We start from the raw sequence: 72,089 nt of genomic DNA on the forward strand, positions 1-72,089 counted from the left end.
CAAGTCAATACATCCCATGTCGTATGTATAGAGTGAGTGAGTGAGTCTGAGTCAGAAATGGCCTCCTACTTCCCTATATAACGCACAACATTTGACCAGAGCTCACTACGGGGGGGGGCCGTTGTTCAAAAGAGAATATGTTACCATTTAGGACACAGCCAAAGTGAATGTCCTCCAGATGCTACAAGCTATCAGCTTTACCTCATCGTTTACAGACCACATGGCTCCAATCTTCAGACCCCCAAGAGCCAGCAGCTCAGGCAGCTTCCTCTCACCCCCCCCCCCCCCAAAACACATCTCCTCTGATACACCACCGCTTCACGTTAGCTAGCTACCTCCCGCAGCTCCTCGCTCTTTTAACAACAAACTGCCAACAAGACTTCAGAAAGGCAAAAGCATTAATAAACATAGGCCTGTTCAGGCCAGGTTGGCTGCATGTGTCCATCATAAAGGATTACTACCTGTTTTTGGAGTTGTCAGGGATGTGTTTCCTAGGTGTTATGGGTCATGTGATCTGGACACATTGGAGTGTAGTGTAGCAGACTGATAGAATCAGGTTTTTCAACAGTAAGATTCCAATTGATTTGACACATTTCTGAAACACACTGCTGTATATAAATAATGTGTTTTTGTTGGTAGCTAATGGTCACAGCATACTTTACAAAGAAAATTAAGAATAAAATACAAAAATGTAGTATGTTACTCCATTTTACTGTTGAGCAAGCAGAAGAATAGGCGTCCAATGTGAATCTACACTAAGGGAGCCGAGTAGAGAGGTAAGGAGGGTCAGGGCTGGTACTGGAGTGGTAGTGCTGGGTATTAGAGCAGGCCAGGCCAGGGCTGGTTCTGGAGTGGTAGTGCTGGGTATTAGAGCAGGCCAGGCCAAGGCTGGTTCTGGAGTGGTAGTGCTGGGTATTAGAGCAGGTCAGGGCTGGTACTGGAGTGGTAGTGCTGGGTATTAGAGCAGGCCAGGCCAGGGCTGGTTCTGTAGTGGTAGTGCTGGGTATTAGAGCAGGTCAGGGCTGGTACTGGAGTGGTAGTGCTGGGTATTAGAGCAGGCCAGGCCAGGGCTGGAACTGGAGTGGTAGAGCTGGGAATTAGAGCAGGTCAGGGCTGGTTCTAGAGTGGTAGAGCTGGGAATTAGAGCAGGTCAGGGCTGGTTCTGGAGTGGTAGAGCTGGGAATTAGAGAGGGGTAGAACTGGTGGTGGGGAACAGGGGCGGTTCCTTGGGGGGGGTCCACCCAGGTTTGGGGGGACAAAGACCAAGGGGGACAGAGACCTAGGGGGACAGAGACCTAGGGGGACAGAGACCTAGGGGGACAGAGACCTAGGAGGACAGAGACCTAGGAGGACAGAGACCTAGGGGGACAGAGACCTAGGAGGACAAAGACCAAGGGGGACAGAGACCTAGGGGGACAGAGACCTAGGAGGACAGAGACCTAGGGGGACAGAGACCTAGGGGGACAGAGACCTAGGGGGACAGAAACCTAGGAGGACAGAGACCTAGGGGGACAGAGACCTAGGGGGACAGAGACCTAGGGGGACAGAGACCTAGGGGGACAGAGACCTAGGGGGACAGAGACCTAGGGGGACAGAACATCCTGCTGTGACGGGACTCCCGGCTCGATGGACATGTCAGTTGGTTATTGTAACCGCTACAACCCTTGGTGAGATCAGATCACACAGTGGAGAGATGTTTGGAATCCAGAGCTCCTGGATTCAGTTTTGAGCCCAGCCCCCCCAAGTCCCTGACGTATATACTAACCACCATAGACTACGGTGGCATTGGTTCTTCTGTCATTTTTTCCCCCAAGTAAGATTCATGTCTGAGACCACCCAGAGACGATAGGATAGGAACAGAAAGACATGGATTTAATCTCGGTCAGACAGTCATACATGGGGAATTCTATGTCTAAGTGGGAGTGAAATTCACGAGCTATGACTTGTAGTTGCTCCTTCCTGTCTGATGTTTATAAAGACGTCTTCTCCATCCAGACAACCCAAGATAAGCTTATCTACATGGAAATTAGTAATAAAAAAGTGTATTTTTGGTATCATAAGGAATTAGAATGGCTCTCGTATGACCTTGTATGTGTGTGTGTGCGTCCTAGACCGTGTTACTCAACATGTCCTCTTTACCCAGACACCCCAGATAAACTGATCTGCATGAAAACCAGTAACAACAGGAAGCATTTCCTTGCATGTGCTGTTGACGTGCTGCTGACGTGCTGCTGACGTCTGTTACGTAACGATCCCCTCCTTTCTGGTTGAGTCCCAAATGGAACCCTATTCCCCACACAGTGCACTAGTTTCAAGGCCCTCTGGTCAAAAGTAGTGCACTATGTAGGGAATAGGGTGCCATTTGGGATGCAAACATGGTGCCCTGGCTCCTGGGTGTCAGCAGGCAGTGCCAGCGGGTTGGGATTGCACACACTACAGGAAGTCTCCGTTATGCCGCCCTAGAAGGTGCTGTGTTATCTGACATAAACACACAGCAATAATTATTGGCGTCTGTTTCAGTCCACTCTGTTAGATAACCCTTGCCTCTCTCACTCAGACAGCCAGGCAATCGGCTGGACACTGATGGTGATGATGGTCAGTCCTGATGCATACGATGGTCAGTCCTGATGCATACGATGGTCAGTCCTGATGCATACGATGGTCAGTCCTGATGCATACGATGGTCAGTCCTGATGCATACGATGGTCAGTCCTGATGCATACGATGGTCAGTCCTGATGCATACTGTATGGAGAGGGATGGGATATCCGTCCTAAAATAAAGAAATAACCAATCTCTGTTAGAAGGCCCTGGTCTACTGGATCCATATTAGGAACTCCTGCAGTGGTCAGACCGAACTCCCTCAGTTGTCAGACCAAACTCCTTCAGTGGTCAGACCAAACTCCCTCAGTGGTCAGACCGAACTCCCTCAGTGGTCAGACCAAACTCCCTCAGTGGTCAGACCGAACTCCCTCAGTGGTCAGACCAAACTCCCTCAGTGGTCAGACCGAACTCCCTCAGTGGTCAGACCGAACTCCCTCAGTGGTCAGACCAAACTCCCTCAGTGGTCAGACCGAACTCCCTCAGTGGTCAGACCGAACTCCCTCAGTGGTCAGACCGAACTCCCTCAGTGGTCAGACCAAACTCCCTCAGTGGTCAGACCAAACTCCCTCAGTGGTCAGACCAAACTCCCTCAGTGGTCAGACCGAACTCCCTCAGTGGTCAGACCAAACTCCCTCAGTGGTCAGACAAAAACGTCAACTGACAACAGAGGGATTTAAAGAGATAAAAATAAAGCAGATTGCCGCATCAATCATCTGTTTTTTTATTTTCTTTGCAACACACCAAGAGCCATGGAGACACAATGTCCCTTTATTATTCCAACCTCAAAGTGTAGAAATATACCCTGTGGCCAGTTTATTAGGTACACTAGTACCGGGTCGGACCCCCTCTTTGCCTCCAGAACAGCCTGAATTCTTTAGTACTCTGAAACGTTGCTCAATTGATATCAAGGAACCTAACGTGTGCCAGAAAAACATTTCCCACACCATTACACCTTCGCAACCAGCCTGTGTAGGGTTGACACCAGGCAGGATGGAGCCATGTACTCATGCTGCTTTCTGCCATAAGCATGACTCAACAGGAACCTGGATTCGTCAGACCAAGCAATGTTTTTCCACTCCCTAATTGTCCAGTGTTTGTCATCTCGTGCCCACTGAAGCCTCTTCTTCTTGGTCTAAGCTGATAGGAGTGGAACCTGGTGTGATCTCGTGCCCACTGAAGCCTCTTCTTCTTGGTCTAAGCTGATAGGAGTGGAACCTGGTGTGATCTCGTGCCCACTGAAGCCTCTTCTTCTTGGTCTAAGCTGATAGGAGTGGAACCTGGTGTGATCTCGTGCCCACTGAAGCCTCTTCTTCTTGGTCTAAGCTGATAGGAGTGAAACCTGGTGTGATCTCGTGCCCACTGAAGCCTCTTCTTCTTGGTCTAAGCTGATAGGAGTGAAACCTGGTGTGATCTCGTGCCCACTGAAGCCTCTTCTTCTTGGTCTAAGCTGATAGGAGTGGAACCTGGTGTGATCTTTCACAAACTGGAGTCGGCGAAACACAACTCCCCTCAACAAAACAGAGAAAGGATTTTATACATCAGACACGTACAGGTGTAGAATCTTAATTTGAGCCAGGCAATTTTGAGCAACAGGCAATGTGAATTATTATGTGGATTATGATTCATGGACATTTTATGTAGGGGTTGATACATTTTTCATTAAGGTAAATCAAGTCTGAAATATCAAAGAGGAAATTACAAACTTTTTAAAGCATTTTTAAAACTCAAAAACCCTACAAGTCTACAGTTCCTCCTTCCCAGGTGGTGCAGAGGATAACAGACATGGCTTGGAAACCAACCATTGCAAGTTCAAACCCCACATGTGCAGATTGTCAACATATAAAGTGTTTTTGGTTGTGTTTGTTGATTAAATGTTGTGCAAATGTACAACAGAGCGGCAGCAAGCCTAGCAGTTAAGAGCATTGGGCCAGTAACTGAAACATTACTGGTTTGAATCCCTGAGCCAACTAGGTGAAAAATAGGCCTTTTGAGCAAGGAAGGCACTTCACCCTGATGCCATGGATGTCGATTAAGGCAGCCCCCTCCCCTTCTCTGATTCAGAGGGGTTGGGTTAAACGTGGAAGACCCATTTCAGTTGAATTCATTCAGTTGGACAACTGACTCGGTATCCCCTTTCACATACTATTTCCAAACGATTCAGCCATCCATTCAGATGCTACTGTGGTAGTATAGAGGATTTGTTCAGATGCTACTGTGGTAGTATAAAGGATTTGTTCAGATGCTACTGTGGTGTTTGGCCGACAGACAGGGGTGGGCTGGGACTGTAGAAGAGCTGGTGCTGGGGATGTATGGGAACAGCAGAGAGAGGTTGTCACTGCCAGCAGAGATGGAGGAGGAGATGGAAGGATACCAGAAGGAGGAGGAGATGGAGGTCTACCAGCGATTCACCTGACAGATGTGCACCAGATGATCCTTATCACCTCCTCTCTCTCTCTGATCAATAACCTGACACCACTCAGCTCGGATGTCCCCGGGCTGGGGCAGGAGGGGGCAGGGAGGATGTGCTGGGGCAGGAGGGGGCAGGGAGCAGGGAGGATGTCCTGGGGCAGGAGGGGGCAGTGAGCAGGGAGGATGTCATGGGGCAGGAGGGGGCAGGGAGCAGGGAGGATGTCCTGGGGCAGGAGGGGGCAGGGAGCAGGGAGGATGTCCTGGGGCAGGAGGGGGCAGGGAGCAGGGAGGATGTCCTGGGGCAGGAGGGGGCAGGGAGCATGGAGGATGTCCTGCGCCAGAAGTTTCTTGGGGTTGGAGAGTCTAAAGACCACTAAAAAGAACCCTGCAGAGCAGACTGTGGCGACACACACTAAGGGAAAGTCCACTGCTCAAGTCCTCTTCCTCCTCTCACTCCTAAACCACTAAAGTACTGTTTGAGGTTTGGCTTGGAGGCCTAACTACTTCCTCTCAGTGACTTATTCTATGGTGCCATAAAACATGTCCTGTTCTGAACCACACAGACACAGTCCTGGTGGGTAGAGAGACCACTAAAAGGAGTGTTCTGAACCACAGACACAGTCACAGTCCTGGTGGGTAGAGAGACCACTAAAAGGAGTGTTCAGAACCACAGACACAGTCCTGGTGGGTAGAGAGAGACCACTAAAAGGAGTGTTCTGAACCACACAGACACAGTCCTGGTGGGTAGAGAGAGACCACTAAAAGGAGTGTTCTGAACCACAGACACAGACATAGTCCTGGTGGGTAGAGGGAGACCACTAAAAGGAGTGTTCTGAACCACAGACACAGTCCTGGTGGGTAGAGAGAGACCACTAAAAGGAGTGTTCTGAACCACAGACACAGTCCTGGTAGGTAGAGAGAGACCACTAAAAGGAGTGTTCTGAACCACAGACACAGTCCTGGTGGGTAGAGAGAGACCACTAAAAGGAGTGTTCTGAACCACAGACACAGTCCTGGTAGGTAGAGAGAGACCACTAAAAGGAGTGTTCTGAACCACAGACACAGTCCTGGTAGGTAGAGAGAGACCACTAAAAGGAGTGTTCTGAACCACAGACACAGTCCTGGTGGGTAGAGAGAGACCACTAAAAGGAGTGTTCTGAACCACAGACACAGTCCTGGTGGGTAGAGAGAGACCACTAAAAGGAGTGTTCTGAACCACAGACACTGACACAGTCCTGGTGGGTAGAGGGAGACCACTAAAATGAGTGTTCTGAACCACAGACACAGTCCTGGTGGGTAGAGAGAGACCACTAAAAGGAGTGTTCTGAACCACAGACACAGACACAGTCCTGGTGGGTAGAGAGAGACCACTAAAAGGAGTGTTCTGAACCACAGACACAGTCCTGGTGGGTAGAGAGCGACCACTAAAAGGAGTGTTCTGAACCACAGACACTGACACAGTCCTGGTGGGTTGAGAGAGACCACTAAAAGGAGTGTTCAGAACCACAGACACAGTCCTGGTGGGTTGAGAGAGACCACTAAAATGAGTGTTCTGAACCACACAGACACAGTCCTGGTGGGTATAGAGAGACCACTAAAAGGAGTGTTCTGAACCACAGACACAGACACAGTCCTGGTGGGTAGAGAGAGACCACTAAAAGGAGTGTTCTGAACCACAGACACAGACACAGTCCTGGTGGGTAGAGAGACCACTAAAAGGAGTGTTCTGAACCACAGACACAGACACAGTCCTGGTGGGTAGAGAGACCACTAAAAGGAGTGTTCAGAACCACAGACACAGTCCTGGTGGGTAGAGAGAGACCACTAAAAGGAGTGTTCTGAACCACACAGACACAGTCCTGGTGGGTAGAGAGAGACCACTAAAAGGAGTGTTCTGAACCACAGACACAGACATAGTCCTGGTGGGTAGAGGGAGACCACTAAAAGGAGTGTTCTGAACCACAGACACAGTCCTGGTGGGTAGAGAGAGACCACTGAAAGGAGTGTTCAGAACCACAGACACAGACATAGTCCTGGTGGGTAGAGAGACCACTAAAAGGAGTGTTCTGAACCACAGACACAGTCCTGGTAGGTAGAGAGAGACCACTAAAAGGAGTGTTCTGAACCACAGACACAGTCCTGGTAGGTAGAGAGAGACCACTAAAAGGAGTGTTCTGAACCACAGACACAGTCCTGGTGGGTAGAGAGAGACCACTAAAAGGAGTGTTCTGAACCACAGACACAGTCCTGGTGGGTAGAGAGAGACCACTAAAAGGAGTGTTCTGAACCACAGACACTGACACAGTCCTGGTGGGTAGAGGGAGACCACTAAAATGAGTGTTCTGAACCACAGACACAGTCCTGGTGGGTAGAGAGAGACCACTAAAAGGAGTGTTCTGAACCACAGACACAGACACAGTCCTGGTGGGTAGAGAGAGACCACTAAAAGGAGTGTTCTGAACCACAGACACAGTCCTGGTGGGTAGAGAGCGACCACTAAAAGGAGTGTTCTGAACCACAGACACTGACACAGTCCTGGTGGGTTGAGAGAGACCACTAAAAGGAGTGTTCTGAACCACACAGACACAGTCCTGGTGGGTATAGAGAGACCACTAAAAGGAGTGTTCTGAACCACAGACACAGACACAGTCCTGGTGGGTAGAGAGAGACCACTAAAAGGAGTGTTCTGAACCACAGACACAGACACAGTCCTGGTGGGTAGAGAGACCACTAAAAGGAGTGTTCTGAACCACAGACACAGACACAGTCCTGGTGGGTAGAGGGAGACCACTAAAAGGAGTGTTCTGAACCACAGACACAGACATAGTCCTGGTGGGTAGAGAGACCACTAAAAGGAGTGTTCTGAACCACAGACACAGTCCTGGTAGGTAGAGAGAGACCACTAAAAGGAGTGTTCTGAACCACAGACACAGTCCTGGTAGGTAGAGAGAGACCACTAAAAGGAGTGTTCTGAACCACAGACACAGTCCTGGTGGGTAGAGAGAGACCACTAAAAGGAGTGTTCTGAACCACAGACACAGACACAGTCCTGGTGGGTAGAGAGAGACCACTAAAAGGAGTGTTCTGAACCACAGACACAGACACAGCCCTGGTGGTTAGAGAGAGACCACTAAAAGGAGTGTTCTGAACCACAGACACAGGCACAGTCCTGGTGGGTAGAGAGAACAGAGGAATGCTAGAGGAAACTTCACTCACTCCTCTTAGCTTGTTAAAGATGGTTTGAGGTCTGGCACAGAGCTTGAGGCCAAACTATCTCTTCTCAGTGACATGTGACACTGTATTTAATAGTGCCATCAACTAAAACTATATCCTCTCAGTGACTTACTGTATTTAATGGTGCCCTAAACTAAAACAATATCCTCTCAGTGACTTACTGTATTTAATGGTGCCCTAAACTAAAACAATATCCTCTCAATGACTTACCATATTTAATGGTGCCCTAAACTAAAACTATATCCTCTCAATGACTTACTGTATTTAATGGTGCCCTAAACTAAAACTATATCCTCTCAGTGACTTATTGTATTTAATGGTGCCCTAAACTAAAACTATATCCTCTCAGTGACTTATTGTATTTAATGGTGCCCTAAACTAAAATGTGTTATGTTTGAGACAGATTTGCAAAGTCTTCTCACTCCTAGCCTCCTAAACGCCTAGCCTCCTAAACGCCTAGCCTCCTAAACCACTAGCTTCCTAAACCCTTAGCATCCTAGACTCCTGAACTCCTATCCTCAGTCTCCTAAACTCCTAGCCTCCTAAACTCCTAGCCTCCTAAACTCCTAGCCTCCTAAACTCCTATCCTCATAAACACCTAGCCTCAAACACCTAGCCTCTTAAACCCCTAGCCTCCTAAACTCCTAGCCTCCTAAACTCATAGCCTCCTAAACTCCTAGCCTCCTAAACTCCGAGCCTCTTAGCCTCCTAGCCTCCTAGCCTCCTAAACTCCTAGCCTCCTAAACTCCGAGCCTCCTAAACTCCGAGCCTCTTAGACTCCTAGCCTCCTAGCCTCCTAAACTCCTAGCCTCCTAAACTCCGAGCCTCTTAGCCTCCTAGCCTCCTAGCCTCCTAAACTCCTAGCCTCCTAGCCTCCTAAACTCCTAGCCTCCTAAACTCCTAGCCTCCTAGCCTCCTAAACTCCTAGCCTCCTAAACTCCTAGCATCCTAGCCTCCTGCTAATACTGAGGTTTGGCAGAGAGGCCTAACTGTTTCCATTTGAGTGACTGAAGACTTATTCCTCATTCAATGGTGTCCTGAAACGTGTCCAGTTTGAGATCTGTCCCAGCAGTGTCCTAGCAGTGTCCTCTCACTCCCTCTCAGGCTGCAGACAGTAAACGGACACCATTAGCTCAGGAACTCGTTAAAGAGTGTAGCCCAGTTAACATGCTTTACTTTAGACGAACGCACCGACTCAACTCAGTTAGTAGGTTCCGGATTGTAGAGGGTAGACTGACAGACAAACAGACAGACAGACAGAGAGAGAGAGAGAGAGAGAGAGAGAGAGAGATCGAGAGAAAGAGAAAGACACAGAGAGATCGAGAGAGATCAAGAGAGAGCATCTCAACATCCAGTGAGATTGCAGAGCTCCAAATTCAAATACAGAAATACTCATTATAAAAATTCAGAAAACAAAACATTTTACATAGGTTTAAAGATTAACTTCTTGTGAATCCAACCACGGTGTCAGATTTTAAAAATGCTTTACGGCGAAAGCATACCTTACGATTATTTGAGAACATAGCCCAGTTGACAAATCATTACAAACAGTAACCAGCCAACTAGAAGAGTTACACAAGTCAGAAATAGAGATAAAATTAATCCCTTACCTTTGATGATCTTCATATGGTTGCACTCAAAAGACATTAATTTACTCAATAAATGTTTATTTTGTTCGATAAAGTCTCTTTATATCCAAAAACCTCAGTTTTGTTCGCTCGTTTTCTTCAGTAATCCACAGGCTCAAACGCAGTATAAACAGGCAGACAAAAAAATCCAAATTGTATCCGTAAAGTTCATAGAAACATGTCAAACGATGTTTATATTCAATCCTCAGGTTGTTTTTAGCCTAAATTATCTATAATATTTCAACCGAACAATAACGTTGTCAATATAAAAGGTAAACAAGAAAGGCACTCTCTCGGGATTGTGCATGAAAAAGCTTTGTGACACGGTAGGGTCCACTCATTCAGACTGGTCTAACTCCCTCATTTATCAGAATACAAGCCTGAAACAATTTCTAAAGATTGTTGACATCTAGTGGAAGGCATAGGAACTGCAATTTGAGTCCTAAGTGAATGAATACTGTAATGGCATTGAATAGAAAACTACAAAACCAACAAAAAAAACTACTTCCTGAATGGATTTTTCTCAGTCTTTTCTATCCAAATCTACCAGTTATATGCATATCATATCTTCTGGGCACGAGTAGCAGGTTGTTTAATTTGGGCATGCTTTTCATCCAAAATTCCGAATGCTGCCCCCGACCCTAGAGAAGTTAAAGCGGCATTATTTGAAGTGACTTGTGATCCGTTTATTAAAGTGGCTTTGATGCACGAGGTGTACTAACCTCGCCTTCTGGATGGTAGCGGGGTGAACAGGCAGTGGCTCGGGTGGTTGTTGTCCTTGAGGATCTTTTTGGCCTTCCTGTGACATCAGGTGCTGTAGGTGCCCTGGAGGACAGGTAGTTTGCCCCCGGTGATGCGTTGTGCAGACTGCTCCGCCTTCAACCGCAAAGCTCTCCAAAGGGTGGAGCAGTCTGCACAACGCATCACCGGGGGCAAACTACCCGGGGGCAAACTACCCGTGGGCAAATTACCTAGTTGCCATACAGGATGCTCTCAATTGTGCATCTGTAAAAGTTTGTGAGGGTTTTAGGTGATAAGCCAAATTTCTTCATCCTCCTGAGTTTGAAGAGGCGCTGGCTGTTGTGCCTTCTTCACCACTCTGTCTTCAAGAACACTCCAAGGAACTGAGGCCTCGTGTCTGTCAGAGGCCGCTTGCAGCTGTCTGTTTGTAACTCCCAGTACATCAGAACTAGATCACGGGGCCTTAATTCATTTACACAGGTATGGCACTGTGAAGGCGTGACAGTGAGAGAGAGACTGTAAGTAGAGATCTTATATCCTTAACTGTCTGTGTGTCAGAGGCCTATCTCAGGATGGGATAACACTCAGAAGCTGAGGGCCTCGTCTCCGGTGGAAGCTTGAATAAGAGTCTGACTGTACGTGACGGTGCAGCCCATGCAGCTGTTTGTCAGTAGCTCTTAGTAGCAAAAAAAACAAAACTGATTCTTGATTTGATTTGTACCCAGGCTTTTAATATGTCAGCTTATCTGTGATCCACAGTTCCTCATTTAACCGCGTGGAAACCAACCCCATCTGATGCAATTTTGAGTAAATGTAGATGGAGAAATGCTTCTATTTCCTTCGTTATTCAAACAGAGGAGCTTTTTCTATCTATTGATCTTGGACGGCACAAGTATTCCCAGCTTTCTCCACTCTGTCCAGGCTGAACACCACAAACAAGTAGTCATTAACTCAGGGTCATTAACTAGCATTTGAAATAATACTACAGGGTATCAAATGTTTACATACAAACTGCTGAATCTTATTGGGGTTTCACTGAACCCTGAGAGAGCGGGAACAGCAGGGCGTCTGGTTAAGGAATGGAGTTGTGACACACACACACACGTCTTTCAACAGTACCTAATAGTTCAGTATAAACCCTGTATTATTATTAACTCCCCATGCCCAACCCAGAATCCTTTACTTCTTGAGGCTGACATCATAAAGCTGTATAGACTAGGGCTGACATCCTAACATCAGGACAAAGCTGTATAGGCTAGGGCTGACATCATAACATCAGGACAAAGCTGTATAGGCTAGGGCTGACATCATAAAACCAGGACAAAGCTGTATAGGCTAGGACTGACATCATAAAAGCAGGACAAAGCTGTATAGGCTAAGGCTGACATCATAACATCAGGACAAAGCTGTGTAGGCTAGGGCTGACATCATAACATCAGGACAAAGCTGTATAGACTAGCGGTGTGAAGTGCTAGTTGTATCCCTGCATTCTCTCCTAATCAGGCAGTGGGTGTAGCCCACTTTCTAGCTGCAACTATAAAAAAAATTAAAATGAAAATCAGAAACTGAAAGTCGAGTTTAGTTTCAGGTAGCATTATGGCTTGGATGGCCTTAACCACCAGCCACTTTCTACAGCCCACGAGATAAAAGACTGAGTGAAACCTGAAACAGTGTATTGTCAGACAACACATCAATCTCAGGGGGAACACACTTCCTTAGCGCTCTGCAATAAAACCACATGGTAATGACCAGCAATGGGAGCCTTTATATACAAACTGTGTGCACTAGTTGTTTGAAGTTGTGCCGTTGTATGCACGGTAAGCATCTAGACAAGAAGAGAAAGACGTTTCTGAAAGTCTACCTATACTTAATGAAAGGGAGAAGGTAGCCGACACATTGCAGAAGATTATGTGTAACTCTGGCAAAGGTTTGATTATAGACCAGAATGGCAGAATGTAGGGCACTCATATGTCAACTATGGTGTGCACCTGGACCCACACAAAGGTCTGACACTATATTCCCTATGTAGTGCACTACTTTTGACCAGGACCCATTGCACTCTGGTCAAAAGTAGTGCACTATACAGGGAATGGGATGCCATTTGGGAAGCGGCCCATAGCACTCTGGTCAAAAGTAGTGCACTATACAGGGAATGGGATGCCATTTGGGAAGCAACCTAAGTCCCCCCACAGAGTCCAGACTGAATATTGAACATCAGGCTTTTGTTCCTGCTTGGCTTGATTCTATCTTCTGTGTTACTTGATGACGCAGATACTGTACTGTACGGTCCATCACAATCAATGCAACAGCACATCAATGCACACACACACACACACACACACACACACACACACACACACACACACACAATGAATGTACAAACATTGGAAATGTTTTATCCTGAACGACAATCTCACAAAAAAAGTGATTTTTTTTTCCCCAGAGTAATTCAATCATTGATTCTCAGGTTTCTGTGAAACACTTAACTTTTTCTTTCAACTCCATGACAATCCATGAATATCACAATGATCAAAATATCAAATGAAATTCATATTTCCCATTGTTTGTTTGTTTGTTTGTTTTGTTCCCTAGTTTGAGAGTAATGACAGAGCGGGTTTCTGGGCTTTGCCTCTAACAGTTCTCCTCTGTATGCACTAACTGCCGTGAGCAACGTTTTGGATACGCCCCAAATGGCACCCTATTCCCTACATAGTGCACTACTTTTGACCAGAGCCCTGTGGGTGCTAGGAAATAGGGTTCCGTTTGGGAGGCGGCCTTTGTTGAGCTGCCACTAAGCTTTCATCAAAGCCACATGTGGTTACAATTAGTCCATATGGTCGTGGTTAGAGAGCAGAGTCGGTCTAGAAAGATTCTCAGGTAATTCATTCTCAACACTCAGAGACTTTCATCCTCCATAGTTACCCACCGTTAAGCACATTCAGGAGTCAAAGGGAATTGTCTGTGTGAATCATGTCTGGGCCCTCAGCTTATCTTTTGTCTTTCTTTTGTCTTTCATTAAAAAAAATATATCACATTGGCAATCGGGGTAGGGGGGACTAGTATCTCTGTTTCTCAGTGTGTGGGACAGAGGAAGGACTAGTATCTCTGTTTCTCAGTGTGTGGGACAGAGGAAGGACTAGTATCTCTGTTTCTCAGTGTGTGGGACAGAGGAAGGACTAGTATCTCTGTTTCTCAGTGTGTGGGACAGAGGAAGGACTAGTATCTCTGTTTCTCAGTGTGTGGGACAGAGGAAGGACTAGTATCTCTGTTTCTCAGTGTGTGGGACAGAGGAAGGACTAGTGTCTCTGTTTCTCAGTGTGTGGGACAGAGGAAGGACTAGTATCTCTGTTTCTCAGTGTGTGGGACAGAGTAAGGACTAGTATCTCTGTTTCTCAGTGTGTGGGACAGAGGAAGGACTAGTATCTCTGTTTCTCAGTGTGTGGGACAGAGGAAGGACTAGTATCTCTGTTTCTCAGTGTGTGGGACAGAGGAAGGACTAGTATCTCTGTTTCTCAGTGTGTGGGACAGAGGAAGGACTAGTCTCTCTGTTTCTCAGTGTGTGGGACAGAGTAAGGACTAGTATCTCTGTTTCTCAGTGTGTGGGACAGAGGAAGGACTAGTATCTCTGTTTCTCAGTGTGTGGGACAGAGGAAGGACTGGTATCTCTGTTTCTCAGTGTGTGGGACAGAGTAAGGACTAGTATCTCTGTTTCTCAGTGTGTGGGACAGAGGAAGGACTAGTATCTCTGTTTCTCAGTGTGTGGGACAGAGTAAGGACTAGTATTTCTGTTTCTCAGTGTGTGGGACAGAGGAAGGACTAGTATCTCTGTTTCTCAGTGTGTGGGACAGAGGAAGGACTAGTATTTCTGTTTCTCAGTGTGTGGGACAGAGGAAGGACTAGTATCTCTGTTTCTCAGTGTGTGGGACAGAGGAAGGACTAGTATCTCTGTTTCTCAGTGTGTGGGACAGAGGAAGGACTATTATCTCTGTTTCTCAGTGTGTGGGACAGAGGAAGGACTAGTATCTCTGTTTCTCAGTGTGTGGGACAGAGGAAGGACTAGTATCTCTGTTTCTCAGTGTGTGGGACAGAGGAAGGACTAGTATCTCTGTTTCTCAGTGTGTGGGACAGAGTAAGGACTAGTATCTCTGTTTCTCAGTGTGTGGGACAGAGGAAAGACTAGTATCTCTGTTTCTCAGTGTGTGGGACAGAGGAAGGACTAGTATCTCTGTTTCTCAGTGTGTGGGACAGAGGAAGGACTAGTATCTCTGTTTCTCAGTGTGTGGGACAGAGGAATAACTAGTATCTCTGTTTCTCAGTGTGTGGGACAGAGGAATAACTAGTATCTCTGTTTCTCAGTGTGTGGGACAGAGGAAAGGCTAGTATCTCTGTTTCTCAGTGTGTGGGACAGAGGAAAGGCTAGTATCTCTGTTTCTCAGCGTGTGGGACAGAGGAAAGGCTAGTATCTCTGTTTCTCAGTGTGTGGGACAGAGGAAAGGCTAGTAACTCTGTTTCTCAGTGTGTGGGACAGAGGAAGGACTAGTATCTCTGTTTCTCAGTGTGTGGGACAGAGTAAGGACTAGTATCTCTGTTTCTCAGTGTGTGGGACAGAGTAAGGACTAGTATCTCTGTTTCTCAGTGTGTGGGACAGAGGAAGGACTAGTATCTCTGTTTCTCAGTGTGTGGGACAGAGGAAAGGCTAGTATCTCTGTTTCTCAGTGTGTGGGACAGAGGAAAGGCTAGTATCTCTGTTTCTCAGTGTGTGGGACAGAGGAAAGGCTAGTATCTCTGTTTCTCAACACTCAACTATCTAGTTTTATTGCTGCACATCAGCCACATGAAGCATCCCAATGTAATGTCCTGCGTCAGCCTTCCTGTAAACTTCTCCTTGCCGTTTGTGTATAACTCAACTGTACGCCAATATTCCACTTCATTTAGCACAACTGCCTGTACTGACAAATGAAAAAACCCTGGCACTGAGTTGGGTTGGTTGGCTATCTGCAGAGATTGTTCTGTTGTGGTGCTCTGTCCCATCACAGTTACTGGAGCTAGCTCGAGTAAGACTGGCCATCTGGAAGGAAACATCTATGCAATCACAGTCCCAGTCCTAGTCCACGATGGCATTTCTAATAAATGTCTAAAACATGGTTTTAAAAAATGTGTTAGGATGGTGATTGTTTCTGCCAGAAGGATGGTATGCTATTCCGTTAGGATCCCCATTAGCAGACGCCATAACATCAGCTAACCTTCCTGGGGCCCAACACTGAACTAAAAATACATTAAACAATCCCAAAGTAACACTGAGGACAGAGTTCTCTCCACTCCAGGGACCTCATAAAGAAACAGCACTGAGGACAGAGTTCTCTCCACTCCAGGGACCTCATAAAGAAACAGCACTGAGGACAGAGTTCTCTCCACTCCAGGGACCTCATAAAGAAACAGCACTGAGGACAGAGTTCTCTCCACTCCAGGGACCTCATAAAGAAACAGCACTGAGGACAGAGTTCTCTCCACTACAGGGACCTCATAAAGAAACAGCACTGAGGACAGAGTTCTCTCCACTCCAGGGACCTCATAAAGTAACAGCACTGAGGACAGAGTTCTCTCCACTCCAGGGACCTCATAAAGTAACAGCACTGAGGACAGAGTTCTCTCCACTCCAGGGACCTCATAAAGAAACAGCACTGAGGACAGAGTTCTCTCCACTACAGGGACCTCATAAAGAAACAGCACTGAGGACAGAGTTCTCTCCACTACAGGGACCTCATAAAGAAACACTGAGGACAGAGTTCTCTCCACTACAGGGACCTCATAAAGAAACACTGAGGACAGAGTTCTCTCCACTACAGGGACCTCATAAAGAAACACTGAGGACAGAGTTCTCTCCACTACAGGGACATCATAAAGAAACAGCACTGAGGACAGAGTTCTCTCCACTACAGGGACCTCATAAAGTAACAGCACTGAGGACAGAGTTCTCTCCACTCCAGGGACCTCATAAAGAAACAGCACTGAGGACAGAGTTCTCTCCACTACAGGGACCTCATAAAGAAACAGCACTGAGGACATAGTTCTCTCCACTACAGGGACCTCATAAAGAAACACTGAGGACAGAGTTCTCTCCACTACAGGGACCTCATAAAGAAACAGCACTGAGGACAGAGTTCTCTCCACTACAGGGACCTCATAAAGAAACAGCACTGAGGACAGAGTTCTCTCCACTACAGGGACCTCATAAAGAAACACTGAGGACAGAGTTCTCTCCACTACAGGGACCTCATAAAGAAACACTGAGGACAGAGTTCTCTCCACTACAGGGACATCATAAAGAAACAGCACTGAGGACAGAGTTCTCTCCACTACAGGGACCTCATAAAGTAACAGCACTGAGGACAGAGTTCTCTCCACTCCAGGGACCTCATAAAGAAACAGCACTGAGGACAGAGTTCTCTCCACTACAGGGACCTCATAAAGAAACAGCACTGAGGACATAGTTCTCTCCACTACAGGGACCTCATAAAGAAACAGCACTGAGGACAAGAGTTCTCTCCACTACAGGGACCTCATAAAGTAACAGCACTGAGGACAGAGTTCTCTCCACTACAGGGACCTCATAAAGAAACAGCACTGAGGACAAGAGTTCTCTCCACTACAGGGACCTCATAAAGTAACAGCACTGAGGACAGAGTTCTCTCCACTACAGGGACCTCATAAAGAAACACTGAGGACAGAGTTCTCTCCACTACAGGGACCTCACAAAGAAACAGCACTGAGGACAGAGTTCTCTCCACGACAGGGACCTCATAAAGAAACACTGAGGACAGAGTTCTCTCCACTACAGGGACCTCACAAAGAAACAGCACTGAGGACAGAGTTCTCTCCACGACAGGGACCTCATAAAGAAACACTGAGGACAGAGTTCTCTCCACTACAGGGACCTCACAAAGAAACAGCACTGAGGACAGAGTTCTCTCCACTACAGGGACCTCATAAAGTAACAGCACTGAGGACAGAGTTCTCTCCACTACAGGGACCTCATAAAGAAACAGCACTTTGAACCGGGTATGGTAGTTTGTGTCATTGAACCGGGTATGCTAGTATATGTGCGTTTGAACCGGGTATGGTAGTAAGTGCCATTGAACTGGGTATGGTAGTTTGTACCTTTGAACCAGGTATGGTAGTAAGTGCCTTTGTACCGGGTATGGTAGTAGGTGCCTTTGAACCGGGTATGGTAGTAGGTGCCTTTGAACAGGGTATGGTAGTGGGTACCTTTGAACAGGGTATGGTAGCAGGTGCCTTTGAACCGGGTATGGTAGTAGGTGCCTTTGAACAGGGTATGGTAGTAGGTGCCTTTGAACCGGGTATGGTAGTAGGTGCCTTTGAACCGGGTATGGTAGTAGGGAGCATTGGACCGGGTATGGTAGTGGGTGCCTTTGAACAGGGTATGGTAGTAGGTGCCTTTGAACCGGGTATGGTAGTAGGTGCCTTTGAACCGGGTATGGTAGTAGGGAGCATTGGACCGGGTATGGTAGTGGGTGCCTTTGAACAGGGTATGGTAGTAGGTGCCTTTGAACCGGGTATGGTAGTAGGTGCCTTTGAACCGGGTATGGTAGTAGGTGCCTTTGAACCGGGTATGGTAGTAGGGGCCTTTGAACAGGGTATGGTAGTAGGGGCCTTTGAACAGGGTATGGTAGTAGGTGCCTTTGAACAGGGTATGGTAGTAGGTGCCTTTGAACAGGGTATGGTAGTAGGTGCCTTTGAACAGGGTATGGTAGCAGGTGCCAGGCGCAAAGGTTTGAGTGTGTCAAGATCTGCAACCCTGCTGGGTTTTTCAAGCTCAACAGTCACCTGTGTGTATCAAGAATGGTCCACCACCTTAAAGGACAACTTTTTATTGAACCCTTAAATTACCAGGCAAGTTGACTGAGAACACATTCTCATTTACAGCAACAACCTGGGGCATAGTTACAGGGAAAAGGAATGAGCCAATTGGAAACTGGGGATGATTTGGTGGCCATGATGGTATGAGGGCCAGGACACCGGGGTTAACACCCCTACTCTTACAATAAGTGCCATGGGATCTTTAGTGATCACAGAGAGTCAGGACACCCGTTTAACGTCCCATCCGGAAGAAGGTACCCAATTACTGCCTTGGGGCATTGGGATATTTATTTATTCTAGACCAAAGGAAAGAGGGCCTGCTATTGGCCCTCCAACACCCCTTCCAGCAGCATCTGGTCTCCCATCCAGAGACTGACCAGGACCAACCTTACTTAGCTTCAGAGGCAAGCCAGCAGTGGGGTGCAGGGTGGTATGCTGCTGGTATGCAAATTGACACAACTGTGGGAAGCATTGGAGTCAACATGGGCCAGCATCCCTGTGGAACGCTTTGACACCTTGTAGAGTCCTGCTACATGCCTAATCAATCCCTTTGAATTACTATGTAATGCCTAATCAATCCCTTTGAATTACTTTGTAATGCCTACACATTACTGCTACCATGTGTGTATCATTACTGAATTGCTCTTGATCTTTTTTTCATTTCCTACATAAACCCTTTTGAGTTAATATTGACAACTGACCAATGTACTACTGTTTGCCCATTCAAAATCCCTGTCTCAATAGTGTGTTACTACTATACTGGTGCACTGTGTTATTTCTTCAAGTTTCTAACTGTAGTTACATCATAAAACAAGAAATGATCAGCTTCTTCAAACGTAATTAAGTGTATTATATTACACATTCGATTACATATTTACATATGTGTTAATCCCTTTTGAGGCCTTCAAATCAAATCAAATCAAATTTATTTTATATAGCCCTTCGTACATCAGCTGATATCTCAAAGTGCTGTACAGAAACCCAGCCTAAAACCCCAAACAGCAAGCAATGCAGGTGAAGAAGCACGGTGGCTAGGAAAAACTCCCTAGAAAGGCCAAAACCTAGGAAGAAACCTAGAGAGGAACCAGGCTATGTGGGGTGGCCAGTCCTCTTCTGGCTGTGCCGGGTGGAGATTATAACAAAACATGGTCAAGATGTTCAAATGTTCATAAATGACCAGCATGGTCGAATAATAATAGGCCTTGTCTTCATTCAGCTTGGATTTACCTATTGTCACGACTTCTACCGTAGGTAGTTCCTCTCGCTGTTCGGGCTGGCTCGGCCGCTCGGCGTCGCCGGTCTACTAGCTGTTCTCGCTGTTCGGGCGGCGCTCGGCCGCTCGGCGACGCCGGTCTACTAGCTGTTCTCGCTGTTCGGGCTGCGCTCGGCCGCTCGGCCGCTCGGCGTCGCCGGTCTACTAGCTGTTCTCGCTGTTCGGGCTGCGCTCGGCGCTCGGCGTCGCCGGTCTACTAGCTGTTCGGGCTGCGCTCGGCGCTCGTCGTCGGTCTACTAGCTGTTCTCGCTGTTCGGGCTGCGCTCGGCCGCTCGGCGTCGCCGGTCTACTAGCCATCACCGATCTCTTTTTCCTTTTCTGTTGGTTTTGTCTTTGGTTCTTTTTCACACCTGGTTTCATTTGCTTTAATTTCTGTGTGTATATATTTACCCTGTTTCCTGCCTAAGTTTGTGCGGGATTATTCTTTCATTGTGATTGGCTCGGTGAGGTTATGCCATTCTTTGTGTTCATGGATTCATAAGAGTGTTATTGTCTGAACTTTGTTTGTTCCTCCGTGCGTTTGTACGGGTTCTCTGTTGTCGAGGGTGTTGTACTTGTTTGATTGTGCCATACCTGTGTTGGTGGACTTGCCAATTAAAGTCTCAGACATCCCTGCTCTCCTGCACCTGACTCCTTCACCTACCTTCTAAACGCAACATTATCACACCTATCTTCAGATCCTTCAACTTTGACTTATCTATCTTCAGATCCTTCAACTTTGACTTATCTGTCTTCAGGTCCTTCAACTTTGACTTATCTGTCTTCAGGTCCTTCAACTTTGACTTATCTGTCTTCAGGTCCTTCAACTTTGACTTATCTATCTTCAAATCCTTCAACTTTGACTTATCTATCTTCAGATCCTTCAACTTTGACTTATCTATCTTCAAATCCTTCAACTTTGACTTATCTATCTTCAAATCCTTCAACTTTGACTTATCTATCTTCAGATCCTTCAACTTTGACTTATCTATCTTCAGATCCTTCAACTTTGACTTATCTATCTTCAAATCCTTCAACTTTGACTTATCTATCTTCAGATCCTTCAACTTTGACTTATCTATCTTCAAATCCTTCAACTTTGACTTATCTATCTTCAAATCCTTCAACTTTGACTTATCTATCTTCAGATCCTTCAACTTTGACTTATCTATCTTCAAATCCTTCAACTTTGACTTATCTATCTTCAGATCCTTCAACTTTGACTTATCTATCTTCAAATCCTTCAACTTTGACTTATCTATCTTCAGATCCTTCAACTTTGACTTATCTATCTTCAGATCCTCTTTTTGTTGCAGCCACATTTCTTCACCACAGTAACGTTTTAGAAAATAAAGACACGCACAAGAGACAACCGAAGAGACAACCTCTGCTAACAGAGGTCACACACGACAACACAGATAAACAATGTTAATCTTACCAACGATGGCCTCCAGTCTTCTAATGTCGAGGGCCTCCTTGGCCATAGGTCAAAAGAGCTAAGTAGAATGGGTAAGGACATTTCAATGGGGCTAGCAAACAGATAGGGTAAACAAAAGTCTGTTTTGGCTAGCAATCGTTTTGATCTGGTAGGAAGTTATATACGCGGCTAAACAACGACATGAAGGCATTTATAAAACACAAAGAAAAGTTAAACTGCCAGATGCCAGATCATAAGGGCTGTGAAAGACATGATGACAAAGGATGGAAGATCATTCAATTCAGGGGTTGTTCAAAAACAATAGCTAGGCAACAACAACCAACTACTTCCTGTTTTGTCTTCTGCGGTTGTGAAAAGCCGGTGTAGTCTGGCTGTAGTGTTGTGGCTACTTATTTACTACCAACACAAGTAGTAAAATCTCTACCTGATTACTACTTGAAACACGACTGTTTTCCTACTGAACACTATAACATCTCTACCTGATTACTGGAACCTACTGTTTTGCTACTGAACACTATAAAACTCTATTTGTGTATCTTGAGTAGTGCATTAACTACACATGAACTACACAACCCCTACACGTCTCTACATAGTCACTACTGCACAAATAGATTTTGTGTAGTAATTCAGTAGTACTTTTTCATGAGTGCAGGGAGAGAGAAAAAAAATAGGGGGTCATTTGTGAATTTTTGTCATTTATTTTTATTAACTACTGAAAACACTACGAAGATATTAATTTATTTAACCTTCCAAAATGTAGTTAAATGACCATTAAAATAACATGTAATGGAACTGCTCCCCAACACTGTCGGCTTCCACGTCTCCTAGGTAACCTGGGGTCACGTTCTAGACGTCAACACGTCCTCTTAATTCCTCCATTACAGAAACAGGTCTGCTTTGTGTCACTGTCAACGTGGAAAATGTGGATCATGTTTAGTGTCTCTACCAGACGCATTGCTCTTTTAACTGCCTCCTTTGATAATTGCACGAGGACCAAACCACACGTACATACAGTATCAAATATGGAACACAAACTTACTAAGAACTCGGCTAATACATCATACAGATTTGTCACTCAGATTTAGAAACCCATTTCTCATCTTCGTGTATGAATGCAGGATACACGCAGCACTGCCACAAAGCACAGTCGCCAGTTGAAAGTTACAATCTAAGTTGATTACAGGTATTAAACTAACTAAGACGTGGAAGCCTTTAGTCCTGTGCCATGTCTATATCCCATAGTCATCTATTTAGACAAACAAGCTCTCCATTGGCTAACACTAACCCGAACTGTGGGAAATAAAGTGTTGGGTCTGCTCTGTTGACATGCTTTACAGGCCTCTTGAGAAATCCTTCAATCCTTCCTTTCCAAATGTCGTTTTGAATTACGTCCACTAGGCTGGCGTCTGTAGTGCCTGTGCTGCTTGCCAGCGACATTCGGGGGGGTGTTTGAGCAGTAAGCCTCACAGAGCCGACTGTAGACGAAAGTTGGAGTGTGAAGTCAGGGGGACTTGCATCTGTGACAGTCGAAAGCCGGGACAATGCAGTGTTTTTTTACAACAGCAAGGCTCAGATGAACATGGCAGTGTTTCAACATAGCTGCTATTGTTTATAAACGTTTTTCTGCAATAAATGTCTAAATAAACAGTTTGTGAGTGTGACATAACATGTGTACAATGAATTGTTTAAAGAGACATCTCAAATGTCACTTTCATTTGTCTCCCCTGTAGCTTTAGAATCACAGCAAAGTTCCTGTTTCAGTCGCATCTTCGACTACGCGCCTGAGTCAAACTAAAACACCCTAATGATCGGTTACATTGCAGGTGATGAGACTTCACGGTGACGTCATCAAACACTGCAAGTTTATGCAGTCGGCATCGTAGTCTTTAAGTTGGACAATTTTTATAACCATAATGCAACACACTTTGAAAGGCGCTGACGAAGGATTACAAACTTGACAAAAGTGATCTGCTCGAACGCGCCCATTGGGCTTGTTCCACATTGCAGCTGACAGTGCAGGCGACTGCCATCTGACTGATCTACAAATCACCTTGCATCATAGATAAATACTAATTATTATTTGTCGATCAGTCAGTCACAATTTACCCACGATCCATCACGGCCATGGACGTTGTTGGTCTGATGCCAAAATGAACAACTGATGTGACAGAGGGAGCAAGCTGTGTGCTGTGTTACCTCCCTCTCTAGTGGGCAGTGGGGGGATAACAGTCCTTCTCAGGGGCAGTGGGGGGATAACAGTCCTTCTCAGGGGCAGTGGGGGGATAACAGTCCTTCTCAGGGGCAGTGGGGGGATAACAGTCCTTCTCAGGGGCAGTGGGGGGATAACAGTCCTTCTCAGGGGCAGTGGGGGGATAACAGTCCTTCTCAGGGGCAGTGGGGGGATAACAGTCCTTCTCAGGGGCAGTGGGGGGATAACAGTCCTTCTCAGGGGCAGTGGGGGGATAACAGTCCTTCTCAGGGGCAGTGGGGGGATAACAGTCCTTCTCAGGGGCAGTGGGGGCATAACAGTCCTTCTCAGGGGCAGTGGGGGGATAACAGTCCTTCTCAGGGGCAGTGGGGGGATAACAGTCCTTCTCAGGGGCAGTGTGGGGATAACAGTCCTTCTCAGAGGTCCATTAGGACATGTTAGGAAGCTTCATATTCACCATCACTACTGATGTGCTTTCCATGTAATTACTTAGTCTTCTCCGGGGGTCAAATCAAACTTTCACTTCGTCTGATTAAGTCCATTGCAGTTCATCTCAAGAGAATCACTGATTCAGTTCCTTGTTAATCTCATTCCTACTGAATCATATCCCTGTGTTTTAGCTCCAGGTGATTCAGTTCCTTGTTAATCTCATTCCTACTGAATCAGATCCCTGTGTTTTAGCTCCAGGTGATTCAGTTCCTTGTTAATCTCATTCCTACTGAATCAGATCCCTGTGTTTTAGCTCCAGGTGATTCAGTTCCTTGTTAATCTCATTCCTACTGAATCAGATCCCTGTGTTTTAGCTCCAGGTGATTCAGTTCCTTGTTAATCTCATTCCTACTGAATCAGATCCCTGTGTTTTAGCTCCAGGTGAATCAGTTCCTTGTTAATCTCATTCCTACTGAATCAGATCCCTGTGTTTTAGCTCCAGGTGAATCAGTTCCTTGTTAATCTCATTCCTACTGAATCAGATCCCTGTGTTTTAGCTCCAGGTGAATCAGTTCCTTGTTAATCTCATTCCTACTCAATATTAGGAAGGGCGTTCCTCATGTTCTGTACACTCAGTGTACATTGCTAAGAATATGAGAGTAGGGGTGACTCCCCTTACCGGGGTCTCAAACCCTAGGCCAGCAGCACAAATGACGAACACCCTAACCACAGTCCCAATAAGGGATCTCATCTAGAAGAAACCCTAACCACTCCTCCTTAGACACATAGGTAGATCTGTACCAACCTGATAGGTGGAAGCAACAGGAAGAATGCACTTTTGAAGTCAATCTCAATCCCTGTTAAAAAAGTACAATCCTAGTGATTCAGGAGTATCATTAAAAAGAGTTTAACATGCCTCTGTCATGTTCTGACCTTAGTTATTTTGTTATGTCTTTGTTTTAGTATGGTCAGGGCGTGAGTTGGGGTGGGTAGTCTATGTTCTTTTTTCTATGTTGTGGTTTTGTGTTTGGCCTGGTATGGTTCTCAATCAGAGGCAGGTGTCGTTCGTTGTCTATGATTGAGAATCATACTTAGGTAGCCTTTTCCCACCTGTGTGGGTGATTTGTTTTCTGTTATGTGTCTGTCACCTTTCAGAACTGTTTTGTTTCGTTCTCCTTTGTTGTTTTGTTTAGTGGTCTCTGTTTAAGAATATAATGATGAACTCTTACTGCGCTTTGGTCCTCACCTCATTCCAACGACCAGCGTTACAGCCTCACCGACATTAGACAACTATACAGTAGGCCCTTCAATTGCTGATACAAGTCATTAAAATGATGAGAGTAGTCAAATTAACTGATAGCTGACACAGACATGGTGGAGCAGCAGGAAGATGGGAGTACAGTGAACCAAGAGGATGTGAGTTCACATCCCAGGTGAGGACATGTTCAATAATAATTACTCTATAAATAAACATGCACAATGTCATTATTTATGTCAAATACGTCAGTTGAAAACAGTGTATGTTAAAAGCACTGTGAGTATCTCTAACCTCGTCAACAGACAAAGAGCTACGAATGGATCAAGGAGTTCACCAATCAATTGGCTCGGAAACAGTAACAAGATGGGATGTGTAATTCATGTTTCCTTGGACACGTGAATGTTTTTGCAACGTTCCCATGAAACGTGTCTAGAACATTAATATCTAATGTTCTGATAACATGACAACCATGTTCTGTGTATGTTTGGTGAAATGTTGACAGAATATGCTCCTATTGCACAGAGAACCCGGAAGCATGAATGTTCTTGCAATGTTCTCATTTAACGTGTCTAGAACATTAATATCATATCTTCGGAGAACATGGCAACCGTGTTCCGTATATATGTTTGGTGGGACGTTGATGGACTATTCTCCTAAACCACAGAACTCCAAACCCACTTAAAAAACTCCTCAAGCAGATAAGTCATGAAACAAGAACCTCTGCTGTCCAATCAGCCGTCCTCCTGCTCCAGAAGGGGAGGAGTGCCCGTTGAAATAGGGGAAACATGATGGAAGAGGGAGACGCTCATCTCGTCTTCAGCGCGTGTGTCTGCGTGTGCGTTCTCAGCTTCCTCTGCCGTCCTACACCGTGGTCATCATGGATGGAGGTTTCCCTGTGACCTGGCCAGTGGGTCCATGCCAATAATGCAGATCACATCTTACCAAGCTGTCCAAGCTGACATTTCCACTCAATAAGACCATTGTGTGATGCTTCCTCCACGCTCTGCTCTCTCTCTCTCTCTCTCTCTCAAGACTCATGTCATATTCAGGCATGTCTATATCTATATTTACTGGTCAAAATATTCACAACACATTGTGGTATTTATATCGGAATTTGTTCTGCATAGTGCCTGTCCATAACCGGTCTATCCGTAAATATACACATCCTCCTTGTTAAGTATTCAGAACCGTCTGTCCACTGAGGTCAACTTAGCGTGAGATGTACGTTGAGGTAACATGTCCTTTGGCTCCATCTACTGGCTACATTAGGCTACTTCACACAAGTAATGAAATCATGAATATCCAGAACCTTTTAGTTCCAGCTTCATGCATAGTACTGTTTTATTTAACAAAACATAAATGACACATATTACACTGTTTTTATGGCTTTGGACAGCCACCTGTCACTTTTAATTCCCTCAATTTTGTTTGGAGGTAGGTGGCAGTTTATGCATGTTCTGTATTGTCGATGTTAACTAAGCCTGTTCAATGACGACACGGAAACAAAGACAGCAGTAAAGTAATTATTAATATTGCATTAGAAAACAAATTTGTATGTAAATGTGTCCACAAACCATAGCAACCCAACTCCACTCTGCTTAATGAATAATGTATGAGCTGAGCCTGCGACACGTCCCAAATGGCACCCTATTCCCTTTTAAAGTGCACTACTTTTAACCAGGGTCCATAGGGTAGTGCACAACTATATAGGGGCTAGTGTGTCATTTGGACTGTAACCTGAGCCTCCACCAAGCCTCTCACTGCAGCAGAGAACTGCATCATGTTTTGGAAATGCCTCACCCCCCCCCCCCCCCAAATTTAGACAATGTGCTGTTTTGTTTTCCTTACTGGGGTTGAACTTTAATTTAGGCAAAACAGTTTAGGTACAAATTGATTGATTTCAATTGATTGATTTCATTGATGCGTCCCATGGGAATTCAGTGGGTCATCTCAGAATACCAAGGTTTTTTTATAATAAGAATGTGGTTCAGCTACTGTATTTGGAAAAACCAAAGCCAGAATGAGCTATTCTATTACAACAAAAAACAGATGGTGTCACTGTTGTCTACAGATTGTTTGAGTCTTTTATTTATATATCTATGAACCGTTCACTATTAGCACTTCATTAATGAGAGACTGGAGCTGTAGAATCTGACCTAATATTCGTGGTGCACTTATTAGTATACATATCTCTAGTCACAAACACGATTACAAACTATTCAAACGACAAATGAGAGAGAGAGGGGGGGGGAGAGAGAGAGTGAATTGTGCAAAAATATCCTCTGTGTTCAACGTAAAACACCAAATAATGCATGCAGAGCAGAATTAGGCCGATACTCGCTAATTATCGAAAATCCGGAAAAGAGCTGTTAAATTCTACAACCACCTAAAAGGAAACGATTCCCAAACCTTCCATAACAAAGCCGTAATCTACAGAGAGATTAGCCTGAAGAGTCCCCTAAGCAAGCTGGTCCTGGGGCTCTGTTCACAAAGAGACCCTACAGATTCCCAGGACAGCAGCACAATTAGACCCAACCAAATCCTGAGAAAACAAAAAGAGAATTACTTGATACATTGGAAAGAATTAACAAAAAAACAAAGCAAACTAGAATGCTATTTGTCCCTAAACAGAGAGAACACAGTGGCAGAATACCTGACTACTGTGACTGACCCAAATTTAAGGAAAGCTATGACTATGTACAGACTCAGTGAGCATAGCATTGCTATTGAAACAGGCCGTCGTAGGCAGACCTGGCTCTCAAGAGAAGACAGGCTATGTGCACACTGCCCACAAAATGAGGTGGAAACTGAGCTGCACTTCCTAACCTCCTGCCAAATGTATGACCATATTAGAGACACATATTTCCCTCAGATCACACAGAATCCAGAAAACAAAACAGATTACTAAAAATAAAACAATACTGATAAACTCCCATATCTACTGGGTGAAATTCCACAGTGTGCCATCACAGCAGCAAGATTTGTGACCTCATGCCACAAGAAAAGGGCAACCAGTGAATCAAATCAAATCAAATTGTATTAGTCACATGCTCCGAAGACAACAGGTGTAGAAGAACAAACACCATTGTAAATTCAACCCATATTTATGTGTATTTATTTTCCCTTTTGTACTTTAACTATTTGTACATAATATGACAATTGAAATGTCTTTATTATTTTGGAACTTCTGTGAGTGTAATGTTTACTGTTCATTTTTATTGTTTATTATCTACTTCCCTTGCTTTGGCAATGTCAACATATGTTTCCCATGCCAATAAAGCCCTTCAATTGAATTGAAATTGAGAGAGTGAGGGCGATAAATCACTGCTGCCTTTCACGATGTCTCATTAGCTACTCAGATGGAAGGTATTCAGTGAAGAATGTCAAACTAGGTGAGACGTCAAACAGAGACCGAGAGAAAGAGAGAAATTTAAAATCACAGTCAGTAGCACTTCTAGACACCATTGACCTGAGACGCAGCTGTAAGTACTGCAGCAACACTAGCAGTAAAGTAGTGTCCCTCCCTAGACAGGCTTTGACACGCCCAGTCCTCTCAGTTTACTGCTTACTATTCAATGACCTACACAACGATGAGCTGGCGCAGAGCACAGGACGTCAACAACAGTTTATTCCTTTTCAAAAGTCGAACGCAAGGTTCCAGCAACCACCGAAGGGCTGTCATTTCCTGGACACTATCCGAGACTTGACACTGACCGCCGTCCTAACTTTTAGGAGCGATTAGAACAACTCCGGGATGGAAGTGGCCCTGGTATCGTATGCAAATACGTACGCTGACGTAGTTGATCACGTGGTTTTTGGCGTAGATCCCCCTGCGAACGCCGATTTTTTCCGGCTGTTGTCTGGCGGATTCGGTCGAATCTGTAGAATAAATCGTCGTATTCGGTTGTTATCGTGTTGTAAGACCCGTTTTGGACCCCGTTTAACGGCGCTCGGCATTACAGCGCATCATACGCGGTGGACAGGTAAGAATCTGCCAAATATAATATTTATCAGTTTTGCATATCGGCGAAAACAAGTCCCAAAGTTAAACCTGTAGCCTAGCTATGTAGCTAGCTAGCCTCCCACCACCACTGTTTCTGTACGCAGACGCCACTACACATTTTAACTTGGTTAGCCAGTAAACTTTGATTGTCCCGGTGTGGCTGGCTACACCTGATTGACGACCTGCGAGTAGTAACAATGTGTCCAGTTTCAAGCAATGAAACGATGTGCCTACAGTCCTCTCGCTTTAGGAAGTTTTGTTTGCTACAATGCTGCGGTAATGTTAGCCGAGATTGTGTGGGAGAGGACTTGTACTTTTTTCCCCTATGTCGACATAACCAGCAAAATATGGCCTCCACGCCGACATGGCGTTACGTCGTTGGCGAGGGAAGGGGACATTTGGGGAGCTTTAAAAAAATGTTTTTATCTTGCCTATTTCTGTTGTATGCTATGGAATGGCGATTGGACTCATAAGACCAGAAGGTTATAAATTCTATTCTAGTTCTGGAGTTTAACCAGCAACCTACTTCGATGTCGGGTACCAATGCCTTCCGTCGTATGATGTAGGCAGGCTGCAGGCAGCGGTGACGCCTTCTTTGCACGTCCCTACTGCACTGTGGCAACAGTCACAGTGGAATTAAACGCCTCGTTGCAGTACAGCCAGGCTACTGGCCGAAGTAGAATATATTGGTGGTATACGATGGACTTGGTTCTCAGTATCAAGTTTGTTTCTTGATGAAGATCTATCCATATGAAATGAGCCTGACACAATAGGCAGTATCTTTACAAACTACAGTACTGTTGCCCAATGACATGCCTCATGTTATCTTCATGTTATTTCCTCATGCTACACCACATGCTCATGTAGCCAAGTCAAGAAACGTCTGAATTGGAGTTATTTTATTGTGGTATTTAGTGGTGGGTGGGGGTTACAGTATGATTATGGTGTCCAAAAGCCTGAAAAGATGCAGCTCTCAACAGGATGACCTGATTTGACTTTTAGCCCACTGCATGTGTCCACTTACACCACTATTAAAGGTACAGCGCATGTTTTTATGTTCACACAGGATTCACACAGGACACACCAACAACTGTAGACCTCATCAACTAGGTTACTAACACAGGAGGTTGGTGGCACATTAATTGGGGAGGACGGGGGCTCGTGGTAATGACTGGAGCAGAATAAGTGGAATGGTATCAAACACATGGTTCTGGAAAATGATGAGCCGTTCTCCCCTCAGCAGCCTCCACTGGTTACTAGGCATATTCAGGATAGGATCACGCAGGGCTTGTGCATTCATCACATTAGTCGGGGGGGGGGGGGGGGAAGAAGAGTTATCACCAACATTAGTCAGGGGGGGATCATCAACATTAGTCGGGGGGGGGATCATCAACATTAGTCGGGGGGGGGGATCATCAACATTAGTCAGGGGGGATCATCAACATTAGTCGGGGGGGGGATCATCAACATTAGTCGGGGGGGGATCATCAACATTAGTCGGGGGGGATCATCAACATTAGTCGGGGGGGGATCATCAACATTAGTCGGGGGGGGATCATCAACATTAGTCGGGGGGGGATCATCAACATTCGTCGGGGGGGATCATCAACATTAGTCGGAGGGGGGGTATCAACATTAGTCGGGGGGGGGGGGATCATCAACATTAGTCGGGGGGGGGGGTATCATCAACATTGGTCGGGGGGGGGGTATCAACAATAGTCGGGGGGGTATCATCAACATTAGTGACCTGACTAATCCAGTCATGTCACAGTTGTGCCGCGTCTAGGGTGACAACCTCAGTTAATTTCTGACTGGTGGAATGTATTCATTCAGATCAAGGCATGGCAGTCATTCTCAAGTCATATGTGCACACTGACTGGTGGGATGTATTCATTCAGATCAAGGCATGGCAGTCATTCTCAAGTCATATGTGCACACTGACTGGTGGGATGTATTCATTCAGATCAAGGCATGGCAGTCATTCTCAAGTCATATGTGCACACTGACTGCTGGGATGTATTCATTCAGATCAAGGCATGGCAGTCATTCTCAAGTCATATGTGCACACTGACTGCTGGGATGTATTCATTCAGATCAAGGCATGGCAGTCATTCTCAAGTCATATGTGCACACTGACTGCTGCTGATGTCATACAGCAGGTGTAGATCACACTTCTATTACTTGGGCTTAGGTTGCTGAAGAAAAACGTAGGCCTACATCCATTTGGTCTCCCTCCCCATTCAGTGTCCTTGATTTTTTTTCATGGTCCAGGCAGCGAATGGCTTGTTTAAAGATGGCCGCCTGTTCTTTGTGACTCATGTGGTGCTCACCTCAGCAGTATCCTCTGTCAGACTCGGGGAGATGTTGTTCCTGCCTCCTCTGATTCTAGATTTTGTGTCGTTAGCTAGGGGACTAAGATGGCCCTGGTGATGTCATACCTGCTGTGGGCACGTCTTCCTGTAAAATCCCTGTAGTCTGTGTGGAGCGGCCGTAGTCATGATGACTTCATGACAGCATAGAGACAGCCTCGTTAGCCTTGCACTTATTTATTAGGCAGTCGGGCCCCAAAAAATGGAGTTCATCTTCTCAGTGACAGGGTTGAGGAGCTACTCGTGTTTGAAAATGTACTCACTCTCTACTGTCGCTCTGGATAATAGCATCCGCTAAATGACTCAAATATATTTATTAGGCAGTCAGGCCCCCAAAATGTAGTTAATCTCCTCAGTGAGCAGGTTGAGGAAGAGTCCAGACTAATGCAGTGCATGTGCTCATCATGAATCATATGATAATCACCATATGATTACCCTCTTTTTATGTCTTTGTGTAAATTTTTTTAAAAAGGCTAGCCCTTTCAACCTGATTGGCCTGCAGCCCTGTCAATCACCCTTCCCTTCAACAAGTTGAACGGAATCGTCTGTGTGCCGTGTGATGGTTTCTAAGTGTTTAGTATGGGCCTCAACATCATGTTCTGACCGGACAACAGTACCGTGTGATGGTGTGTTTAGTATGGGCCTCAACATCATGTTCTGACCGGACAACAGTACCGTGTGATGGTGTGTTTAGTATGGGCCTCAACATCATGTTCTGACCGGACAACAGTGGCGTGTGATGGTTTGTTTAGTATGGGCCTCAACATCATGTTCTGACCGGACAACAGTGGCGTGTGATGGTTTGTTTAGTATGGGCCTCAACATCATGTTCTGACCGGACAACAGTGGCGTGTGATGGTTTCCAAGTGTTTAGTATGGGCCTCAACATCATGTTCTGACCGGACAACAGTGGCGTGTGATGGTTTGTTTAGTATGGGCCTCAACATCATGTTCTGACCGGACAACAGTGGCGTGTGATGGTTTCCAAGTGTTTAGTATGGGCCTCAACATCATGTTCTGACCGGACAACAGTGGCGTGTGATGGTTTCTAAGTGTTTAGTATGGGCCTCAACAACATGTTCTGACCGGACAACAGTGGCGTGTTGCTACTTTTTAAGTAAATACCTGCAGTCAACTTGTGCAATACGTTAAGAGAGGAAGCTGATGGTGTTGATCATTTCACCTGTCACATTATGAAGCTCACCGTAGTTCCCCAGAACAGTTGAGCCTGTCACATTATGAAGCTCATCGTAGTTCCCCAGAACAGTTGAGCCTGTCACATTATGACGCTCACCGTCGTTCCCCAGAACAGTTGAGACAGTCACATTATGAAGCTCACCGTAGTTCCCCAGAACAGTTGAGACAGTCACATTATGACGCTCACCGTAGTTCCCCAGAACAGTTGAGACAGTCACATTATGAAGCTCACCGTAGTTCCCCAGAACAGTTGAGCCTGTCACATTATGAAGCTCACCGTAGTTCCCCAGAACAGTTGAGACAGTCACATTATGAAGCTCACCGTAGTTCCCCAGAACAGTTGAGACAGTCACATTATGAAGCTCACCGTAGTTCCCCAGAACAGTTGAGACAGTCACATTATGAAGCTCACCGTAGTTCCCCAGAACAGTTGAGACAGTCACATTATGAAGCTCACCGTAGTTCCCCAGAACAGTTGAGCCTGTCACATTATGAAGCTCACCGTAGTTCCCCAGAACAGTTGAGACAGTCACATTATGAAGCTCACCGTAGTTCCCCAGAACAGTTGAGACAGTCACATTGTGAAGCTCACCGTAGTTCCCCAGAACAGTTGAGCCTGTCACATTATGAAGCTCACCGTCGTTCCCCAGAACAGTTGAGACAGTCACATTATGAAGCTCACCGTAGTTCCCCAGAACAGTTGAGACAGTCACATTATGAAGCTCACCGTAGTTCCCCAGAACAGTTGAGCCTGTCACATTATGAAGCTCACCGTAGTTCCCCAGAACAGTTGAGACAGTCACATTATGAAGCTCACCGTCGTTCCCCAGAACAGTTGAGACAGTCACATTATGAAGCTCACCGTAGTTCCCCAGAACAGTTGAGACAGTCACATTATGAAGCTCACCGTAGTTCCCCAGAACAGTTGAGACAGTCACGTGTTTGTTTGTAAATGGCACAACGGGAGAAAGTGCAACACATTCAGCAGAGATTAGCACGTGGACATACAAACACTACTGCCACCTTCTGGTTTGGAGTATTTTAACAAGGCAGAGTAGCTGACGACTTAAAGGTTTTTGCTGTGTGGACACAAAAAGAATGAGTGCCGACACCGTTCAGAGGTGCTAAGTACTGTCGGCAGGCAAACGTTTAACCAGTGTGTCTGTTGTTGTTATTATTTATTATTATTGTTATTGAATCTTTATTTAACTAGGCAAGTCAGTTCAGCTTCGGCTAGACAGCTAGGTGAGACGAGCACGTCTCAGTCCATAGTGAGTCCATAGGTGAGACGAGCACGTATCAGTCCATAGTGAGTCCATAGGTGAGACGAGCACGTCTCAGTCCATAGTGAGTCCATAGGTGAGACGAGCACTTTTCAGTCCATAGGTGAGACGAGCACTTTTCAGTCCATAGGTGAGACGAGCACGTATCAGTCCATAGTGAGTCCATAGGTGAGACGAGCACGTATCAGTCCATAGTGAGTCCATAGGTGAGACGAGCACTTTTCAGTCCATAGGTGAGACGAGCACTTTTCAGTCCATAGGTGAGACGAGCACTTTTCAGTCCATAGGTGAGACGAGCACGTATCAGTCCATAGGTGAGACGAGCACGTCTAAGTCCATAGTGAGTCCATAGGTGAGACGAGCACGTATCAGTCCATAGGTGAGACGAGCACGTCTCAGTCCATAGGTGAGACGAGCACGTCTCAGTCCATAGGTGAGACGAGCACGTCTCAGTCCATAGGTGAGACGAGCACGTATCAGTCCATAGGTGAGACGAGCACGTTTCAGTCCATAGGTGAGACGAGCACGTATCAGTCCATAGGTGAGACGAGCACGTCTCAGTCCATAGGTGAGACGAGCACGTTTCAGTCCATAGTACGTTTGTCCTCAGTGTTTATCAGCCAAGTCAGTGCTAGTAGGAAAAGACAAGTGCCAGTGTTTTGAGTTACATAGGGATTGTTTTATCTGGAACTAAAAGAAGCCAATCTCTTGGAAAGAAAGAGCTTCACAGAGGAGAAGCAGTGACTGTAAATAGCGTCCTGGAGCCACACAACTCTCACACAGACCGCATGGGTTTCCTAGGTAACGTCTCCCATCTGTTTTCTACTCAACAGTAAATTGATGTATTCATGTGTGTAATGGGCAGGCTTTCATGTTAGAAGAGTACAGGGAAAGGAAGGAGAGAAAGATGATGATGATGATGATGATAGGAGGGAGAGAAAGATGATAGGAGGGGGAAAGGAAGCAGAGAAAGAGATGATAGGAGAGTGATATGATAGGAGAGAAAGAGAGAGGAAGAGAAAGAGATGATGATGATAGGAGGGAGAGAAAGAGGTGATGGGAGAGGAAGGAGAGAGGGATATGATAGGAGAGGGAGAGAAAGAGATGATAGGAGAGGGAGTTCGTACTGTTAGCTGACCTAAACTGGGATATGCTTAACACCCCGACTGTCCTACAATCTAAGCTAGATGCCCTCAATCTCACACAAATTATCTAGGAACCTACCAGGTACAACCCTAAATCCGTAACCAATGGGCACCCTCATAGATATCATCCTGACCAACTTGCCCTCTAAATACACCTCTGCTGTCTTCAACCAAGATCTCAGCGATCACTGCCTCATTGCCTGCGTCCGTAATGGGTCCGCGGTCAAACGACCATCCCTCAACACTGTCAAACGCTCCCTTAAACTCTTGGTTGCTCTTTAAAAGTGCTTTCCTCACCATCTTAAATAAGCATGCCCTGTTCAAAAAATGTAGAATTAAGAATGTATATAGCCCTTGGTTCACCCCAGACTTGACTGCCCTTGACCAGCACAAAAACATTCTGTGGCGTACTGCATTAGCATCGAATAGCCCCCGCGATATGCAACTTTTCAGGGACTTCAGGAACCAATATACACAGTCAGTTAGGAAAGCTAAGGCTAGCTATTTCAAACAGAAAAAGCACTAATTGCAAAAAGTTTTTGGGACACTAAAGTCCATGGAGAATAAGAGCACCTCCTCCCAGCTGCCCAATGCACTAGGCTAGGAAACACTGTCACTATCCATTATCCTATATTTATCGGTGATTTCAATAAGCATTTTTCTACGGCTGGCTATGCTTTCCACCTGGCTACCCCTACCCCGCCCAACAGCTCTGCAACCCCCCTCCCCCCCCCTCCCCGCAGAAAATTGCCCAAGCCCCCTCTGCTTCTCCTTCACCCAAATCCAGACAGCTGATGTTCTGGAAGAGCTGCAAAATCTGGATCCCTACAAATCTGCTGGGCTGGACAATCTGGACCCTTTCTTTCTAAAAAATTAACCGCCAAAATTGTTCCAACCTCTATTACTAGTCTGTTCAACCTCTTTCGTATCGTCTGAGATTCCTAAAGATTGGAAAGCTGCCACGGTCATCCCCCTCTTCAAAAGGGAAGACACTCTAGATCCAAACCGTTATAGACCCATATCCATCCTGCCTAGGGAGGAGGAGACGGGGGGGGAGGAGAGAAGGGGAGGAGGATGAGAGAGAGACAAGGAAAGGGAGAGGGAAAGGAAGCAGAGAAACAGAGGACAGGTTGAGAGAAGACGAGAGAAGGAAAATAGATGAGTATGTGAAGGCAAGGAGAGAGCATAAGAGGAGAGGACAAATCAGAATCAAAGTTTATTGGTTGCATACACAGATTTGCAGATGTCGCAGGTGCAGCGAAATGCTGGAGGAAGGGAGAGGACAGAAGAAAGAGCTCAGCTGGGGCTCTTCTCTCTGACTGCAGAAACCCACAGCTCTGACCCAGTCACGTGTCTGCGGCCTGACCAGCAGGTCACCCCTGCTGTAGCAGAGGCTGTCTGATATGTGGACACCCGGTAACGCCAGTCAAGCTTGGTTGACTCTACAGTAGGTCGAACAACTGTCTGTCGCTGATATAGGCTAGAGGAGGTACTCTGGATGTACAGGTGGTTCGTTAGAGAAACACTGCTAGGTAACCTTGTGTTGAATGCCACAACAGACATTCCCTATTTATTCTATCCCGACCTTCTTTATCCCAACATGTGAAATACAATTGCACAAGGAGTAATGTTCCAAAACGTAGAGTTCTCTGACTGTATTTGATCTCCGTAGTGGAGAAGCCGCTTTTTTAAAAGACGACCCTGGCACAAATATGCCATGCGGTCTAACCCATTCCGTCAGTATTTCATAACTGCCTGGGACGGCAGCCATCAGGATCTGGGGTTCAAATACTATTTTAAATCTTTCAAATATGTTGAGCGTTTGCTCGAGCCTGCCTGGCGTGCCAGATGGGGTTTTCACTTTCACAACTACTCTACTTCCATTGTGCCAGGCAAGCTAAATCAAGCCCAGATGGAGTATTTGATTTAAAATAACATTTGAACCGGGGTCTGGCAGCCATGGAAGAGATCTGTCTCTGCCTGGCTGGTTTTGGTTTCAGTTGGAAACGCCATATGTAGCCCAGGGTTAGGAGGGAACTTACTGACTGCTACAGAGGGTTTTACCAGACACCGCCCTGCCAGGACTGACTGCTACAGATGGTTTTACCAGACACCACCCTGCCATGACTGACTGCTACAGATGGTTTTACCAGACACCACCATGCCAGGACTGACTGCTACAGATGGTTTTACCAGACACCACCCTGCCAGGACTGACTGCTACAGATGGTTTTACCAGACACCACCCTGCCAGGACTGACTGCTACAGATGGTTTTACCAGACACCACCCTGCCATGACTGACTGCTACAGATGGTTTTACCAGACACCACCCTGCCATGACTGACTGCTACAGATGGTTTTACTAGACACCGCCCTGCCAGGACTGACTGCTACAGATGGTTTTACCAGACACCACCCTGCCAGGACTGACTGCTACAGATGGTTTTACCAGACACCGCCCTGCCATGACTGACTGCTACAGATGGTTTTACCAGACACCACCCTGCCATGACTGACTGCTACAGATGGTTTTACTAGACACCGCCCTGCCAGGACTGACTGCTACAGATGGTTTTACCAGACACCACCCTGCCAGGACTGACTGCTACAGATGGTTTTACCAGACACCACCATGCCAGGACTGACTGCTACAGATGGTTTTACCAGACACCACCCTGCCAGGACTGACTGCTACAGATGGTTTTACCAGACACCACCCTGCCAGGACTGACTGCTACAGATGGTTTTACCAGACACCACCCTGCCAGGACTGACTGCTACAGATGGTTTTACCAGACACCACCCTGCCAGGACTGACTGCTAAGAGGTTCCTCTGGTTTCTCTGTCCTCCACTCGTTACCTGTATTAATGGCACCTGTTTGAACTTGTTATCAGTATAAAAGACACCTGTCTACTATTTTCTACATTGTAGAATAGTGAAGACATCAAAACTACGAAATAACACACATGGAATCATGTAATAAGCAAAAAAGTGTATTTGGTCCATAATATGGCAAGAACAGCTCAAATAAGCAAAGAGAAACGACAGTCCGTTACTTTAAGACATGCAGCACGACATCTATGCGAAGATCTATGCGAAGGGGATGTCGTGCTTCATGAGGCACATGGTGGTCACACCAGATACTGATCGGTTTTCTGATCCACGCCCCTACCTTTTTTTTAAAGGCATCTTTGACCAACAGATGCATATCTGTGTTCCCAGTCATGTGAAATCCATAGATTAGGGCCTAATTTATTTATTTAAATGGACTGGTTTCCTTATGAACTGTAACTCAGTAAAATCTTTGAAATTGTTGCATGTTACCTTTCTTTATATTTTTGTTCAGTTCATAAATATGTTGAGGACAGAGTTAGACTGCATGGTTAGACTGCATGGTCATTCTCAGGGTTAGACTGCATGGCCATTCTCAGGGTTAGACTGCATGGTCATTCTCAGGGTTAGACTGCATGGTCATTCTCAAGGTTAGACTGCATGGTCATTCTCAGGGTTAGACTGCATGGTCATTCTCAGGGTTAGACTGCATGGTCATTCTCAGGGTTAGACTGCATGGCCATTCTCAGGGTTAGACTGCATGGCCATTCTCAGGGTTAGACTGCATGGTCATTCTCAGGGTTAGACTGCATGGTCATTCTCAGGGTTAGACTGCATGGTCATTCTCAGGGTTAGACTGCATGGTCATTCTCAAGGTTAGACTGCATGGTCATTCTCAGGGTTAGACTGCATGGTCATTCTCAGGGTTAGACTGCATGGTCATTCTCAGGGTTAGACTGCATGGTCATTCTCAGGGTTAGACTGCATTGTGAATGCAGGGACATGGTTTGATGTTTCCCTCAGCTTGGTATTAATATCAGGATTCCTTTTCTAAACCAAATACTTAACTCCTCATGCTGTCTGTGTTCACTGTGAATACCAGGCTCGGTGTTGTAGAGGTACTAGGTCTTTACCAGTGGGAAAGTACTCCTCATGCTGTCTGTATTCACTGTGAATACCAGGCTCTGTGTTGTCGAGGTACTAGGTCTTTACCAGTGGGAAAGTACTCCTCATGCTGTCTGTATTCACTGTGAATAACATGCTGTCTGTATTCACTGTGAATACCAGGCTCTGTGTTGTAGAGGTACTAGGTCTTTACCAGTGGGAAAGTACTCCTCATGCTGTCTGTGTTCACTGTGAATACCAGGCTCTGTGTTGTCGAGGTACTAGGTCTTTACCAGTGGGAAAGTACTCCTCATGCTGTCTGTATTCACTGTGAATACCAGGCTCTGTGTTGTCGAGGTACTAGGTCTTTACCAGTGGGAAAGTACTATACAATGCAGTCTACTCAATGCTCCGCTTGGGCAAAGTATCGATTCAATTGACCCCTACCTGGATCCCAATTGACCCCTACCTGGATCCCACTTGACCCCTACCCGGATCCCACTTGACCCCTACCTGGATCCAACTTGACCCCTACCCGGATCCCACCAGTTGAATAGAAGAATATGTCTTGTGGACCCCGTCCATCTTGATGTGTCTACAGTATCATCAAAAGGGGTGGTGTCTTACTACTTTTGGCCCGACCAACTTTGAGGCGGAACATTCTGGTCTCTGGTGAAGTGGAGAGAATAAATCCCCCCCCCCCCCCTGCTGTTAGCCTGTTTCCATGGTAACCTGGCTGCTAGACCAGTTCAGACTCCATCCAGACTTTGACTGTTATATTTAGAGACACGATGGGACCCTAACCAGTAACTTTGTGGACTATTTAATTGTCCAAATCAGAATCAATGTGATGGTGTATTGACTGGACTCACCCCGGAGAGGATAGACTTGCTCCAGTCCAGTAGTAGCCTGGTAGGCTTTAACACTGGGCTTTAAACACTGTTATTTGTACACTTCTAATGCGGAGAATCTGCACCAAGCTTGTAGTGCACCACTCAACATTCCTTGAACCAATTCACTTATTAATATTCTGTGTTCATACCCTAAACAGAATGCTAAGTAAAGCAGGGATAGAGAGATTGCCGGTTTCAATGCAGAGCTACAGTGGGTTTTTTTCAGGGCCCATTTGATGAGATTTAAATTCATTCTGTGACGTTCCCAAATTCAGCCCCCCTACTGGGGGATGCAGTATTAGCAGAGCACTGTCTCCTCCCACACAGCTTCTCTCTTCTCGCTCTCTACTATCATCACATCACCCTCCTCTAGAACACTGCAGCTGTGGGTCTGTTCAGAACGCCGCAATGTTTCACAACGTTACACAAAGTTCGGATAGAAATGCATTGTCTAGATCAGACACAGTTCTCGGTCTGGTAGAATAGGGAATTCAGTCACCTCTATTTTGTTACGTTTCTGTCGCTGTCAAAGTTCTGAACGCTTCACCTCACTGAATACAGCAGATCTATGGAACAATGAGCCAGTCTGGATGGAATGACTACCGTCTTCCTGTCCACTCTGTTATCCTAGCAACAGTGGTCTGTGCCTTGTCCCCCTCCCCACACCCACCATGACATGTGTTTCTGTCACGTCAGATGAAGGCTGCTCTGGAAGTGTCTCGGCACTCAGCAGGTGGATCCATTCTGCTCTTCAGTCTGTTATAATTTACCAACTGTCTTGTTGTCATGGTAGATATGGAAGGGTTGTAGTGATGGAAGGGCTGTAGTGACGGTGTGGTGGAAGGGCTGTAGTGGTGGAAGGGCTGTAGTGGTGGAAGGGCTGTAGTGACGGTGTGGTGGAAGGGCTGTAGCGGTGGAAGGGCTGTAGTGATGGTGTGGTGGAAGGGCTGTAGTGACGGTGTGATGGGCTCATGAGTCATAGTGTTGTCTCTGATTGGCCGGATAGAAAGGTCCTTTGACACACGGTCTGCGACTCAGCAGCTTCACACTTGTAGGGATTCATTGTCCTGCTGCTATTCCTGGACACACAGCAGGTTGATACACAGCAGAGTGAAGTCATTAACTCTTGAGCTTCGGTTGTTATTGTGTCAGATGGAATGACGTTAGTGATCTGGTGAGAGGGAGTCATCCATCGTCCTACGGATGTTTCATGTTCTGTAACTGATGTTGACATCTGTGGCAAGCTAAATCGTCAGGAATGATTAATGATGTACGTTCGTTCTCCTGTTGGAAGCAAATAATGAAAGCCCATGAATACAGCAGCGAGTCACCACAGCAGTGTCCATTGGGGGAGTTACTTTGGTATCTGCTGGCCTGGGTTAGTCGGGCTGGGAGCATATGAGTGGACAGAGTAGGTCTCTCCAGAGCAGAGACGGTGAGCTGAGGACATGATATGAGAGACAAAGCGTCGGCTGGGACCTCATTCAAGTTTAATTTGGCTCCAGTATGGCTGGGCTCCTCTCCACCCAGCCAGACACGCCACAGCAGCACAGGGATAAGACGCCCAGCCAGACACGCCACAGCAGCACAGGGATAAGACGACCAGCCAGACACGCCACAGCAGCACAGGGATAAGACGACCAGCCAGACACGCCACAGCAGCACAGGGATAAGACACCCAGCCTGACACGCCACAGCAGCACAGGGATAAGACACCCAGCCAGACACGCCACAGCAGCACAGGGATAAGACGCCTAGCCAGACACGCCACAGCAGCACAGGGATAAGACGCCCAGCCAGACACGCCACAGCAGCACAGGGATAAGACGCCCAGCCAGACACGCCACAGCAGCACAGGGATAAGACGCCCAGCCAGACACGCCACAGCAGCACAGGGATAAGACGCCCAGCCAGACACGCCACAGCAGCACAGGGATAAGACGCCCAGCCTGACACGCCACAGCAGCACAGGGATAAGACGCCCAGCCAGACACGCCACAGCAGCACAGGGATAAGACGCCCAGCCAGACACGCCACAGCAGCACAGGGATAAGACGCCCAGCCAGACACGCCACAGCAGCACAGGGATAAGACGCCCAGCCAGACACGCCACAGCAGCACAGGGATAAGACGCCCAGCCAGACACGCCACAGCAGCACAGGGATAAGACGCCCAGCCAGACACGCCACAGCAGCACAGGGATAAGACGCCCAGCCAGACACGCCACAGCAGCACAGGGATAAGACGCCCAGCCAGACACGCCACAGCAGCACAGGGATAAGACGCCCAGCCAGACACGCCACAGCAGCACAGGGATAAGACGCCCAGCCTGACACGCCACAGCAGCACAGGGATAAGACACCCAGCCAGACACGCCACAGCAGCACAGGGATAAGACACCCAGCCTGACACGCCACAGCAGCACAGGGATAAGACGCCCAGCCTGACACGCCACAGCAGCACAGGGATAAGACGCCCAGCCTGACACGCCACAGCAGCACAGGGATAAGACGCCCAGCCAGACACGCCACAGCAGCACAGGGATAAGACGACCAGCCAGACACGCCACAGCAGCACAGGGATAAGACGCCCAGCCAGACACGCCACAGCAGCACAGGGATAAGACGCCGAGCCAGACACGCCACAGCAGCACAGGGATAAGACGCCCAGCCTGACACGCCACAGCAGCACAGGGATAAGACGCCCAGCCTGACACGCCACAGCAGCACAGGGATAAGACGCCCAGCCTGACACGCCACAGCAGCACAGGGATAAGACGCCCAGCCTGACACGCCACAGCAGCACAGGGTTAAGACGCCCAGCCAGACACGCCACAGCAGCACAGGGATAAGACGCCCAGCCAGACACGCCACAGCAGCACAGGGATAAGACGCCCAGCCAGACACGCCACAGCAGCACAGGGATAAGACGCCCAGCCAGACACGCCACAGCAGCACAGGGATAAGACGCCCAGCCAGACACGCCACAGCAGCACAGGGATAAGACGCCCAGCCAGACACGCCACAGCAGCACAGGGATAAGACGCCCAGCCAGACACGCCACAGCAGCACAGGGATAAGACGCCCAGCCAGACACGCCACAGCAGCACAGGGATAAGACGCCCAGCCAGACACGCCACAGCAGCACAGGGATAAGACGCCCAGCCAGACACGCCACAGCAGCACAGGGATAAGACGCCCAGCCTGACACGCCACAGCAGCACAGGGATAAGACACCCAGCCAGACACGCCACAGCAGCACAGGGATAAGACACCCAGCCTGACACGCCACAGCAGCACAGGGATAAGACGCCCAGCCTGACACGCCACAGCAGCACAGGGATAAGACGCCCAGCCTGACACGCCACAGCAGCACAGGGATAAGACGCCCAGCCAGACACGCCACAGCAGCACAGGGATAAGACGACCAGCCAGACACGCCACAGCAGCACAGGGATAAGACGCCCAGCCAGACACGCCACAGCAGCACAGGGATAAGACGCCGAGCCAGACACGCCACAGCAGCACAGGGATAAGACGCCCAGCCTGACACGCCACAGCAGCACAGGGATAAGACGCCCAGCCTGACACGCCACAGCAGCACAGGGATAAGACGCCCAGCCTGACACGCCACAGCAGCACAGGGATAAGACGCCCAGCCTGACACGCCACAGCAGCACAGGGTTAAGACGCCCAGCCTGACACGCCACAGCAGCACAGGGATAAGACGCCCAGCCTGACACGCCACAGCAGCACAGGGATAAGACGCCCAGCCTGACACGCCACAGCAGCACAGGGATAAGACGCCCAGCCTGACACGCCACAGCAGCACAGGGATAAGACGCCGAGCCAGACACGCCACAGCAGCACAGGGATAAGACGCCCAGCCTGACACGCCACAGCAGCACAGGGATAAGACACCCAGCCTGACACGCCACAGCAGCACAGGGATAAGACACCCAGCCAGACACGCCACAGCAGCACAGGGATAAGACGCCCAGCCTGACACGCCACAGCAGCACAGTCCTGAATGAAGAGGAGAGCGTCAGTCTGCTACATTTTGTAACAGACCATTGGTGTTTCTCAATGGACAAGTCGAGGTTTCAGTCCTGTTTCTTCCATTTTGGAGCCTACTGAACACAACCCAGGTCTGGTCGACAGACGGATCGGCTCTTAGCAACGGCCCTGAGTCTGCCTGACTTCCTGGCTCCATGTCTCCTCCCAGATGAATGAATACCTGCGAGGTGTGTTTTTTATACACTGCAGCAGTAGCAGCAACAGCAATGCATCAAGGGCAAGTCCATTTCCGGACAGTGGTTGTCATAACTACCTTATGGAAATGAGGCTGGCCTGAATTTTAACAATGCACCTCTTCTGCTGGTTATGGGAATACCCCAAGTGACGATCCAATGAGTGACTGAGTTTGACGGCAGTCATTTGTACTTGACATTTCCCAGTGCTGATGTGTCTAGTTCCACTTAGACCATCTCTTACCAGAGCCCTGACCACCAGACCAACAGCATGGAACATGTTCTACTTAGACCATCTCTTACCAGAGCCCTGACCACCAGGCCAACAGCATGGAACATGATGTTCTACTTAGACCATCTCTTACCAGAGCCCTGACCACCAGACCAACAGCATGGAACATGTTCTACTTAGACCATATCTTACCAGAGCCCTGACCACCAGACCAACAGCATGGAACATGATGTTCTACTCAGACCATCTCTTACCAGAGCCCTGACCACCAGACCAACAGTATGGAACATGGATGTTCTGGGTTCTAAACAGTTCCTGAAATGAAACATGTTGGTTCTCATCCCGAGCACCACTGGTTCTTAGTCACCGTTGTGAATAAAAATGGGTTTTCCACAGCAAAGCAATCTTTTAAGAGTTTGAAGAGCGGCAGTTAGTGAAATGTGATATTTGATCTTTTTTCTCCTGATTTAGAGAAGTGATAACTGATCCGAGGTCAGGCAGTCCACTGTGAAAACAGATTTGTATCTTCATTTTGGAGCCAAAAGCTACATTATCCACCATTCATCACACAAAGCCTACTCTTCTATTAAAGTCCTCCTACCATCACTTACCTGCTGTCCTGTCCAATCAGATTCTATCAGCTCAGTCACTGCTGAATGTCGGAACACATCGGCCCTTATAGAAGTGTTCTATTGCAGAACCAAAAGTCTACGATGTTTGTTATATAAAAACACGTTCTCCCTTCCAGTTTTTGTTGCATGGAAATGTGATTTGGTAATGCATGAGGCAACTAGAATATCAATTACTTCTTTCACGCTCTCTTGAATTAGCTCCTCTATCGCTTCATAATAAAAAAAGAAATGCTCAGGGAAATTAAATCCATGTACTGTATTATATTGCATCCTTAAGGCTTCTCTGAAGTTTTTTCACATCTGTTACCTTGGAGCCGATTCTGTTTTGGTGCGTTGTCAGATTCAGCTACAGTATGTGTTGCACCAACATGGAGCTGTCTTGGCTTTGGGTGTATGTACTACTGGCTTTAGGCCTTCAATGTAGACTGTACTATATTGACTCTGTTTTACAAATCTTTTGAGAGTATTTTAACTTTTTGTATTGTTTGTTGGTTTGGTAATGCCACTGTCAGCCAGAGAAATATGTTGAGAAGGATTATCAACACAGCAAGCAAGGGACTTGGAGTCAAACAGACAGGCCTGGATGAGCTCTTTAAGGTCAGGGCCCTCTGTAAGGTACTAGGAGTCAAACAGACAGGCCTGGGTGAGATCTTTACGGTCAGGGCCCTATGTAAGGTACTAGGAGTCAAACAGACAGGCCTGGGTGAGCTCTTTAAGGTCAGGGCCCTCTGTAAGGTACTAGGAGTCAAACAGACAGGCCTGGATGAGCTCTTTAAGGTCAGGGCCCTCCGCAAGGCTCACAAAATCATTTTAGAACCAAGCCACCCCCTGTACCTGGACTTTGAACTACTCCCCTCTGGGTGCAGGTATAGGGCACCCCTCAGCAGGAAAAACACAACTAGACAATAATTTGTGCCAGACGTGATATCCCTCCTAAATAGCTCGGGCTAATGTTCCTATCGACTCAGTAAGGCCAGCAGGCTGATGTTCCTATCGACTCAGTAAGGCCAGCAGGCTGATGTTCCTATCGACTCAGTAAGGCCAGCAGGCTGATGTTCCTATCGACTCCGTAAGGCCAGCAGGCTGATGTTCCTATCCACTCAGTAAGGCCAGCAGGCTGATGTTCCTATCGACTCAGTAAGGCCAGCAGGCTAATGTTCCTATCGACTCAGTAAGGCCAGCAGGCTGATGTTCCTATCCACTCAGTAAGGCCAGCAGGCTGATGTTCCTATCCACTCAGTAAGGCCAGCAGGCTGATGTTCCTATCCACTCAGTAAGGCCAGCAGGCTGATGTTCCTATCCACTCAGTAAGGCCAGCAGGCTGATGTTCCTATCGACTCAGTAAGGCCAGCAGGCTGATGTTCCTATCGACTCAGTAAGGCCAGCAGGCTGATGTTCCTATCCACTCAGTAAGGCCAGCAGGCTGATGTTCCTATCGACTCCGTAAGGCCAGCAGGCTGATGTTCCTATCCACTCAGTAAGGCCAGCAGGCTGATGTTCCTATCGACTCAGTAAGGCCAGCAGACTAATGTTCCTATCGACTCAGTAAGGCCAGCAGGCTGATGTTCCTATCCACTCAGTAAGGCCAGCAGGCTGATGTTCCTATCCACTCAGTAAGGCCAGCAGGCTGATGTTCCTATCCACTCAGTAAGGCCAGCAGGCTGATGTTCCTATCGACTCAGTAAGGCCAGCAGGCTGATGTTCCTATCGACTCAGTAAGGCCAGCAGGCTGATGTTCCTATCGACTCCGTAAGGCCAGCAGGCTGATGTTCCTATCGACTCAGTAAGGCCAGCAGGCTGATGTTCCTATTGACTCAGTAAGGCCAGCAGGCTGATGTTCCTATCGACTCAGTAAGGCCAGCAGGCTGATGTTCCTATCCACTCAGTAAGGCCAGCAGGCTGATGTTCCTATCCACTCAGTAAGGCCAGCAGGCTGATGTTCCTATCGACTCAGTAAGGCCAGCAGGCTGATGTTCCTATCGACTCAGTAAGGCCAGCAGGCTGATGTTCCTATCCACTCAGTAAGGCCAGCAGGCTGATGTTCCTATCCACTCAGTAAGGCCAGCAGGCTGATGTTCCTATCGACTCAGTAAGGCCAGCAGGCTGATGTTCCTATTGACTCAGTAAGGCCAGCAGGCTGATGTTCCTATTGACTCAGTAAGGCCAGCAGGCTAGTCTTTTTAAAAATGTTTTATTTCTTTATTGGTATGTAACTGTTATGAAAGTTGTATTGTCAATTTTCTTTTGCATTTAAACGCCACTTTAAACGTGTACATGACACTGCAACACAGTTTCCCCATGGGGACAATAAAGTCAGGAAAGTAAAGCTAAAGATGCTCTTTGTGGAAGAATCACTATTTCCTGGTTGCTAAAATTCAAATAGTTTGCTTAATTTCAGTTTGTGACAAAACAGGCAAGTATAGTGTAGAGAATCGTTGTACCATGTAAATTGCTGTGAAATATATTTTTCCAGAACTAAAAAGATAGTATTTTCAGCTCTTGGATACTAGTGTATAAAACTGTAAAAGATGCTAAAAAAAACAGTGCACACAGAACAGGTCTACAGCTTCTTTAGACTTGCTTTCAATGAGTGACAGATCTATAACACATATTTCTGTGTTAATTTGGTTGGGTTGCCCATAAAAGTGACATTACATATGTCATCTCTCTGTTAAAGATGTAATCTGCTACTAGGGAGACTGTTACATATGTAATCTGCTACTAGGGAGACTGTTACATATGTAATCTGCTACTAGGGAGACTGTTACATATGTAATCTGCTACTAGGGAGACTGTTACATATGTAATCTGCTACTAGGGAGACTGTTACATATGTAATCTGCTACTAGGGAGACGGTTACATATGTCATCTGCTACTAGGGAGACTGTTACATATGTAATCTGCTACTAGGGAGACTGTTACATATGTCATCTGCTACTAGGGAGACTGTTACATATGTCATCTGCTACTAGGGAGACTGTTACATATGTAATCTGCTACTAGGGAGACTGTTACATATGTAATCTGCTACTAGGGAGACTGTTACATATGTAATCTGCTACTAGGGAGACTGTTACATATGTAATCTGCTACTAGGGAGACTGTTACATATGTAATCTGCTACTAGGGAGACTGTTACATATGTCATCTGCTACTAGGCAGACAGTTACATATGTCATCTGCTACTAGGGAGACAGTGACATATGTTATCTGCTACTAGGGAGACTGTTACATATGTCATCCGCTACTAGGGAGACTGTTACATATGTCATCCGCTACTAGGGAGACTGTTACATATGTAATCTGCTACTAGGGAGACTGTTACATATGTCATCTGCTACTAGGGAGACTGTTACATATGTCATCTGCTACTAGGGAGACTGTTACATATGTAATCTGCTACTAGGGAGACAGTTACATATGTAATCTGCTACTAGGGAGACTGTTACATATGTCATCTGCTACTAGGGAGACTGTTACATATGTCATCTGCTACTAGGGAGACTGTTACATATGTCATCTGCTACTAGGGAGACTGTTACATATGTAATCTGCTACTAGGGAGACTGTTACATATGTCATCTGCTACTAGGGAGACTGTTACATATGTCATCTGCTACTAGGGAGACTGTTACATATGTCATCTGCTACTAGGGAGACAGTTACATATGTAATCTGCTACTAGGGAGACTGTTACATATGTAATCTGCTACTAGGGAGACTGTTACATATTGCATCTAACAGAGAGATGACATATGTAATCTACTACTAGGGAGACTGTTACATATTGCATCTTTAACAGAGAGATGACATATGTAATCTACTACTAGGGAGACTGTTACATATTGCATCTAACGGAGAGATGACATATGTAATCTACTACTAGGGAGACTGTTACATATTGCATCTAACAGAGAGATGACATATGTAATCTACTACTAGGGAGACTGTTACATATGTAATCTGCTACTAGGGAGACAGTTACATATGTCATCCGCTACTAGGGAGACTGTTACATATGTAATCTGCTACTAGGGAGACTGTTACATATGTAATCTGCTACTAGGGAGACTGTTACATATGTAATCTGCTACTAGGGAGACAGTTACATATGTCATCCGCTACTAGGGAGACTGTTACATATGTAATCTGCTACTAGGGAGACTGTTACATATGTCATCCGCTACTAGGGAGACTGTTACATATGTAATCTGCTACTAGGGAGACAGTGACATATGTAATCTGCTACTAGGGAGACAGTGACATATGTAATCTGCTACTAGGGAGACAGTGACATATGTAATCTGCTACTAGGGAGACAGTGACATATGTAATCTGCTACTAGGGAGACTGTTACATATTGCATCTAACAGAGAGATGACATATGTAATCTACTACTAGGGAGACTGTTACATATTGCATCTAACAGAGAGATGACATATGTAATCTGCTACTAGGGAGACTGTTACATATGTCATCCGCTACTAGGGAGACTGTTACATATGTAATCTGCTACTAGGGAGACTGTTACATATGTAATCTGCTACTAGGGAGACTGTTACATATGTAATCTGCTACTAGGGAGACTGTTACATATGTAATCTGCTACTAGGGAGACTGTTACATATGTCATCTGCTACTAGGGAGACTGTTACATATGTCATCCGCTACTAGGGAGACTGTTACATATGTAATCTGCTACTGGGGAGACTGTTACATATGTAATCTGCTACTAGGGAGACTGTTACATATGTAATCTGCTACTAGGGAGACTGTTACATATGTCATCCGCTACTAGGGAGACTGTTACATATGTCATCCGCTACTAGGGAGACTGTTACATATGTCATCCGCTACTAGGGAGACTGTTACATATGTAATCTGCTACTAGGGAGACTGTTTCATATGTAATCTGCTACTAGGCAGACAGTTACATATGTCATCTGCTACAAGGGAGACTGTTACATATGTCATCTGCTACTAGGGAGACTGTTACATATGTAATCTGCTACTAGGTAGACTGTTACATATGTCATCCGCTACTAGGGAGACTGTTACATATGTAATCTGCTACTAGGGAGACTGTTACATATGTAATCTGCTACTAGGGAGACTGTTACATATGTCATCCGCTACTAGGGAGACTGTTACATATGTAATCCGCTACTAGGGAGACTGTTACATATGTAATCTGCTACTAGGGAGACTGTTACATATGTAATCTGCTACTAGGGAGACTGTTACATATGTAATCTGCTACTAGGGAGACTGTTACATATGTAATCTGCTACTAGGGAGACTGTTACATATGTAATCTGCTACTAGGGAGACAGTTACATATGTAATCTGCTACTAGGGAGACAGTTACATATGTAATCTGCTACTAGGGAGACTGTTACATATGTAATCTACTACTAGGGAGACTGTTACATATGTAATCCGCTACTAGGGAGACTGTTACATATGTAATCTGCTACTAGGGAGACTGTTACATATGTAATCTGCTACTAGGGAGACTGTTACATATGTAATCTGCTACTAGGGAGACTGTTACATATGTAATCTGCTACTAGGGAGACTGTTACATATGTAATCTGCTACTAGGGAGACTGTTACATATGTAATCTGCTACTAGGGAGACTGTTACATATGTAATCTGCTACTAGGGAGACTGTTACATATGTCATCTGCTACTAGGGAGACTGTTACATATGTCATCTGCTACTAGGGAGACTGTTACATATGTCATCTGCTACTAGGGAGACTGTTACATATGTCATCTGCTACTAGGGAGACTGTTACATATGTAATCTGCTACTAGGGAGACTGTTACATATGTAATCCGCTACTAGGGAGACTGTTACATATGTAATCTGCTACTAGGGAGACTGTTACATATGTAATCTGCTACTAGGGAGACTGTTACATATGTCATCTGCTACTAGGGAGACTGTTACATATGTAATCTGCTACTAGGGAGACTGTTACATATGTAATCTGCTACTAGGGAGACTGTTACATATGTCATCCGCTACTAGGGAGACTGTTACATATGTAATCTGCTACTAGGGAGACTGTTACATATGTAATCTGCTACTAGGGAGACTGTTACATATGTCATCTGCTACTAGGGAGACTGTTACATATGTAATCTGCTACTAGGGAGACTGTTACATATGTAATCTGCTACTAGGGAGACTGTTACATATGTCATCCGCTACTAGGGAGACTGTTACATATGTAATCTGCTACTAGGGAGACTGTTACATATGTAATCCGCTACTAGGGAGACTGTTACATATGTAATCTGCTACTAGGGAGACAGTTACATATGTAATCTGCTACTAGGGAGACGGGATCGGAAGCAGTTTAGGGTTTCTACCGTCATTGAGTTTGAAATGCTTGTTGTTTTGTCACAGAAGGGCCAAGCTAGGCCCTGTGACAGAGGGATGGAGAACAATGACTCTGAATATGTACACTGGTTTAGGGACATTTTCATTGCAGAGTTAGGCCTTATTACCATGGCCAGTTATGTTAAGTAGAGAACAGGAAGAAAAGTGATGCTGACTATTGAACCAGCGGTGTGGGATTTTAATATGGTCTGTTTTCAGGTTATTGCAGGATTGACCTTGTTTCTTTTAATTTCTCCTCTCGCTCTCTCCCTCAGATTGGGTGATCTGGGATGAAGTCTCATGAATTCCCTCATTGGAGCTGACATTAACAGTCAGCAGGAACAAGTGCATATTCTTCACAAGACAGAAACATCCCATCGTTTCCCCTCTACAACGTCCGTCTAACAGTCCCAGGGGACGTACGCACGCCATGGCCAGCCGGAGGAAGACCACGACCCCTTGTAGAGCTGATGCTGTTTTTCGAGGTGATGACATGATGGGGCAAGAGGATCCAGGTGAGATGGAGGTGGAGGTATCGGCGAATGACAAAAGCACAGTGGTGAATGGATCCACAGAGATGCTTCCTGGAGAGGTCTGGAGCTCCGGGACAGAGCCTAGTGGTTCACGTCAGGAGTCGCCGGCCCCTGAGAAACCTAATGCGGTGGATTCAAGGCCTCAGAGGAAGCAGCAGGGAGGCTATGAATGCAAGTACTGTCCGTTCTCTACGCAGAACCTGAATGAGTTCAAGGAACACGTGGACTCCAATCACCCCAATGTCATTCTCAACCCGCTCTACCTGTGTGCTGTGTGCAACTTCAACACAAAGAAGTTTGACACCTTGACGGAGCACAACGAGAGGTGTCATCCAGGGGAGAGCAACTTCAAGTTCAAGAGAATCAAGCTGAACAATCAGACCATCCTAGAGCAGTCGATAGAAGGAGCGAGCAACGCTGTGGTCTGTGATTCAACCAACGGCATTCAGACGGGAGAAGACTTCGCCACTTTCCCCCTGAGCAAATCCACCACGGTGAAGATTAGTAAGCCAAAAACAGACAACAAACGGTTATTCACAGAAAGTCAACCGGACAGACTCGATCACGAGCTCCCCAGAAAGCAGATCGCCGCCGTGAATGTGACCGGGACCGTGATCATCCCAGAAGCGTCCCTAAAAGATGGCGTCTCTCATATCATGCCTTCTCTTCAGCGCCCGCCTAACTACAACTTAGTACCAAAAATCGCTGTCCCTTTGAACACCTCCAAGTACAACCCTTCACTGGACAGTAACATGACACTCATCACATCCTTCACCAAGTTCCCGTACCCGACCCAAGCAGAGCTGTCCTGGCTTACCGTTGCCTCCAAGCACCCCGAGGAACAGATCAAGGTGTGGTTCACCCTCCAGAGACTGAAGCAAGGCATCAGCTGGTCCCCTGAAGAGGTGGAAGAAGCTCGGAAGAAGATGTTCAACGGCACCATCCAGTCGGTCCCACAGACCACCTTCACCGTGCTGAGCGGCGCCCAGATGGCTCAGTCCACCAAAGGACAACAGTCCCTAGTTCAATCCGTCCCCTTCAACCTTCTGGGACAGACCAGTTATGTGTTGACGCCGGTTGCGAACGGCTCAGCTGTCAGTTGTTCTCCCATCACACTAACCATGGCAAACCAGGTCGTGCAGTCAGTCAAGCGACCCTTGGTAGCTCCAGTAGTGGCCGCTTCAGAGATCAAACGTCCCTCCATAATCCAGACGATTCAGGCACCTACATCTAGACTGGTGGCTTCGCCTAAACCCAGCTTCACTTCAGACGCCAATAAAACCCCGGACCAGATTGCTGTACTGAAAGCGAGTTACACCCAGTGCCAGTTCCCTGAAGAGGAGGAAGTGTACCGCCTCATTGAGTCCACCGGCCTCTCTAGAGGAGAAATCAAGAAGTGGTTCAGTGAGCAACGACTCCTCAATCACAAGGTGGCGCCACAGGTGATCAAGATTGAGCCCCAGGCATTGAAAGACAGTCAGCCCAAAAAGGCTGTGCCCACCCAGTTTCCTCTCCTGGAGAGGCTCAAAGGCAAATCCTCTGAGCAGCTCAAGATGCTAGAGGAGAGTTTTCAGAGGACCAGCTCCCCCACTGAAATTGACGTTGACAACCTCGTTGTGGACACAAGGCTCTCCAAGACTGAGATTGACTGCTGGTTCTCAGAGCGCAGAGCACTGCGGGACAACTTGGAGCAAGCCCTGGCAAACTCCATGTGTCCTAAGAGCCTTGAGGAGCAACGAGGGATACTGAATAGTGTTTACGAACAGGACAGCAAAGTCCGGTGCTCACCTCTTCCCATCGTCACCACTTCCACCAGTCCTGAGCCCATCGACAGGAAATCCCTAGGGCTTCTCAAAGAGGTGTTCACCCAGACCCAGTGGCCGTCGCCAGAGGAGTACAGCCAGCTGGAGGGACAGACAGGTTTGTCTCGCACAGAGATTGTCCGCTGGTTCAAGGAAAACCGATCCGCCCTGAAGAACGGAACCTTGGACTGGATGGAACCGTTCCAGAAAGTCAACGGCAAAGCAGGACAGAACGGTCAGAGCTCGTCAGGCATCACCGAACGACCCCCAAGCAGCATTCTCCAGCAGCACTTCACAGAAGCCAAGACCACGCTGCTTTCAGCAGAGGACGCAGAGAAGCTTCCTTTGCAGTCGAAACTCATCAACCAGGACATAGTCCAGTGGTTTACCAGTAAGCTGGGCCAGAGTATGACAGACATCAGCAGGGGCAGGGACCAACATGGACAGGCCAACGTGGACAGAAGCAGATGGGTGAAGGTGACCATGGCTGTAGGGGACGAGACTAAAGGTGCTTTGGAGAACCAGAAGATCGGCTCGGAAGCAGAGGTGCTGATGGGAGACCAACCTGGTCGGGTGACTGGATGAGAAGAGCATGGTGAGTAGTCTATGATAAGCTACTGTCCTGCAAGTTTACAATTCCTTTGATCATTAACACTGAAATGCATAATTATCTCGTCTTGATGCCTGTAAGTAACTCAGTCAAAAAATATGTCCCAGATGAAGGGGAATTGGTTATGTAGTAGTGATGGTTTTCCCTTTAACAGAGCGATGGCTAGCAACAATCTAGCAGCTGTGGCTTTGAACCACGCGGGATGCCTGTAATTTAGCCTTCAGAAAAACATATTGGCAGGAAGAGGCTATTGAGATTATACACATGTGGTTATCACTGGGGATTTTCCCCCCCCCGGTGAACAGAAAAGCACCTCTGATAGCCTGCTGTATGGGTACGTTAACTGCAGAATGATAGGTTAACAACGAAGGGTGTGGTCAGCCATCTGTATAACAAGTCTTGTGTTTTGACATTTTCCTTTGTTTCAGAGGATACTGAGTTTCTCAGGCAGAAGATTCTCAAGATTGTTGAATCTGGAACCAATGATTTCCTACCTGGCCTGTGACATCAGCACAGTGGACAGTAGAGTCCACGCCAAACACTGACTGGCAAAGACCATTGAGTGCCAAAGCTGGACTTGATTTATTATTATTATTATTATTATTATTATTATTATTACACCTAATAAATAAAAAAAGGGCCCTTGTAAATATTTTTCTGTATTGCAAAAGCTTTGTAAACATTTTCGGGGTTGCTGGTTTTTACATTTCTAACAGGAGTCAATAACCCCTAAAAGAGGAATGTTTTGGTTTTTAATGACTATGATGGAAATTGTAAACCAATTCATCAGTTGGTAATTCTTTTATTTTTAACAAAACATTTAGTGACCGACAGCTGGTCATAGATGGCACTTATTTCAAGTGGATAGACTAGTAACACTTCTGATCTGATAACCAGTGTGTTCATCCATTTGGACTAAAGGGACTAGTGGTTCTCTACCAGACCATAGAATCACCTAGCCTGGGTTCCAGGAGTGGAATGATGGCACAAAACAGGTCTGCTACCCAGGCTAAGAATCACATACTTACATTACAATAACAGTTCTCCCTTCAGCATTCATGCTGAATGCTCCTGCTGCCTGAGACGACAGTCAGCCACAGAATGGACATGAATACATTTTTAAAAAACAAGAAAATGCACTGTACATGTTTTTTGTAGTTCAGTCTCATTTTTGAATTGCAGCGTCCGTTGCATCAGTGACTGGTCTTTTCTCGTGTTGGCTTTCTAGATATCCATAGATATCCTAGGTGTAGTTAGGCTCCATTTTTCAATGGCTCGCTCCTTCGGTTTCATGCTGCTTCTATTAGTGAATCATGTTCACACATGTATCTGGAATACTGTACTGCTACCAAGAATCTCTTTACTTCCTGGTTTGTTTTTTATTTATCCGTCTGCTGTAACTCAATAAAACACAACCAACTGAAGGATGTCTCTTGGTCCGTTGTGCAGTGGTCACTACTCAGAGAGATACTCAACCCTAAGGGCCCAGGGTCACTACTCAGAGAGATACTCAACCCTAAGGGCCCAGGGTCACTACTTAGAGAGATGCTCAACCCTAAGGGCCCAGGGTCACTACTCAGAGAGATGCTAAACCCTAAGGGCCCAGGGTCACTACTCAGAGAGATGCTCAACCCTAAGGGCCCAGGGCTGGGTCACTACTCAGAGATACTCAACCCTAAGGGCCCAGGGTCACTACTCAGAGATACTCAACCCTAAGGGCCCAGGGTCACTACTCAGAGATACTCAACCCTAAAGGCCCAGGGCAGGGTCACTACTCAGAGAGATACTCAACCCTAAGGGCCCAGGGCCACTACTCAGAGATACTCAACCCTAAGGGCCCAGGGTCACTACTCAGAGATGCTCAACCCTAAGGGCCCAGGGTCACTACTCAGAGATGCTCAACCCTAAGGGCCCAGGGTCACTACTCAGAGATGCTCAACCCTAAGGGCCCAGGGCAGGGTCACTACTCAGAGATGCTCAACCCTAAGGGCCCAGGGCTGGGTCACTACTCAGAGAGATACTCAACCCTAAGGGCCCAGGGCAGGGTCACTACTCAGAGATGCTCAACCCTAAGGGCCCAGGGCTGGGTCACTACTCAAAGAGAAACTCAACCCTAAGGGCCCAGGGTCACTACTCAGAGATGCTCAACCCTAAGGGCCCAGGGCAGGGTCACTACTCAGAGAGATACTCAACCCTAAGGGCCCAGAGCTGGGTTTCTACTAAGCTAACATATGGAATAGTTTTTTAGATGGTCATGCTGAGGATCATTTAGTTATTTGGGGACCCCTGTACAGTGCCTTGCAAAAGTATTCGGCCCCCTTGAACTTTGCGACCTTTTGCCACATTTCAGGCTTCAAACATAAAGATATAAAACTGTATTTTTTTGTGAAGAATCAACAACAAGTGGGACACAATCATGAAGTGGAACGACATTTATTGGATATTTCAAACTTTTTTAACAAATCAAAAACTGAAAAATTGGGCGTGCAAAATTATTCAGCCCCTTTACTTTCAGTGCAGCAAACTCTCTCCAGAAGTTCAGTGAGGATCTCTGAATGATCCAATGTTGACCTAAATGACTAATGATGATAAATACAATCCACCTGTGTGTAATCAAGTCTCCGTATAAATGCACCTGCACTGTGATAGTCTCAGAGGTCCGTTAAAAGCGCAGAGAGCATCATGAAGAACAAGGAACACACCAGGCAGGTCCGAGATACTGTTGTGAAGAAGTTTAAAGCCGGATTTGGATACAAAAAGATTTCCCAGGCTTTAAACATCCCAAGGAGCACTGTGCAAGCGATAATATTGAAATGGAAGGAGTATCAGACCACTGCAAATCTACCAAGGCCTGGCCGTCCCTCTAAACTTTCAGCTCATACAAGGAGAAGACTGATCAGAGATGCAGCCAAGAGGCCCATGATCACTCTGGATGAACTGCAGAGATCTACAGCTGAGGTGGGAGACTCTGTCCATAGGACAACAATCAGTCGTATATTGCACAAATCTGGCCTTTATGGAAGAGTGGCAAGAAGAAAGCCATTTCTTAAAGATATTGTTGTTTAAAGTTTGCCACAAGCCACCTGGGAGACACACCAAACATGTGGAAGAAGGTGCTCTGGTCAGATGAAACCAAAATTGAACTTTTTGGCAACAATGCAAAACGTTATGTTTGGCGTAAAAGCAACACAGCTGAACACACCATCCCCACTGTCAAACATGGTGGTGGCAGCATCATGGTTTGGGCCTGCTTTTCTTCAGCAGGGACAGGGAAGATGGTTAAAATTGATGGGATGATGGATGGAGCCAAATACAGGACCATTCTGGGAGTCTGCAAAAGACCTGAGACTGGGACGGAGATTTGTCTTCCAACAAGACAATGATCCAAAACATAAAGCAAAATCTACAATGGAATGGTTCAAAAATAAACATATCCAGGTGTTAGAATGGCCAAGTCAAAGTCCAGACCTGAATCCAATGGAGAATCTGTGGAAAGAACTGAAAACTGCTGTTCACAAATGCTCTCCATCCAACCTCACTGAGCTCGAGCTGTTTTGCAAGGAGGAATGGGAAAAAATGTCAGTCTCTCGATGTGCAAAACTGATGGAGACATACCCCAAGCGACTTACAGCTGTAATCGCAGCAAAAGGTGGCGCTACAAAGTATTAACTTAAGGGGGCTGAATAATTTTGCACGCCCAATTTTTCAGTTTTTGATTTGTTAAAAAAGTTTGAAATATCCAATAAATGTCGTTCCACTTCATGATTGTGTACCACTTGTTGTTGATTCTTCACAAAAAAATACAGTTTTATATCTTTATGTTTGAAGCCTGAAATGTGGCAAAAGGTCGCAAAGTTCAAGGGGGCCGAATACTTTCGCAAGGCACTGTATGTATTATAAAATACTCATCAAAAGGAAGTATGTTTTTTAGAGTCTGGTCTATTTCTGGGAGATGTAAGTAAGCTCAGGGGGGAAAAAGGTTGAATTTGACTGTGGAACCTTTCCAGTCTGGTACCGTGACACTTGTGGTCGTAGAGCAAAATGGAGAACACCATTGTGTTTGTGAGTCATCTTTCCATAGACTGGTCGTATTAGTTTGTAGCCCAAACCTTTTGGACACTAAAGATATTTGTGAGAAACGATTTTTAGGATGTCTCCTGGTCTGACAAACACAGCTGCAGCTCTGCCACCTTCCACAGTAGATGTGCTGGATTGAGGACTGGCCCATACAAAAACAGACTGATTTTGGTGTTATGCTGATTAGATTAAGCGGGCATGTCAATCAACTCTAGGGGAAATGCACACTGGGTAGACCAAATATTGAATTGCATCCCCTTTTGCCCTCAGAACAGCCTCAACTCTTCAGAGCATGGACTACAAGGTGTTGAAAGAGTTTCACAGGGATGCTGATCCACGTTGACTCCAAAGCTTCCCGCAGTCAAGTTGGCTGGATCATTCTTGATACACACGGGAAACTTGTGTGTGGAAAAACCCAGCAGCGTTTGCAATTCTTGTCACAAACCAGAGCGTACCCCGTTCAAAGGCGCTTACATTTTGTGTCTTGCATATTTACCCACAATCCTCCTCCAGCCGGTCTCCCCTTTATCTACACTGATTCAAGTGAATAACAAAGGATCATAGCTTTCACCTGGTCAGTCTGTCACGGTGTTGTGTTCTCAGTGTATATGGGCTGCCTTATTCTGCATTTCCCCCCTTCCTGTGTCCTTTAACAATGTTTCGGTCCAGAGACATGCACAGGATTTGATTTACTTCAGAACAATGTTCAAAGATTTTTTTTTTATGCAACAAAAACTGAATTTGTTACGTTCTGTTTACTCAAGTACAAAATGGCATTGTACAAAAGTTAGAGAAGCAGACCCAGACAGAAAAAAAAACAATAAGATACTCAACTGAAAGACATCCTCTGGTATAAGGTCAAGGGTCACTGTACATGTGTGTCGGGGTCAATTCCATTGTAAAAACACATTGTAATTTCAGTTAACTTGTTGAATAACTAAATATTCATCCTCAAGACAAGAGTGCTGCTATTTAGCCTGGTTCATCTTCTGAATGGAAATCAAGTTGGCAACAAGCAAATCACTCAGTGTGAAAACAGTTGATACCCATTTCACACCAACTGGGGGTATTCATCAAATCTTGCAGTTTCATTTAATTACCATGTTGCAGAGCTAAATCAAAGGAGAAGAAACAGAACCATGACACTGCAGTTTGATATGGATCCAAAACATCTACTGGGACAGTCGGAGCACGAACTGTAGGCTTTTATCTCAAAATACAAACTGCATTGTTGTATCATTATACTACGTTGAAGATGACATTTTTCAATCCCCCACAACTTCGACCCTACTCCCCCATTCAAAACAGACAGACATTCAGTGTGGCGGTGTGATCATACAACCGCGCAGACCCGGGGGGGGGGGGGGGTGAACAAGAAATATTGTTTTGTGTTATATGTGCCTCTATCTACACAGCCAGCGTGAGTGTTGCCCCGTGTTCTATTTAAGGAGCAAAGAGAATTCAGTCCTTAGTGCTTCGGCTGTTCTCTCCCAGAACAATGCTTTTCTAAATGGCCAAACCCACGCTCTGAAAAGGCTGGCTGCGGCAACACACTGGTTAGGAGGAGCCCTGTAATTACAGTGTAATCAGATATGGCATCTTGTGTAAAAGAGAGCACTGAAAGAATAACATGCTGATCATATCCACAGCTGAGACATCTCTTTTCTGAACAGTTCAAAGGAAGGGGAGTTGGATACAAAAACAATCTGCTTTCTTCTGTATAATTTGGGCATCGGCGGTAGTCTTGAGGAGTGGAGACAAGAGTCTTTGTCCTGCTACTCGGTAGGACAATCTCCTCAGTCGTCCCCTAGACGGAAGCCAGCTCCCCAGGCATGACGTCCTCCCATACCTCCTCCACCACCACCACCGGCCTCAGGAGCTGCAGGTCTCCTGCTGGGTGGTGCTCCAAACCCAGACACGCCCCCTCGTCTGTTGGGCAGGAAGCGGTACCTGTAGAGACAGAAGAAAGCACACTGTATTAACACAGACATGCATCTCTGAAATGTAGAATGAGGACAACAGGGCTGTGTTCAGCAGGAATGTTCATGTAGAAATATATTTGTGTAGAACAGACATGCATTACACATCTCTGTAGTATATGGAATCGTGTCACTTCTACCTGTCATGTTGCTTCAGGATTAAAGCAACATGACTGGGACACTAGACAGGCAGAGAAGCAGAGGAACTCACAGGAAGTCAGGTGTTGACAGGAAGGACCTGCCTCCCAGGTCCATGGGGTATTTAAACATCAGGAAGAAGTAGAGATGGCCCACCAGGTTCCCAATCAGTTCATTGACAACACTGGAGAGATGAGAACCACCAAGACATTGAGGATTTTACTAATGGCTTAGACATTTCTGTTATACGTAAATTGTAGTTATAACATGTTGATTAAGTAATGGAACTACTTACGAGCCCCCAATAATGTAGTTGAATCCAAGGATGACCCAGGGTAGGTAACATGCTTTAAAGCGTGTCCCAAACCAGAAGGAGACTATGGTTTCTCTGTTCAGCTGAGCCCACACGTACAGGACGGACATTATCAACGGGATCATCAGGAGCTGGAAAACACAGCATCATTTGCATATTTTTAAAAGTCTAAATGTATTTGTCACATGCGCTGAATACAACAGGTGTAGTAGACCTTACAGTGAAATGCTGAATACAACAGGTGTAGTAGACCTTACAGTGAAATGCTGAATACAACAGGTGTAGTAGACCTTACAGTGAAATGCTGAATACAACAGGTGTAGTAGACCTTACAGTGAAATGCTGAATACAACAGGTGTAGTAGACCTTACAGTGAAATGCTGAATACAACAGGTGTAGTAGACCTTACAGTGAAATGCTGAGTACAACAGGTGTAGTAGACCTTATAGTGAAATGCTGAATACAACAGGTGTAGTAGACCTTACAGTGAAATGCTGAATACAACAGGTGTAGTAGACCTTACAGTGAAATGCTGAATACAACAGATGTAGTAGACCTTACAGTGAAATGCTGAATACAACAGGTGTAGTAGACCTTACAGAGAAATGCTGAATACAACAGGTGTAGCAGACCTTACAGTGAAATGCTGAATACAACATGTGTAGTAGACCTTACAGTGAAATGCTGACTACAACAGGTGTAGTAGACCTTACAGTGAAATGCTGAATACAACAGGTGTAGTAGACCTTACAGTGAAATGCTGAATACAACATGTGTAGTAGACCTTACAGTGAAATGCTGAATACAACAGGTGTAGTAGACCTTACAGTGAAATGCTGAATACAACAGGTGTAGTAGACCTTACAGTGAAATGCTGAATACAACAGGTGTAGTAGACCTTACAGTGAAATGCTGAATACAACAGGTGTAGTAGACCTTACAGTGAAATGCTGAATACAACAGGTGTAGTAGACCTCACAGTGAAATGCTGAATACAACAGGTGTAGTAGACCTTACAGTGAAATGCTGACTACAACAGGTGTAGTAGACCTTACAGTGAAATGCTGAATATAACAGGTGTAGCAGACCTTACAGTGAAATGCTGAATACAACAGGTGTAGGTAGACCTTACAGTGAAATGCTGAATACAACAGGTGTAGTAGACCTTACAGTGAAATGCTGACTACAACAGGTGTAGTAGACCTTACAGTGAAATGCTGAATATAACAGGTGTAGCAGACCTTACAGTGAAATGCTGAATACAACAGGTGTAGGTAGACCTTAGAGGCTATATACAGGGGGTACCGGTACAGAGTCAATGTGGAGGCTATATACAGGGGGTACCGGTACAGAGTCAATGTGGAGGCTATATACAGGGGGTACCGGTACAGAGTCAATGTGGAGGCTATATACAGGGGGTACCGGTACAGAGTCAATGTGGAGGCTATATACAGGGGTACCGGTACAGAGTCAATGTGGAGGCTATATACAGGGGGTACCGGTACAGAGTCAATGTGGAGGCTATATACAGGGTATTACGGTACAGAGTCAATGTGGAGGCTATATACAGGGGGTACCAGTACAGAGTCAATGTGGAGGCTATATACAGGGGGTACCGGTACAGAGACAATGTGGAGGCTATATGCAGGGGGTACCAGTACAGAGTCAATGTGGAGGCTATATACAGGGGGTACCAGTACAGAGTCAATGTGGAGGCTATATACAGGGGGTACCGGTACAGAGTCAATGTGGAGGCTATATACAGGGGGTACCGGTACAGAGTCAATGTGGAGGCTATATACAGGGGGTACCGGTACAGAGTCAATGTGGAGGCTATATACAGGGGGTACCGGTACAGAGTCAATGTGGAGGCTATATACAGGGGGTACCGGTACAGAGTCAATGTGGAGACTATATACAGGGGGTACCGGTATAGAGTCAATGTGGAGACTATATACAGGGGGTACTGGTACAGAGTCAATGTGGAGACTATATACAGGGGGTACCGGTACAGAGTCAATGTGGAGACTATACACAGGGGGTACCGGTACAGAGTCAATGTGGAGACTATATACAGGGGGTACCGGTACAGAGTCAATGTGGAGGCTATATACAGGGGGTACCGGTACAGAGTCAATGTGGAGGCTATATGCAAGGGGTACCAGTACAGAGTCAATGTGGAGGCTATATACAGGGGGTACCGGTACAGAGTCAATGTGGAGGCTATATGCAGGGGGTACCAGTACAGAGTCAATGTGGAGGCTATATACAGGGGGTACCGGTACAGAGTCAATGTGGAGGCTATATACAGGGGGTACCAGTACAGAGTCAATGTGGGAGCTATATACAGGGGGTACCGGTACAGAGTCAATGTGGAGGCTATATACAGGGGGTACCGGTACAGAGTCAATGTGGAGGCTATATACAGGGGGTACCGGTACAGAGTCAATGTGGAGGCTATATACAGGGGGTACCGGTACAGAGTCGATGTGGAGGCTATATACAGGGGGTACCGGTACAGAGTCAATGTGAAGGCTATATACAGGGGGTACCGGTACAGAGTCAATGTGGAGGCTATATACAGGGGGTACCGGTACAGAGACTGATGACTTAGAGCTGTCTGAGGTAGTGTCCCAAATGGCACCCTATTCCCTATTTAGTGCACTACTTTTGACCAGACTGCACAATAAAGGGAATCGGGTGACACAGCCCGATTGGCTCTGTGAAACAAGATACAGCAGACTAGACCAGTCTGATCATCCTACAGTAACTCCCCATCGTAATAAACTGAACCAGTCTGATCATCCAACCGTAACTCCCCATCGTAATAAACTGGACCAGTCTGATCATCCAACCGTAACTCCCTATCGTGATAAACTGGACCAGTCTGATCTGACCCTAACTCCCCATCGTGATAAACTGGACCAGTCTGATCATCCAACCGTAACTCCCTATCGTGATAAACTGGACCAGTCTGATCATCCAACCGTAACTCCCCATTGTCATAAACTGGACCAGTCTGATCATCCAACCGTAACTCCCCATCGTAATAAACTGGACCAGTCTGATCATCCAACAGTAACTCCCCATCGTAATAAACTGAACCAGTCTGATCATCCAACCGTAACTCCCCATCGTAATAAACTGAACCAGTCTGATCATCCAACCGTAACTCCCCATCGTCATAAACTGGACCAGTCTGATCATCCAACCGTAACTCCCCATCGTAATAAACTGGACCAGTCTGATCATCCAACCGTAACTCCCCATCGTAATAAACTGGACCAGTCTGATCATCCAACCGTAACTCCCTATCGTTATAAACTGGACCAGTCTGATCATCCAACCGTAACTCCCCATCGTGATAAACTGGACCAGTCTGATCATCCAACCGTAACTCCCCATCGTAATAAACTGGACCAGTCTGATCATCCAACCGTAACTCCCCATCGTAATAAACTGGACCAGTCTGATCATCCAACCGTAACTCCCTATCGTGATAAACTGGACCAGTCTGATCATCCGACCGTAACTCCCCATCGTGATAAACTGGACCAGTCTGATCATCCTACAGTAACTCCCCATCGTGATAAACTGGACCAGTCTGATCATCCTACAGTAACTCCCCATCGTGATAAACTGGACCAGTCTGATCATCTGACCTTCTTAATGAACCTAGTTTACATGATGTTCTACAGATTAAAGAGACAATCCACTCAAACTACAGTATGTGTTGGTATTGGTCCAATAGTCCTCTGTTGATTCAGTCCCAATGTGTTTTGCGTGTCAGCAGTCAAGTTGTTTTGCATCATCATGATGCTGAGGCCAGTGACACTTTGCTTCTAGAAAGTCCATTATCTTGAACATGTGATTGCTGACATGCAAAACATATTGGGACTGTATCAACAATGGACTAATGGAAAATAATACCAAAAGATAGTTTGAGTGGATTTTCCATACACACACATATATATATACATATATATAGCTAATAAAACCTTGCCTATCCTTGACAGGTGCAGTAGGGATGGGCTGACAGCCTTTAATTAATGCAGGGTTGTGGGTTGTGTCTTGGTAAATGAAAAAGGCAACAGGTCTTAATTCTTCTAAAGGACAGAGAGAGAATATAAGGAACCTACCTGCATGTCCATCATTAAGCCGGTTATCTACACAAGCAATGTCAAGGAAACCTGCATTCACATGTTGAATCAAACTCCCTTCGTCTAGTTGTATATAAACAGGCCACATACCCTGACCTTCATTTCCCTTCTAGTTACCCCGACCTCTAGTTACCCTGACCTTCATTTCCCTTCTAGTTACCCTGACCTCTAGTTACCCTGACCTTCATTTCCCTTCTAGTTACCCTGCCTTCATTTCCCTTCCAGTTACCCTGACCTTCATTTCCCTTCCAGTTCCCCTGACCTTCATTTCCCTTCCAGTTCCCCTGACCTTCATTTCCCTTCTAGTTACCCTGACCTGACCTTCATTTCCCTTCTAGTTACCCCGATCTTCATTTCCCTTCTAGTTACCCCAACCTTCATTTCCCTTCCAGTTCCCCTGACCTTCATTTCCCTTCCAGTTCCCCTGACCTTCATTTCCCCTGACCTTCATTTCCCTTCTAGTTACCCTGACCTGACCTTCATTTCCCTTCTAGTTACCCCGATCTTCATTTCCCTTCTAGTTACCCCAACCTTCATTTCCCTTCTAGTTACCCTGACCTTCATTTCCCTTCTAGTAACCCGGCCTTCATTTCCCTTCTAGTTACCCTGACCTGACCTTCAATTCCCTTCTAGTTACCCTGACCTGACCTACAATTCCCTTCTAGTTACCCTGACCTTAATTTCCCTTCTAGTTACCCTGACCTGACCTTCATTTCCCTTCTAGTTACCATGATCTTCATTTCCCCTGAATTTCATTTCCCTTCTAGTTACCCCGGCCTTCATTTCCCTTCTAGTTACCCAAAAGGAAAAGCAGTGGAACAGATGACTTGACAACAGAACTATTGTGTCTGTTCTGTCATGGAGCATAGAGGAGCTTAATGATCCATTCCAGCTGTACTGAGGTTCTGGAACCACAACACAGTAACTGAGGCAGCATGGGCAGAAAGACAGAGGCTGTATTTCAACCAGATATTTCACGTGAGTAGTGTTGTCCATCCATATGACCTGCATTAACCACATGGCTGTACAGACTGTAGCTAGGCCACTAGCAGGCAGGAGGTTTGGCTGTCCAGAGAAACAGAGACTGGTTTGGCTGTCCAGAGAAACAGATTATAGCTAGGCCACTGGAAAGGGGCTGAACTGTTGCTTGGCAGCTTAACAGGCAGGGGGCGGCTTTAATAATACATACTATAACAAGGCCTGGACTCAGGAGAGGCAAAAACAATGGGAAATCATGGCAAAAAAACATGAAAAACTATTAGCCTACCTTTAACAATGGACAAAACAGCATAACGTCACTGTCTGATGAAAACCTTGTAACTCCAATTGTGCAAATATATATTTTTTTACATTACCGCTTTAAATGAACTCCCCTCAATGTTCTCTGAACATTTCATGACTCAAGGACACAAAACATTTATTCAAAATAAATGGTATGTTCCAATTCCTGAAAAGTTTCTGTTTTGAAGGTTATCAGACAGAGACGATAAGTTACATGTATGAAGAGGTTTTCAGACAGAGACGATAAGGTAAATGTATGAAGAGGTTTTCAGACGGAGACGATAAGTTAAATGTATGAAGAGGTTTTCAGACAGAGACGATAAGTTACATGTATGAAGAGGTTTTCAGACAGAGACGATAAGTTACATGTATGAAGAGGTTTTCGGACAGAGACAAGTTAAATGGCTAATTGATTTACTAGGACTGATAATGTTGTCAGCTGCATAACAGATGAAGGCATCATATTGATAGGCAGGTAAAGGATACAACGATGCAGAGCCAGTTGAAGAGCAGCATGAACACAAAGTCAGCCGGACGCCCATCAAACGCCCCTGGAAGAGATGTATGAGAGAGAAGAGATAGGTTAGAGAGAGGAGATATGAGAGGGAGAGAGAGGAGATATGAGAGGGAGAGAGAGGAGATATGAGAGGGAGAGAGAGGAGATATGAGAGGGAGAGAGAGGAGATATGAGAGGGAGAGAGAGGAGATATGAGAGGGAGAGAGAGGAGATATGAGAGGGAGAGAGAGGACAGAGGGGGAGTGAGAGGAGATATGAGAGGGAGAGAGAGGAGATATGAGAGGGAGAGAGGATAGAGGGGGAGTGAGAGGAGATAGAGGGAGAGGATAGAGGGGGAGAGAGGAGATATGAGAGGGATAGAGGGAGAGAGAGGAGATATGAGAGGGAGAGAGAGGAGATATGAGAGGGAGAGGACAGAGGGGGAGAGAGGAGATATGAGAGAGGGGGAGAGAGGAGATATGAGAGAGGGAGAGAGAGGATATGAGAGAGGGAGAGAGAGGATATGAGAGAGGGAGAGAGAGGATATGAGAGAGGGAGAGAGAGGATATGAGAGAGGGAGAGAGAGGAGATATGAGAGGGAGAGGACAGGGGGGGAGAGAGGATAGAGAGGAGATATGAGAGAAACACTTGTTTGTTTATTTCACGTGCTGTGGCAACATAAACATGTTTCCCATGCCAATAAATCCCCTTTGAAATGAAATTGAGAGATTTATTTGAGCGGCAGGCAATAGGTGTCATCCCAATAGGTGTCATCACATTTTAAAAAAATACTGTACATACAGACCTTACACCGCAATTCTTTAATCATATTCTAATTGCCTAACCCCACCATGGTCACAAGATTTTAAAAAATCTGTGTGTGTGTGTGTGTAGTGAACGACATGGTCTGCTTCCTCCTACCTCCAACCGTCGTAATGTTGTGTAACAGATCAGATGTATAATGGAGCCTGACTAACGATAAGAAGTGATCAGTGAGGCCTGGGATGGTCAGCTGTCTAACCCGCTTCCTCTGGAGCACATCTACCATGTACCGCTGTCAGCATGGGTTCCAGTCCAGCCCACTGCTTCCTCTGGAGCTCATCTACCATGTACCGCTGTCAGCATGGGTTCCAGTCCAGCCCACTGCTTCCTCTGGAGCTCATCTACCATGTACCGCTGTCAGCATGGGTTCCAGTCCAGCCCACTGCTTCCTCTGGAGCGCATCTACCATGTACCGCTGTCAGCCTGGGTTCCAGTCCAGCCCACTGCTTCGTCTGGAGCACATCTACCATGTACCGCTGTCAGCATGGGTTCCAGTCCAGCCCACTGCTTCCTCTGGAGCTCATCTACCATGTACCGCTGTCAGCATGGGTTCCAGTCCAGCCCACTGCTTCCTCTGGAGCGCATCTACCATGTACCGCTGTCAGCCTGGGTTCCAGTCCAGCCCACTGCTTCGTCTGGAGCACATCTACCATGTACCGCTGTCAGCATGGGTTCCAGTCCAGCCCACTGCTTCCTCTGGAGCACATCTACCATGTACCGCTGTCAGCATGGGTTCCAGTCCAGCCCACTGCTTCCTCTGGAGCACATCTACCATGTACTGCTGTCAGCATGGGTTTCAGTCCAGCCCACTGCTTCCTCTGGAGCACATCTACCATGTACCGCTGTCAGCATGGGTTCCAGTCCAGCCCACTGCTTCCTCTGGAGCGCATCTACCATGTACCGCTGTCAGCATGGGTTCCAGTCCAGCCCACTGCTTCCTCTGGAGCTCATCTACCATGTACCGCTGTCAGCATGGGTTCCAGTCCAGCCCACTGCTTCCTCTGGAGCACATCTACCATGTACCGCTGTCAGCATGGTTTCCAGTCCAGCCCACTGCTTCCTCTGGAGCTCATCTACCATGTACCGCTGTCAGCATGGGTTCCAGTCCAGCCCACTGCTTCCTCTGGAGCACATCTACCATGTACCGCTGTCAGCATGGGTTCCAGTCCAGCCCACTGCTTCCTCTGGAGCACATCTACCATGTACTGCTGTCAGCATGGGTTCCAGCCCAGTGCTCTTTAAGCCTGCTCTCTCCTACCTTTCACCTCCATCTAGCCCATAAACATACAACATGCTTGTCTATATAAAAAAAGTGATGCCTATTGGGCTGCTCATAGTTTGGTGCCTGATGGAGGGGCCTCTTCCACAGGACAGGCCTCTTCCACAGGACAGGCCTCTTCCACAGGACAGGCCTCTTCCACAGGACAGGCCTCTTCCACAGGACAGGCCTCTTCCACAGGACAGGCCTCTTCCACAGGACAGGCCTCTTCCACAGGACAGGCCTCTTCCACAGGACAGGCCTCTCCCACAGGACAGGCCTCTCCCACAGGACAGGCCTCTCCCACAGGACAGGCTCAACATGTATTATGGTGCCTGATGGAGGGGCCTCTTCCACAGGACAGGCTCAACATGTATTATGGTGCCTGGTGGAGGGGCCTCTTCCACAGGACAGGCTCAACATGTATTATGGTGCCTGATGGAGGGGCCTCTTCCACAGGACAGGCCTCTTCCACAGGACAGGCTCAATGTGTATTATGGTGCCTGATGGAGGGGCCTCTTCCACGGGACAGGCCCAATGTGTATTATGGTGCCTGATGGACGGGCCTCTTCCACGGGACAGGCCTCTTCCACGGGACAAGCTCAATGTGTATTATGGTGCCTGATGGACGGGCCTCTTCCACAGGACAGGCCTCTTCCACAGGACAGGCCTCTTCCACAGGACAGGCTCAACGTGTATTATTTACCCTCAGACATAACAACTGCAAATGAGAGCTGGCAGACTGTCAGCCTAGCTAGCCTCTGTGACCTGGTGTGAATCCACCTTCTGTGACCTGGCGTGAACCCACCTTCTGTGACCTGACGTGAACCCACCTTCTGTGACCTGGCGTGAACCCACCTGTCTCCACCTTCTGTGACCTGGCGTGAACCCACCTTCTGTGACCTGGGGTGAACCCACCTGTCTCCAGCCTCTGTGACCTGGCGTGAACCCACCTTCTGTGACCTGGCGTGAACCCACCTTCTGTGACCTGGCGTGAACCCACCTTCTGTGACCTGGCGTGAACCCACCTATCTCCAGCCCGGTAGAGTACTGTGTGAACCCACCAGTCTCCAGCCCGGTAGAGTACTGTGTGAACCCACCAGTCTCCAGCCCGGTAGAGTACTGTGTGAACCCACCAGTCTCCAGCCCGGTAGAGTACTGTGTGAACCCACTAGTCTCCAGCCCGGTAGAGTACTGTGTGAACCCACTAGTCTCCAGCCTGGTAGAGTACTGTCTGAACCCACCTGTCTCCAGCCTGGTAGAGTACTGTGTGAACCCACCTGTCTCCAGCCTGGTAGAGTACTGTCTGAACCCACCAGTCTCCAGCCTGGTAGAGTACTGTGTGAACCCACCTGTCTCCAGCCTGGTAGAGTACTGTGTGAACCCACCTGTCTCCAGCCTGGTAGAGTACTATGTGAACCCACCTGTCTCCAGCCTGGTAGAGTACTGTGTGAACCCACCTGTCTCCAGCCTGGTAGAGTACTGTGTGAACCCACCTGTCTCCAGCCTGGTAGAGTACTGTGTGAACCCACCTGTCTCCAGCCTGGTAGAGTACTATGTGAACCCACCTGTCTCCAGCCTGGTAGAGTACTATGTGAACCCACCTGTCTCCAGCCTGGTAGAGTACTGGTAGAGGAAATAAAGATTGACTAGGTAGAGGAAGCCTGTTCCAGGGCCCACAGGGAAGTATAGGGTGGAGGTGATTGGTCTCCATACCTGTAGAGAGAGAGAGAGAGCGAAAGATAGATATCAGAGTCTGTTAGCTGGTGTGGGGGTAGGGGGGTGGGGGGGGTGCCATGGCAGTAACTGGTGTGTGTGTGTGGGGGGGGGGGGGGGGGGGGGGGGGGGGGGGCTGGAGCTTGGCAGGCCCACCACAGCTAAACACTTTATTCTCATGTGATGTAATGGGGCACAAAATGTGAACTCAACTGTCACATTCACTGGTTGATGTAAACACACGAGGGTATTCAGGATACCATACACATATTGTGATACCAGGAAAACCCAAAGCAGACTAAACTCTATGGTTCTTTAAAGCCTGCCTGTATGTAACGGTCTATGATATAAGCCTAGTTGGGAGAAAAAGACTAATGTGACTGTTGACAACAGAAGGCTGTGTGTTTACAACTTTAGAATGTTTTTTTTTTCTCAACAAATGAAGTCTGCTTCATGTTTTGTGGCCACGATACTTCCAAGTATTGCAATACTGGGTTCGTGAGAACCCTAAAACATACACCCTGGGCAATCTGACCGGGTTGGGGCACTGCACTGGTTTACACAAAAACCCCAATGGAACAACAGCCCAGACTGCCCAGCACAGGTGTGCCAGCTGTGGCCTCGCCAATGGAAACCTACTCTGCCTTCAGATAACAACCAGTAGTCAGCTGAGCTGTCAGGCCTGAGAACCGATACTGTCCACCCTGTATGTGTTCGTGGTGGGAAATAACCCAATTATCATACTTGAGTAAAAAATAAAAAAGATACCTTAATAGAAAATGACTCAAGTAAGTCACCCCAAAAAAATACTACTTGAGTAAAAGTATTTGGTTTTAAATATAATTAAGTTTCAAAAGTAAAAGTATTAATAAATTAAAAGATCTTATATTAAAGAAAACAAGATGTTTTTAATATTTTTTTATATGTTTTTAAGGATAGCCCAAGGCACACTACAACACGCAGACATCGCTTACAAACTAAACATGTGTGTTTAGTGAGTCCGCCAGATCAGAGGCAGTAGGGATGATCTCTTGATAAGTGAGTGAATTGGCCCACTTTCCTGTCCTGCTAAGCATTTGAAAATATAACAAGTACTTTTGGGTGTCAGGGAAAATGTATGGAGTAAAAAGTACATTATTTTCTTTAGGAATGTAGTGAAGTAAAACTAAAAGTTGTCAAAAATATAAATAGTGAAGTAAAGTCCAGATACCTAAAAAAATGTAATAATAATTGTGGTACTTTCAAGCATTTTTACTTGAAAACTTTACACCACTCTGTGTGTGTGTGTGTGTGAACCCACTTCATAGAGATGGGGTCCAGTAACAAAAGAAGGGTCGAGTGTCACGTTGTGACGCCACTGGTCAGAAGACTATGATGAAACCCTTGCTTAAGAGTCATGACGACTACTGTACGTAATGTGGGAGGTGCCAGTTATGACGAGGATGTCCAAAGGTGGATGTGATAGCACCACCTGTTGGAATTGCATTGAC

At 46.5% G+C, this 72,089-nt stretch overlaps 2 protein-coding genes across 4 annotated transcripts in view; one reads left to right on the forward strand and one right to left on the reverse strand.

The window, feature by feature from the left end:
* The first annotated feature begins 28,621 nt into the window (after positions 1 to 28,621).
* LOC149984318 (zinc fingers and homeoboxes protein 2-like) lies at positions 28,622 to 55,783 on the forward strand. Of its 3 annotated transcripts, none has more exons than XM_090220041.1 (3): positions 28,622 to 29,062; positions 51,690 to 54,344; positions 54,514 to 55,783. In XM_090220041.1, exon 2 carries the CDS (start codon positions 51,845 to 51,847, stop codon positions 54,332 to 54,334), a length of 2,490 nt encoding a protein of 829 aa, XP_090076167.1. In that variant the 5' UTR covers positions 28,622 to 29,062; positions 51,690 to 51,844; the 3' UTR covers positions 54,335 to 54,344; positions 54,514 to 55,783. The 3 variants fall into 3 exon arrangements, with proteins under 3 accessions (XP_090076167.1, XP_090076165.1, XP_090076173.1); XM_090220039.1 differs by having other exon boundaries at positions 54,788 to 55,783; XM_090220047.1 differs by lacking the exon at positions 28,622 to 29,062 and adding an exon at positions 29,871 to 30,119 and having other exon boundaries at positions 54,788 to 55,783.
* Positions 55,784 to 59,505: 3,722 nt separating this feature from the next.
* The window catches only part of LOC149984319 (derlin-1-like), a 13,291-nt gene continuing 707 nt past the window's right edge, over positions 59,506 to 72,089 (reverse strand). Inside the window, exons 2-7 of the mRNA XM_090220048.1 lie at positions 70,488 to 70,599; positions 66,794 to 66,858; positions 65,006 to 65,032; positions 60,849 to 60,997; positions 60,627 to 60,737; positions 59,506 to 60,386 (exon numbers count right to left, since the gene is read on the reverse strand). Coding sequence (XP_090076174.1) covers positions 60,233 to 60,386; positions 60,627 to 60,737; positions 60,849 to 60,997; positions 65,006 to 65,032; positions 66,794 to 66,858; positions 70,488 to 70,599 — 618 coding nt within the window. The 3' untranslated portion in view covers positions 59,506 to 60,232. The remainder of the gene's footprint in view (positions 60,387 to 60,626; positions 60,738 to 60,848; positions 60,998 to 65,005; positions 65,033 to 66,793; positions 66,859 to 70,487; positions 70,600 to 72,089) is intronic.

This window comes from Oncorhynchus mykiss, chromosome 3 (genome assembly GCF_057628025.1).
Source record: "Oncorhynchus mykiss isolate SJ-2025 chromosome 3, ASM5762802v1, whole genome shotgun sequence".
In the NCBI taxonomy this organism is placed as follows: Eukaryota; Metazoa; Chordata; class Actinopteri; order Salmoniformes; family Salmonidae; genus Oncorhynchus; species Oncorhynchus mykiss.

Bases quoted from the DNA above. Each gene is read 5' to 3' on its own strand.
- LOC149984318 (XM_090220041.1), top strand. From the start codon at position 51,845: ATGGCCAGCCGGAGGAAGACCACGACCCCTTGTAGAGCTGATGCTGTT.